Source organism: Xiphophorus couchianus, chromosome 5 (assembly GCF_001444195.1).
Source record: "Xiphophorus couchianus chromosome 5, X_couchianus-1.0, whole genome shotgun sequence".
Classification (NCBI taxonomy): Eukaryota; Metazoa; Chordata; class Actinopteri; order Cyprinodontiformes; family Poeciliidae; genus Xiphophorus; species Xiphophorus couchianus.
The window spans coordinates 33,020,753-33,090,068 of NC_040232.1; the positions used below are offsets into that span (position 1 = coordinate 33,020,753).

The window sequence follows — 69,316 nt, forward strand, 5'->3', positions numbered from 1 at the left end:
ATTTTGTTTTGAAACTGAAAAACCAAAGAATGAACCATAAGATTACAATTCTATAAATACCTATAACTGCTAAGGTAAGAAATGAACAAACATTTCTTTAACTTAAAATCAGATGGTGCTTCTCTGCTGTGCTAAATATTTTTTTTCTTGTCTTAGCTGTTATGCTTAAGGTGATTGTCTTATGATAAAGAACAAAAGCTGTAGTCTTTATCGATAGTGGCAGTAAAACAACACAACCCCTTTGCCAAACGTCGAAATTCCCTGGACCTTTGGCCGAAACATTTGCGGCACAATTACAGAACTACTTCCTCTGCACTTGATCACAGGATTGGAGAAGCAAGACGAGTCAAACAAGACAGAGAGCCAGATCGTTCCTGAGAACAAACAACACGAAGAATCAATTAGGCAATAGAGTTTAATGGTCCTTTGAACTTCAGGTTGCCCTTAAATTCAATGCGGAAAAAAAACAAATGCTTAAATCTCAGCAGCATGAAGTCTGGTCAGCCTGGATATGATGTATTACAGACATACGGGCTGATGCACAAACTGCTTCTTTGTTGGATCCCTGATACAGAAGGTGTCACAAGAAGCCTGAATTACAAGGACATCTTGGAAGAGCGAACTTGAAAGGAAATGTCTCACTAACCTTGATGGCTGACAGGATCGATTGTTGCAGACTTACCAGGGCGAATTTTGTCTCAGACAACTTAATTCCACCCTCTGCTTCTCCAGTAGTTTGTTCAAGTTCATAACGTTCCAAACTTCAAGCGAGTGTCAAGGAAACCTTTGAGCTAGCATAATGTAGATATAAAACTTTTAAAAGGCCAACATCAAATCAGAGCCCTCACTGCATGAGAAATTCAGAAAATTATCAATTTAGTGAATACTTGTCAGAGGAAATGTAATGCATTTGAAATGAATTGATCAAGGATTAAAGAACATTCAAAGCTAAAAAAAAAAAAAAAATTCCCTTCCTTTGTTCTTGACAGGACACTAAATGTATTCAAATCATATTTCATGCAAATTGCTTTATAATTTATATGAAAATTCTAGCAAGATATTAAAATTGTGCTCGATAGCTCTTAAGTGCTGTGAAGCATAAGACTTAATTGTAGAAATGTGAGAATAATTTTGTGAATTGATGATAGTCCATTTTAAAAACGATTCATTTCGGGTAAGGTATTTCCTTATAGGGTTTTTTTCTGTCTATTTCTGAGCCTTTCACGCGTATCCTGTCTTTTCTTTAATTTAGCAAATCAGCTAATAAATGCCATTCCCATTAGGAGAGTGAAAAAGGATATAAATGACACCCTTTAAAATCTTGCAAAAAGTCATTAAACCTTTTAAACAGAAGAAAATGGGCGAAGGAATGCTTGAACAAAATGAGTTTGTTGAGAGGGAAAAAGAGAAATTTCATATAAACAGGCATCAACATCAGGAAATTGTTAGGCAATGAATATACTCTAATAAATGTACAAAAGTATGCGGCCATATTGGTTTAATATGATTCCAGTTCACTATGTGTAGCAACAACAGCTTTAGTTTTTCTGAGAATGATTTCTATGTGGTATAGGACTGTGTTTTTTCCAGAAACGTAATAGTCAGATCAAACACGTGTCAAGGGAACTTCGAAGTTTCCTTGACAAGACTTTTTGTTACATTGCACAAAAAGTCTCGACTTGCTTTCTCCTCTCTAATTTCTCCCAAAAGTGTTTTTTGGGGGTTGAGATCTGGACTGTAATATTGAAAAAGGAACATGCCATCCCCAAACATAAATGGATAGTTTATCAAAAGTAGCAAGCTGAGGCCAGGTTTGCAGTTTAGCAAAATTTCTTCTTCTTGTACTTTGTCATAATCACATTTCAATCTGGAGAGACTCAGACGGAGAAAGACATCGATTAAAAAGGTTTATTGATAGGCATGAATTAAAGTTGTTTGGTGTTCGGGCCCCGGCCGAGGACATCAAGCATCAAGTTGCAGTAAGCCCGGATGAGCATTCCCGATGCTGATTAGGAATGTCATCCCCCGGGGCTCGACACTGGTGGTGGAGGTCGGAGAAGGATGGGTGCCCGAAGAGCCAGGAGAGTGGAGGTGGAGAAGGAGCGGAGGTGGGTTGAGGTGGGTTGAGCGCAGCTGGAAAGCGGAAGATGCCATGGATGGAGGTCCTTGTCAACTGGGGCTTGGTCGGTGATTAGCCGTGACGTGGCTAATCACGTCACATTGATAGGTCGATGACGATGAGCGAGATGCGCCGATTGGGTGATGCAGGTGGGGCTAAAGAGTCTTCCAGTTTGAATTCATGCCAAGGCTTCATATGTCTCCTTGAAAAACTGAGCTTCTGCCGTTTGTGACTACACCTATAGCCCCACAAACCTTAACTTGTGGCTTGTAAAAGTGTGTGTAAAACATGTACTCAGAGTGAAACAGGATCTTTCCTGTGATTTTAGGTTCAGTTTCCTTTGGCTACCAGAAGACGAAGAAGCCAAATGAATGTGGCTAAAGAATGTAGAATCCAGGTAAGTTTGCTCCTTTCATTCTAGTAGCAAAATGTCTACAAAGAAAAATTGACAATTCTTACAACTCATCTTTATAATAAAAACTGAATGCTGCTTTTCCATATTCTTGGTTCTGGTAGACTTGGACCAGAAGACCTGAGTGGCCTGGAAGGTTTATACAACAACAACTGGTTTTTATAGAATACAGTGCTAAGCCATTCAGTGGTTCATAAACTGAATACAAAAATATTGTAAAGTCTATTTCCCAAGACACAGGAAGCCAGTGGGTGGACTTTAATATTGGGGTGATGTGATCTAGATTATGAGAGGCTAAAATATGTAGCAGGTAATAACATTCTTTATCTAGCGAGGCAAGTTACACTTTATCTGTCTGTAGGGTACAAAATGCTGCTGCACGTCTTTTAACAGGTACATAAAAATGTGACCGTATTTTCCCTATTTCAGCTTCCTTACACTGGTTGCCAGTACATTTTAGGATTCATTTTAAAATCCTTTTATTTGTTTTTAAAGCTCTTAATGGCCTTGCCCCTCCCTAACTGAGCTGTTACATTCGTACACACCCTCCCGTTCCCTCAGGTCGGCTGATCAGCTGCTTCTGAAGGTACCAAAGACAAAGTGCAGCTCAGAGGGGACCGAGCTTTTTCTGTGGCAGCTCCCAAACTATGCAATGATCTTCCTTTGGGTGTCAGACAGGCCTCTTCACTCGCTGCTTTTAAGTCCCTTCTTAAGACCCATCTTTTTTTCTTTGGCTTTTGGCACAATCTGAGAGGTTTCACTTTGTTTTATTGTGTCTGTACATTAATAAGTATTTTATATTCGATCTTTTCTATTTTATAATTGCATTGTATTTTATGATTGTGTATAGCACTTTGGTCCTGTCGGTGTATAAAGTGCTTCATAAATAAAGTTGGTATGGTATTTGTGCATGTGTGTTTGTGTGTGAGTTCATGTGTGAGTCCACTTGTGTACAAAAAGAATATGAAAGGCAGCAGTGCAGCACAGAACTGGGCAGTAACAGAGAAATACTATGATTCATGCATATATCTGAGTATCATTTGGACATATACTGTAATATTGCTCTGGTTCTGCACACTCATTAAATGGCACATACACTGCACACAGCATGACCATTAACAAGACTTGTAGTTGATGTTGATCATCACTTTAGTGCGGCCTCCATTATCTCATGCGCTGTTGCTTCATCCCTAGTTGTTTATCACCCTACCAGCTCCAGCCTATATTTTCCTTTAGATTACATGTTCGACTTCTCCTTCCCCACTTCTTTTAGTTTGCTGTTCTTGAACAGTTTATTATATTTTATTTTCTTTGTACGTATGGACAGCCTCTAAATTCAAAATTAAATAAATTGTTGCTAAAAAAAAAATCATTAGTAAATGTTCTATTAAATAAATAGATGTTCCTAAGACAGTAAAATGTTCCTAAATAAAATGTTTATTCCCCCCCCCTTAAGACTTCATTTTTATTTATTTCAAGATATATTTATTTAGTAATTCTGATTTATTTACATATTTAGTAATGGAGTTTAATGGACACTTCTTCTGTAGTTGTAGTTGTTTTGTTTGGATGTAGAGAAGGATTGCCTTGATGATGTATGCAATACAATAGTTTGCTTGTTTTGTAGCAAAAACTACGGTTGGCTCAGGAGCACGAGGCCCGGCTTAAATCTGATTAGAGTTTAGATCAGACCCATTGTGGTTGAGCCTGATCTGACTCGACTGATTAGCGTTAAGTAAACCCACCCAACATATTTTTTAAATTACAATTTTATTACGAGCTTTCGTTTTTAGACCACCACTTAAGCAAGCAATGTACCTTCTCCTGTTCTTAGCGTTTGTTTAATGTCTTTCACCTCCATCTTGTCACTTGTTGTAACCATAGACATAATAATGAGTACAGCCCACAATGGCTACTCGGGCGCAGGGAATACGGCGGACATCTTGGAGCGGTCGTCCTTCTCATTTGGTCACACCAAAAGAGCAGAAGATTGCATACTACCCGACAAAGTCTCTGTCACCAGAAACACAGAGGGTCCTTCTCAGTCGTGCTTTTGGAGGAGCTGCACACACGAGGAATTCGGGTGGCCTGTTTAACAATGGATGGGTATGCCTCTAACATCAGCGTGTGCAACCAACTTTTAAGCCAGTTTCCCACATTCAGTGACTGGGGAGAACATTTTTGTAGTGATGGATGCTTACCGCATGCTAAAGTTGACACAAAAGATGTTGCAGGTAAAAGATGATTGCTGTATATCTATTTCTGCAAGTTATCTATTTGTGTGTCTGTTCATGTGCACAGATATGGCTGGATGCGATGGTCAACGTTTAGCTGTTTATACTTATTTGAGCTGTGGACTTATTCTTACTCTGCAGGCATATAGTCTGATAGCAACTACCACTTCTACTTCTCTATTTACACTATAATAAGTTGATTAACACAACTTTATATAGTGCTCTGTACAAAAATAGAAACACCCCATGTCAAATATTGTTGCCACGTGTACTTAACTGTAAATGAGCAGTTGCTGACATTTTATTGTACAAAAGTAAAATTACTCTTGATTTGTGTATAATTTTTTATGCAGCTTGCTGTCAGTGAGCATTACTCATGAGTTGTTTTTTTACTCAGTGCATGGGTGGGACATGTCCAGTGGGTGAGCAGACAAAACAAGCAACAACTGGACAATTCTTGGACAACAAAAGGCCACCCCAAAATGTCAAATTTTGTCACAAGTCATAATGCCTCAGATGTCGCAAGTTATGCAGGAGCGTGCCATTGGCATGTTGGATGCAGAGATGTCCACTAGAGCAGTAGCTGCACGGCTCAATCTCCATTATCGGACCATGGGCCTTTTCAGAGTTTGTTTCCAACAGACTGGCACTACTGCAAATTGACCTCATCCTCGTCGGCCACTCCAGCACAAGATCGCCTCATCCGGCTCGTCCATCTGCGGCTTACACAGCTGATGAGACAATTGGTCTGCACAACGGACACCTCAGATTGTCCGTAACCGCCTACGAGAAGCCAACTTGCATGCTCTGCAAATTCCTCAACCTGACCCCTATCATGTTCAAAGGACTGTCAATCCGCTACAAATGGCCATACCATGATGTCATCGATGCCAATATGAAGATCAGTAATTAGTAGAAATATATTTTGAGTTTTTCTATATATTGCATAACCCAAATGTTAATAAAACTCTTATATTTGACATGGGGCGTTTATATTTTTGTCCGGTGTATATTCTCGTTAGGTTTATTAAAAGTGCAGCAGAAGTCTGAGGTCGACCCAACCATCAAGCAAATAATTCTGGCCCAACCAATTCGGCTCGGACTGAGGCCATAAATCTAAAATCTGATGAAATAACGACACCACTACTTTTCCTGTTAATGTTGCTTCTTTGAACAATACAATTGTTTATTTACACCAGGAAACAAACTCCTATGTCAGTCAGTGAGTCAGTCTCTATGTTGCCTTGTGATTGACTGTGGATCTGTCCAGGGAGTATCCTGGGTTTCTCCTCAGTGACTGTTGGAGATAGGCATTAGCCCTCCAGACGCCCTACAAGGATACGCAGATGTAGAAAATCAATAGACAGGTGAATGGAAACACAAATGCAATATGTACATGTGCAAATAGGAGGCTGCTGTGTTTGGACTGTTGTCTTTTCTAACTGTATCCAGCAGAGATGCAAGAGTCAAGGCTCAACTACCAGGGAATCACAGACCCTCCAGACCTCTGAGACCTGGCTAAATAAATCTAAAGCACAGTAACACTAAGATCATATCACGAGAGATAGATGTGGTGGACCACCACCATGTGATTGAATGAACTTAAATTATGCATAGTATGAAAGGATCATAGAAAAAAGAAATGATCTGTAAGATTCTTTTGTCCCATTTCTCTTTTTAGCTACAATCTTTTACTCTTTTCAGAGCACAGCTACTTTGTCTCACAAACTACTTTGCTTTTGTCTCTCTTTTCTCTGCCTGAGAGGATCATGAGTTTTAGGTGACCTACTTAACCGTTGGCAAGGCAAAGGGATTTCAAACAAAGGTAAAATATGAACAAAGGCCACGTTTGGTGTGTTTACCCTACTGCTTCAAGAACCACTGAAACAGCCATATCAAGTTTTTTATTGATTTCTTACTTTCAGAAGACGCTGCCATTTCAAGACCAATATTTTTGTGTTTTAATGATGTAAAGTACTTTGATTTGCCTTGCTGCTGAAATGTGCAATATAAATAAACTTGATTGGTTATTTGGATAATAAAATGTTTAAGTTCAGAATAACTACCTGATTTGATTGTTACATTTTTCGATTTGTTTATGCAGGGTGAGTAGTGAGTTGTGCTATTTTGAGTAATTAGTCTATGATAACGATGATATCGCTAAGAAAGAACTAACCCAAGTTATTTCTATGAGCTTGGAATTTATTTAGCTTGTGTAAACCCAAATTCATGCTGGAGTTGTACGTTAATGTTGAGTCGTTGTAGGACGCTGGATTCAGGTCCAATGTAGGTCAACCATTCACAGCGATCTACAGAAACCCCATGTGTGTGTCGTGTCCAGACACGAAGCATGTGGGGGAATAATCACAGCTCGACTGTATGGCTGGGAATGTTATATTTAATTTATTTTCTTTTTTTCTTTTTTTTTAGAATAAATGTCTAAAAAAAGAATAAAAAAATAAAATAAACATATTTTCTGTCCAGGACTCGGCACTGAGTTAGCTGCTAACAACATTAGCACTCATTAGCGAGGACAACCAAGCTACGGCATAAAAATAATATATCTTACCTTACATATGAATGCTTGTCCTTCTAAGTAACTATCCAATAAAATGTCTGAAAATACAATTTAAACGATCTGATCGTTACTAGATAGTGGGCGCTGCAAACTCTGGCGTTGTTAGTTCTTAATTCTTGAGTTATTTGCACTTTTTTTTCTCAACATGACATACATCATCTAGTAAAAATCTAAATTGTAACTGGTTACTCTGTGGTTAATTATGATTGGTTCAACAATAGCAAATCACTTAACTTCATGTAAGCTAACTTTCTGTCAGTAACGAATGTTTTCCACATGGAAGATTCTTGCAGGTGTGTACATCTACATGTAGAAACCTAGAACTCCAATGGTCCAGTAAAACATGTTAGTGGCACTTACATTACAGAGGGCATCTGTAAATTAAATTGAATGTAATTCAGTGATAATGTCCAGGAGTAAAGATCAAAACACATTTTTCTGTGCGTGTGCTCTTGGGTGTTGGGGCAGTACTTTAAAGGTCCTATAAAAATGGTGTGATTACAGCTGGAGTCAAGGCAATCATGTCCTAAGATATTAAATAGGGAATGCTTGTGTGTGTGTGTGTGTGTGTGTGTGTGTGTGTGTGTGTGTGTGTGTGTGTGTGTGTGTGTTGTTGTGGGGATAGGGTGCCTGTTCTGCCTCCACATTATTGCATTTTGTGGACTGTGAAATGGCAGGTTAATGCGAGCTGTTCCCACCTCATCTGGTCCTTTACAGAAATGCACGCATCACACGTACATAAACACACATGATCTCTTTGGCTGGGTTGAGACCGACAAGACAAATAAGGGTCAAATCTAGAATTGCTGTATTGCGGTCGCACACCTGCTACTATCTGAGGTTTCTTCCTGCCTGAATGTTACATTTGACAATTCAACTACTTAAAAAAAAATTATAAATTTTTAAGATTATTCAAGCAGAAGTCAGCTCTTTTTAAACAAATTGTTAATCTATATTTTAAAAAAAACCCACACATTTCATGTTGACCCTCAACTATAAACTTTTGATCCACTCACCCTTGAGTATGAGGTCATCTGTTTTATATGTGAAACATTTTCCTACTGGACTAGATCAAAGAGCAAGCCGATGTAATAAGAGGGACACTTGAAGTAGTATTTTTCGACAGTCCTCATCGCACATATAGTCATAACTTAGCGCTGTAAGTGTAAACTACAGAGAACCATTCCTACCATAATTCAAAATAAATACAAAAATAAGTAAATGACTTGTTAAAAATATTTGCAGTACCAAAAAGAAACTTGAAAAATACATTTGTGCCATTAAACTCGAGAAAATTATGAAGATTTAATAATTGATCAATTAAGATATAAAGGTGTTTTACTTAAATTTTTAAGTGTAATTTATCTTTGTGCTTCTGTGTATTTTTCTTGTTAAAACCTATAGCTTTCAGTCACTTTTTATTTTTTGTTATTTTACGAGTAATTTTGTTCTAAACGTTAATTTAGAACGAGTATCATGAGACGACAGTCATCCTTCCTGTAATTTGAGCATGTGAAATTTCAAGCTGGTACACGGTAGATTTGCACACATGGACTAACGATGAAATGCAAGAAAGTTGAAAAATGTTCAACTTTAATTGCTGTACATGTGTGTCAAGCTTATAATGCATTGCAGTGGTCAGAGAGACGTTTTTATGTAAAAATAGGTAGGTCGATTAATCTGCGTTATGTAATAGTAGTAAGTAAAAGTAGAAATTTTCAGATTAATCGCATGTTTTAACGCATTAATGTTGACAGCCCTAATTATGACATTACCTCACTTCTTTCTAATCAGTTAAAAAAATAACTCAAAGTCTAAACATAAAATACAATATTGTTTTGAATCAGAAATTAAGTGACTGTTCACTCCACATTGGGAATACGTTGCAAAATTTCTTAGTACCTCCCATAATTTTTCTTCTGTTGTTGACATTTGTACCAACTTCATTTGCGACATGTACAGGTGTGCTGGACATCTGGAGAGGATTAACAGCCATCTTGTTCAGCTTGGCACTTCGCATTGGAGGATGGTTGTTCACAGTGCAGGTAATTTCCAGTAAGCTTCATAGTGTCTAACTGGTGCATCACATACGTCAAGGACAAATGTTAGCGACATTTAAAATTTCAACAGAGTCCTTGCCTCCAGCGTTTTCCCCGAACGTGGAAGCTGAGGTGCAAAGAGCCCATACAAGTTCAAGTAAAATACTGTCAGGTGCAAAATTGTGACAATGTGGTTTAACATGATGCTTGTTAATCCACATTAACATTTCTGAGGTTTAACTTAGGCATTGTACACACGTAGCTGGGTTTAGATAAAAACAAATATGTCTGCCACATTGTTTTAAAGAATATTCTACATAGGATCGGTTTAGTAAAATCGTTCTCCCACACAAACCCGTTGTTTTAACATGCCAAATCCACAGGGGGCAGTGTAGGGCACAGCTAAAATGTCAACCAATCACAATCCTTCAAAACAATGACGACTTCCTTTTAGGAATTAAACATGTCGCCAAGAGATCCATTTGTGTGGACAGGCAGATAAGTTGGACTACTTTTAAATACCAAGTTAGAGAGTAAAGTTTAATAAAACACAAGTCAATGTCGACTGGGAATCTTGTCAAAGCAAGTCCATGTGCGTTCTTTCTCCCATACAACTCAATGCATTGGAGAAATTGAGTTTGTAAAAATCAAATAAGCAAAAAGCATTTGAACCAAAAATGACTTCCCAACAATGGTCACGTCACAGACTACAGTGCGAGGGATTCAAAATTTCCAGTTTCCAATGTCCATACGCAAATACAAATAAGGGGAATTCTCAAATCATCACTTCGGTAGGAGTTTTTGTTAATAATCATTTTTTGTGATTTTAAATTAATTTTACATATGCATGAAAAGCCAAATGGCATAAAAGCCTATTCATTTTTTATTGGGCTACGTGTGGACCAGCCCTTTTTTATGATTGTAAAAATTCACTTTCAGCAGAGCAGCTTCTTTTCCAAACTGTGAGCGTGCAACGTTACAACCAGTGCAGGTTTGAAACAATTTTAGAATAAAATGTTTAGACACTACACATTCATTCTTTACCCTGTTTTCCTGTGGTCACATCACATTAGCCTATCCTTTTTTTCTTCTTTTTTACATTCCTCGCTGTCCACCTTTGCTGTCTCCGTCTTTATGCCTTGCTCCTGCTTGTGAGTGATCAGATAGACAGCAGTCATTCCAGCAGTTGGTCTAAATATCGTCGGATCACCGAGGGTAATGTGTTTGGTGGGGAGAAGCTGCCCTTCGTTGTCGGTGCGTTGTTGTGTGCGTGCCTTGTTTCCTGTATAAGCACCAGTGTGTGGGCAGGCGGCAGCAGTGTGAAGTATGCTGATGGTATTGAAGGCAGAAGGACTAGGAAAGAGGTGGAGAGGAGGTCAAGTAGACCACCGTGAAGCACGCACACACACCCTCTTGCAGACACAAAAGGATTAGCATACTGAAGATGTGTAGAACAGCTTGTATTAGTACTTTTCCACATATGAGCACACCCACCCACGTCGAGATGTACACCTCTACTGCGCACCCTGCTGACTTAGAGGACAATGTATATTAAGTCAGGCATGAGTAATAACGCTGCAAAAAAGCCGTTTTTCACGTTGGCACCTGTGCATGTGGGTACGGTCACATCCAATGGTTTCCCACCTTTTTAATTTCTGACGAAGCAACACAAGCGGAGACCCCAGGCTCATAATAAGCCGACTGTTATAAATAGAAGCTCTGCGTATGCACAAAGCCCAGATGCTTGGCTTCTAGAAAATGCAAATATTGTCATGGGCCCATGCTGTAATGCATGGAGTGTCTCTTTTCTTCTTAAACAGCAGAAAAGATGCATGCAGTGAATATATATATGTGTTGCATTCAGCTGCTCATACACTCCTAAAGGAGATCTTGAACAAATCCTGTATTTGTACATTTGAAGTGCATCTTCTGCTCATGTTAGCACCAGATGCATTAAAATTGAAACTGAACTTGAACACATGGAGCCATTTTTGTTAGCATGTGTCAGCATTTGTAGTGGCATGGTTGTGTTGCATGCCACACAGGAGGGCGCCTGAGGCATTCTGGAAGATTCTTCAGCGTCAAAGGGAAGTGAGTCTGTGTCCATGTTCTCCTGGAGGAGCACCAAGAAGAGAAATATTTTTCCATTATTTGATGAAGAGCAAAGTTGTTACAGAGGATTTGTAAAAACTACATTCCTCTGTATCCAAGGATACCACAGACCGATTTCTCTGACCGCCTCCACCTAAGATCAAATAAATAAAATCAAAGATTTTTAGTCATAACCTTAACATTTTACAGCAAAAATTAAAGAAGAACATTGATTTTTAAAGAGAAATTATTTTGGGGTAAATGTATACCCAATACTTTCCAGTATGCTCAGTTCGATTAGGGATAAAAAATTGCAACATTTATTACATTTTCAGCTGGTGCGGTTCTCTTTCTTACTGGACTGAGTCCAATAATCAAGAAACACAGAAGAAAATGACACGGAAACCTGCGAAGAAGACACTGAGCGCGGCTTCCTCCTTCACGAATTGTAGACAAAAACAAAGTAGCATTATATTTTAACGGTTGTAGGATTTCTCTTTGGTAAAAGACCACTTGCCATTTCTACAAATAGCACTAGCATGTGCTAAATGGATGTATTTACCCAGAATGCCCTGCGCTTTAGTCCACTTCCAGCTTTTGGAGCGGGTTCTGTTCTGCTTAGCATTCGCGTGTGCATTTGAACAACACCAGAGTTCACTTGAACTGAACCAATATGCAGGTTTGAAAGCGGATCAAAGTTCGTTTGCGAGTTGATGCGTCCCCACAAAAAACAGAGTTTCGAGGCAAACGAACTAGAGTTCAACTAAGATGTCAAGAGGTCAAGACTTGGTGCAATGTAATTTTTGTAAATGCAATAAAACAAAACCCAAGCATAAAAGATTCCATTAAATCATGTATTTTTTACAGTATTAATGTTGGTAGTCAGATACCATCCTAAACAGTACTGACAACATGACACTAAGTACAAGGACTTAGCTACCAACAGCTAAAGTAGCTCAGCTCACAGAGACATGAAAGAGACTTGACTTGACTATTCATAAAAAAAGATTGAATATATACAGAGTGGACCTAATAAAAAGGGAACAGACAGAGTTTTAGAAGTTGATCAGTGGCTTCACATTGAATTTATGTATACAAAAAAAACAAGTTTACCATTGACAGCCGGGAAAACAAAATACTGACAGGCTTGTTTTAAACTTCCGTTTTACATAATTTCCTCAACAATTCTTAGCGAGCGGTGCGCTCATGAACACCTCCAGGACTCATTTTTCACTCTGTGGCATATTTACAAGTCAGTGCACATCATATTATAATACAATTATAGTTCTTTCCTCTGCCCCAGATTTGCATGTGTGGGAGTGAGGGACTGGAGGAAATTGTGTCCAGGAGAGGAAAGAAACTATAACCAAGTTTCTCAAGCACATAATGATGCACCTGCCCATTTAAAACCAGATGAGTACATCAAGCCCTGCATGACTCTCAAACACACTTAAGACATATGCACACTCTCACATGCTAATTTCATTTTCCACATCCCTTCTTTCTTTACCTCTGCATCAATGCACTTCTCATTGGTTAATTACAAAAGCACGTCTCTTTGTTAAACAGAGTTCATCATTCACAACTTTTTTGTTTACTTATTTTTCGTGTAGCATTTAATTACCTGCACTGTCGTTGATGGATTGTTTGATGAGCAAGTCATTTCAAATAATACTATAAATCACTTTTAGATTCTTTGATCTTAAAATGACCAGACATTGATTTATAGATGATAAGGTTTTATTATAGTAACACTGCATTGATTACTGTTAAATTAGAATGGTTTTAAAGAACACAGAAAAATCCGGCTTTAATTAAAACCCAAAGGTAATTTATACTATAGCAAAGCATAGACGGGACAGCGAGTGCCATAGTTTGAGGCTAGCATGACTATGGACATGCTGTAGAGAAACATAATGTTTACACAATTTTCTCAAATTACGTGCCTTCTTCTTTCACTTCCCTTCGCCATCTTTATGTAGCATCTTTCTGTAGAAAAATGTCTGTTGTTGGAACTCAGATCACGTTTAAAATAAATCAACAAGACAAGTAATAGTAAGAGTAAAGGTATTAATTTACAATTTTTGTGTACCTCTTCCACAACTGTATTTTGAAAGAGACTGTTTTGACTGTTAAGGAAATCCAGCCACTTGCATTGAGGTACTGACTTTCCATCAGCCCCTCCAGCCGTAACACAAACCATAGAAAATTATTTGTTAGCATCAAACAACCATAATATAGAAAATATTTTATGTTTGACTTTAAAATAAGACAGTGTTTAAACGTTTTTATGAAACATTTTCTGGTTGGGACTGCTTCTGTTAACACTGTTTGGCCTGTCTGATTTTTGCTTTTTGTTCTGCTCTGGCTCCTTGTGCTCCCTCTCACTTTTGTAAGTGTGTCCACCATTTTGTTTCATTAAACATTCTTCATTTACTCGATGTCTCTGCCTTTCTGCTTTTGCGTCCGTCAAAACGCAAATCCTGACATCTTAGTATTTTTCTTGAAGTTTGTTCTAGATTTGTGGTGCATAGACGTGTTCAACTTCTGCTATAGCTGATTTTTTCCTGTCTGTAAGTAGGTCATTCTAAGGGTTGGTCACGGAGGTGCTGTGTAACAATGTCACATATATGTCCTAGGTCAAGACCGCACATTTGCACCTACACATAAACATGAGTATGTACAGAAGTAAACACACTCACAATAATTACATGACAAAGTTAGTAGCTCAGTGATGTTCACCTGCTACCTGACAAACTGCAGAGCCAATCTTTCACACACACAGATGTCCATTAACTCTCAACACTCTCTGCTTTTCACTTGTTTATTCAAGGCTGTAATACACATTTATGCAACAACAAGCCAGTTCTTAGAGAGGTGTAAATGATTCAAGGCATGCAGATGGAAAAAAAGAAACAAACGATAAAGCATTGGAGTCATCTGACTGTGTTGTTGTGTCCAATAAGGCCCCATAATCTCTGTAGGAACTAGTTGATTTCACTATACAGGACCAGAGAACATCCAGTTAGCAGAATAATTGCAAAGTATTAGACTAGTCTGTGTGTGTGTGGGGGGGGGGGCTGCAAAACTTTGATGCTTTATGTTTTCTTGCAAGTCCCATGAGATTGTTCAAAGTTAAAAACAAATGATTAGAAACTAGAAAGTCACCACCAAGGGAGTGAGTTATAGCTTTCATGGCTCAACATCCATTCACACACAGACATTTGCTCACATTGCAGTTCATATACAACATAAGGGAGACAATAACACAGTAACTAGGATAAACTCACGCAGCAGGGCACATTCCTATTTTCTTTCTAATTGTCTTTGAAATGACTGTCTCTGCTTAAATCTTATGGTGGATGAATTATGATTATGGGTCTACAAATCATCCCTTTTAAAACAAGACACACTTCAGTGCACTTACTCCAATTCGCACAACAGTAGTGCCTCGTAACCCCCCCATTCACATGCATATATTATTTTCGGAAACCATAAAAGCCTATTTACACAATCAGTTAAAATCTTTGCAAATGCAATAAGGGTTTATGCTAATATGTGCAGGATTGCTGATTAATAACTCTGAAGTGATACAGCATCATAGGGAATTGTGTTGCTTATTGCAACCAGGATAGTCAGGCAGAGCTTGACAAAAACAATGGAGTCATTTTCCTGAAGTTTTTTACCTAAAAAATATTTACTTTCCATTTCTATTTGGTAAATGGACATTGGTAAGAAAACAATTAAAGAAATTAAATTCACAAAATTTTATGTTAATAGCCGCTTTTTTTTAAATCCAAGAATACCATTCCACACCACTATTTCATGTAGTTTTTGAATAGAATTCAGCCAGAGAACACATTTCTAAAACATAAACATTTTACTTACTTACAATTTATACCCAAAATCAAGGCGACGCCCCAGGTTACGCCGCTCCCATTTTGCGGCGACCTCGAATGGGGCCCTCCCACTCCCCTGGTCCAAACCCCCACCGTAGTCCAAAGTCCGTGGCCAGACAGGCCTTGTCCAATTTCTGGCGTTACCGCTAATCAGCAGGGCCATATCGGCCGAGGGGAAGGCCGGTACGATGGCATCCGACAGATGGTCCATCAGCCTCCTCAGGGAGGACGGAGAACGGTCGGTCTTGTCGCTCTCAACATTGGTGAGGTCATACATCAGTGCAGGCCGATGTATCACTTTAATTATACGATGGAGAATCCTGACCTTTTCGGTAAAATCCGGATCCTCCGAGTGCTGGACGTCCAGTAGTAGAGGAGCGGGCCGTGTATGGTCCCCTCTGCCCACGTTGGGAAGCGCAGGTTTGCGACGTGGTGCAGGTTCGGGCGGTCCGGGCCAGTTACGAGGCCTCGGCCGGTTCCACCTTGGCGGACGGGTCTGTGGCCAGGGCTCCTGTCTATTTGTCCTCTAGATTGTGTCATCACTGTTACAGCAGTCCTGACACTCGGGACCTGTCACAATATTATAAATCACCTGTCACTGTATAGAAACTATATTAGAAATTCGCAAAGAACGGTAAATATCACTCGACCAATGACAAACAGATCAATAAGAAAACAGAATCTGTCATCAGACAACTAAAGATGATGAATAACTAGATGTGTATTTCACCAGTAGGGGTCAGTGTTACTCCACCAATAACTAAGAGATTGAGGGGGAAGCTGTTTTTTCAGAGAAAAATGTTCAATAACTTCCACATGCAAGGTCACAGCTGCATTAGACTTCCTATTTCTCTCTACAGACCAGTCCTGATCACATTGTCATGGTCAGTTCATGTCATCACCTTAGCCCCGCCCACTTCCGACAGGAAGTCACCTGTTTTTCCTGCTGTATGTCTTACTTTTTCTCTGTTATTTATATGGGTTTAATCATGTTCAAACTGACATAAATGATATGATGCTGAACTCTGTCAATGCTCGCTGCTGGATGAAACATGTGGGCGTGGCCAAATGGCGAATATCAGTCCCTCACCATATTCATATGATCAGTGTTGTATAAAGTACTGAAATCTCAGAGTCAAGTAAAAGTATAAGTACCTCTCCAAAATACGACTTTGGTAAAAGTCCAAGTCACTGACTGAAATGTTACTTGAGTTAAAGTCTTAAAGTATCTGAAACTTCTTGTACTTAAGTACGGAAATTACTGTAAAAATGGATGTACTCAAGTAATGTAATGAAAAGTACAAGTAAAAAGTAAAACAAAGCAAATGCAGTTTGAATGACATTTTTTATATTTTGGTAAACTTGTCAAATACACTTAAAATAATGTACACAACCAAGTGCAGGCAAAATTAAACCTGCTAATAAATTGTTCCAGTTTTAAAGAGTAGCACATGTTAATGGTTTGTGGTTTTGAACTTGCATGCCTTTCCTATATTCGTTAAATTGAGTCTAAATTGCTATCGCTATGGCTTCTGTCCCCCCTTGAACAGAGGAGTCTAGGTAGCCTGCTACAGTCAACATTAGGCCTCAGCTAAATACACCACGTATGGAACTGAAACAATGCCAAACAAAGTTCATTTATACAGGTAACGTTATGCTCAAGATTTCACAATAGTGCCTAGTGACCAAGCTATAGTTACTGACACAGGAGGATTATAACCATTTCATAAGACGTTACCTCGATGTGTTTCTTCAAGTTGGACGGGGAGTTTTTGTAAGATAGAATTTCCACATCTTCGGGCAGGAATAACATAAACTGCATGCAGTACGACGAATCTTTAACACCCACGAAAGAGTGTATTATGTTTAAATAAGGCCATGGGCTCTCATCACCAGCTGGTGGTTCCCCTGGAGCCGTGTCCGACGTAGTTGCAGTCGTTGTGGTCTCCGTCTCCTCCTCCATGTGGCTGCTGCTGATTGCGAGACTTGCTTTGTGTTTAATGGGAGAAGCGAAACAGGTGTATCCTATTGGTGGTGATGAACAAGCCCAGGCAAGCAGGCTACGGACTTTGTTCGGTAGCCTACTTGCTACTTGCTAATCAGTAGGTGGGATCAAAACACTTTGTTTCTCTCTCTCGCTTTTTATAACGAGTAACTAAACCACACATTGAAAATGTATCGGAGTAAAAGTACGCAATTAAGTTCGAAAATATAGTGAAGTAAAAGTGAAAGTCATCAAAAATTTTCATACTCGAGGAAAGTATGAAGTACTCCAAAATATACTTAAGTAAAGTAGTGAAGTATTTTTACTTCGTTACTATACAACACTGCATGTGATTGTCTTTAAATCACACATGGATGATCCGATTGGCACCAAACTCAATATGTAAGACCTTTGTTCACCTCTAAAGAAGTCAACAGCATTGAAATGTAATTTGGCTCCACTGCGCCCCCTAGGTTAATCCATCAGCTATATCTCCTCGATACATCGACCGATCTGCACCAGATTTTTTGTGAGTCGTCAGGGAGCGCTGCCGAACGCATTCATGTGTATTGCCTGGTGGACGGGCGGGGAAAATGCGTGACAGCTTCTGCGGTGGTGAGCGGGCGGCGGTTCTGGAACCCTGCGGTGGCCAATAGGCCGGAGTGGCGCTGAACTGCGAGGGCAGCCCGACGCCGCTTGCGACTTTAATTATTTTTAGAATCAATTAAATCCATAATCGGTTTTAAATACATATTTTCCAATTTTTTACGACATATTTTGTACTTTTTAATCTAAATTATATATATATATATGTCTGTGTGTGTGGTGTATTTACATGTACTTGAGTATGTACATTTGGTAGCAAGGTATTGCACTCATTCTTAGAAAAATTAAAGTCTTTATCATTATGTTTTGTTGGTGAAATGTCTGTCTGAAATAAATTATCATCATCATCATATTACACATGGAGGGACTTAGCTAGGTATGTGGGTATGCTAAAACTACATCCACACTGCAATTCTGAAATAATGCTGAAAATCAACGTAATCGTTCACAACTTCTTTGTCTATTCACCGATTGGCCAGGTATAAACTCTACCAAAGAAATCTGGGTCAATGGAAGAAAGCCCAGATTGTTTGTGAAGCGAGACTTGAATCAAATGGAATAACATAGGAAGGCACTAGTCAGGCTAGTTCTTTCCTCACATTATTAATGTGAGAATTACTATATGTCTCCCACAAACGTTTGTCCTAATATTTTATGTTCAATTAAAAGCTTTTTTGTTGGACCAGGAATACAACTTGGTCAACTCAAGGGAAGATGAGGTAGAGAGCGTCTCACTTCCTGTAGAAATGGTTTATGGTATTTTCTTAAAATGTGTATGAAATTCTACATCAAATTTGTGCAGAGTTAATATGCTCTACAGTGAATTCCTTCCTGTTAACGTTATGATGTGATATAACGATATAAACTAGCTTCATTTTCGCTCCACACGTTGAGTTCCTTTTTCAGAGACTGTGTCTCATCTATTTTTTTCTCTCTCTCTGTCAGTCACAGTCCATGTTTTCTGCTCCCTTAACTGCGGCGCGTCCTGTTATCTATTTTCAACAGTTCCAAATCCCATACAGTGGGCCTCGGTTTCCACCTCCTGCTTAATCATCCTCAGCCAGTTTGCTCTGAATAATTAGCTGTGCACACAAACATGTACAAAGTTGTTCATGTACAAAGCTTTAGTTTTGAAGCCTTCAGTATGACTCCTGACTCCCGACCACTGTTACCCTCGGAGCAGTTCATTTGAAGTACAGCAGGCAAGTGAAAGTGATAGCACAACACTGGGGACTGCTGCCACTGACACGCTATGCTGCCTGATATTAAAGTACAAGCACAAATAGTAGGACTGCGAAACTAAAAACAAAGAGAGATGAAAAGATTGAAAGATTGAAAGAAGAATCCCAGTAAGCATGCTTTGATAGAAATTGATGCATTTCTCGTTTATCTCGGTTTTCAAGCCGAAATAAACAAGGCTTATGTGGTAAATCGGCGGATATGTTCACGTACAAATCAGCTAGGCAGAATACAGCACGAAAACATAGCAAATAAAACCGGCACCTGCCTAAACTGTCACTGGAGCGATGCTAACTGGCTGGTCGTCGAGGTGGAAAATTGAATCTGTACAAAACAGCATTGCAAGTTTGGCACTATTGGACAGAGATTTAAAATTCATTAAGCTTCCAAGCTTATTAACCGTTTTACCTCGGACTGGACATCGACTACACAATGCTGTACAAGATGCTGTGGGATGTTTAAGGACATTTTGCTTCTATCATTTATGTAAAATATATTCTAAAAAAAATGTCTGAAGGCGTTAGGCTGTATTTCATGTGTTAATGGGTTTGATTTCGTTTTAAGTTTATTGTGGATTTAACATCTTTGTTAACGCTTATGAGAAATTTGAGACCCGACGTCAATATGACGTAGTGATTTGATCTCACAGTATTACCCCATGAGGTGAAGAACGTTTGTTGTAAGGTTTTTGTTTTTACCCAATACTGCCCTAAACTGTTAAAAGTTAACTAAACACTTTGTTTTCATTTGTAACTGGTAATTACACCAGGTGGTGCTGAAACCTCGGTAGTCACGGCGATGATTTTGCTTGATTACTTGCAGCACTTTGTAGTGTTGGAGACATTAATTTGATTACAGAGCTGTGAAGAAGTGCTTGCCCCCTTACAGATTTCTCGCTTTCACCTTTATGACACAATTACTTCTCTCAAATAATTTTAATATTAGAGGAAAGTAATCTGGAAAGATTCTTTTTAAAAACTGAAGTATGTAACTTTCATTAAAAAAATGTTTTTTTTTATTTTAAAAGTGTCAACATTTTGTGACAGTATGGTATGAGACAGATAATCTGTGAAAAGAGCTTTTCCACCCATTCCCTGAGCTATTGTTGCTGTCTTAAGAAATGCTCCCCTCCTTACCAAAAACAACCAATCAGAGCCAGGAAGAGGGTCTTAGCGATGTCAATCAATCTCATATACTCGCTGCTCAATGTGCTAATGGTGGAGAAACAACCGACTGTTACAGGAAAACCGTTTATCCTCCAAACTAACTACCCTGAACATTCACGACAGGCTCTGCTATCAAGCCCGAGGTTGTGATTGACAGCACTTAGACCCTCCTCCTGGCTCTGATTTGTTGTTTCTAGTTAGTAATGGAGGCACTGGTGGTAGGTAAGTGAAAAAAATTCAAGAGTTGTTTGAAAAAAGAAGACGAGCCCAGCTTTACAACTGACTCGCTCCATTCCCCCTCGTTTTCCAAACCCAGATTCCTCCGACTGCTGTCAGCTGCAGGTAAAGCACAAACATCTCCACACGGCTTCACTTCAAAACCAAACTTTTCTCTTCAGCCTTTAATAATTCCACAGTATCGTTAAAAACAATTTATGTTTACCGTGAGCAAGAGAAAAGTATGGCGAAAACATACAAAGTAAATTGACAAAACCACGAAGGGATCGGGCGGACGAGAAGAAGCTTAGATCAAAGAAAAGTAAAAGTGAAAAAATAAAAACCTTGAGAGAACACGGTGCAGTCTCTGCTCACCTGCCACAACATCTGGGCTCTGTCAACGGGTGTTTGACTTGTATTTTGAGCAAACATGCACAGACACACTCGCATCCACTGTTTTCAAGTCAGAGTTGGGGAATATGTGACCCACTTCAGAATTGTACCGTCTACATCACCAAGCATACCCGTCCCTTCCCTCTACCTAACCCTGTCAATTAACTGGCTCTGATTCCCAGGTCTTCAAAACATTTCCTTATAGTTTGCTTTTGCAGTTTCCATCAAGAGTTCTCCAATCATGAGTCTCAAACAATGTTTCTTATACTATTTTTCACTCCAGGCTTTCTTCTCTGCATTTGTTCTTTAATGGACTCATATGACTCTGTTCTCATCAAGACGTCGTCAGAAAACCTGTTGTGTCATTTTTATTGTCTGTTTGGAGTGTTTGCGATTTTCAGACCCGTTTAACTTTTTCCAACTTTTCAAATACAAACTTCATAAAGTCAGTCAGTACTTTGTAGAACTGAGTTTCACTTCATTTGCAGGTGCAACACTTCTGGGCTGTATCTCTACCAGCGGCTCACGTTTGAAGAAATCTTTTTCATCTTTTTTTTATAGAGTTGGTGCAGCAACAGTCTCTTTTCACCAGCAGGCAAGGCGGGTGAAGTGTCTTGTCCAAGGACACAACGATGGAGACGGACGAAGAGGGGACTTGAACCGACAACCCCCACAGTTATGGGAAGAACTCCTACCACCATTGGCGGCACCGCCCAATGGCCAGGCTAAAGCGCCTTCCTTTGTATGTTCATTCTGACCCAAATATGACTTGCGGTAAACGTAACACCTATATATTCACGTTCAGCTTCATTTACTTTTCCTCCACATGGCTGTCTGTCTGCCTGTCTGTGCATGTGTCTGTCTGTCTATCATTTGATTGTATTACAGTTTTTCCACAGCCACTTGTACTTTGTCAGGTTTTCTTTCTCATCTTCTCTTATGCTGCTTTGCTACATATCATTTTCTTACATCATGCTTCTTTTCATCAATTTTTTCCTTCATTCCTTCAACCTGTCCTTTTTCACATTTTCCAAAGTTTCATTCTCTTTACCCTGTTGAGCATTTATTTTCTTTGCTCCGGTAACCATTTGCTCTTTCAATATTTCCCAGGTTTTCCCCTTCTTCTTACATCTTTATAGCCGTCCACACTATGCATATCCTTTAGGAGAATTCATCTCTTTTTTCTTTTTTTTTTTTTCTCAACTGGGAATGGTGAAGTAATTCACCAAACTACTTCTATACACATTCTTTGTATGCTCAAAACACACCAAGTCTCTTCTTTATTCTGCTCCCTCTACACTCATTGCCATATTGTTTTGTTCTCACTCGGCTCTCCAGGGTGTGCTTCAGCTTAACCAAATATCTGCTCCTCATCAATGCCTCCGAGCGCGCCACAACTTTAACATCCCCTGCCTTTAAATTCACTCTGCATCCCATCACATTGATCTTTCTACCGTTTCCTTTCTCAGATAAAATACCAGAGTCCCTCTTCGCACATCTATATTTAACATTTTCAATTCTTCCACGAAAAACAACTTTTATTCCCTCCTCACTTCTATTCTTAGGCTTCTATCAGTATTAAGAGGATTGCCGTAATGGGGCTGACATTATCCTTGAAACCAATTTTTTTATTGGCAACTTCAACTAAAAATCAATTTAAAGTAAGCAAACTGCATTCCCCCCTCCTCGAGGTTTATGTGTTGAGAACATCACAGAACAGGGAAAACAAAATCCCTTAACAATGCTGCCATCTGCTGGGATGGTAAAATCACACCATCATATTCTTTCATGCATCTTTTCCTGCCTGTTTCAAAAAGGACCTCTGTGTTACAGTGTTTCCTCAGTCGCTTCGGCGCATTTCTCAGAACAGAACTGAAGTTCTCAAAACTACTAGTTCACGCCTCGAGTCAAGAGCAGTTTCTCACTCCTCTCAACTTTGGTTTGGTTACGGAATGTGATGATAAATTTTCCTTCGCAATGTAACACTTTGGTTAGTCCGTTTAGAACTGCAAGTCGCAGATGCATAGATGTGTCACCTTTCCTGTTCAAATTAACTTCATTTCCTTTAAGAGAAGGTTGCGTGTTGCGAATGTGTGCATGTGTGACATGTCTCTTAGGTTGTGCACAAAAATTATCACAATTTTCAGGAGTGAGTGGATATCTAGCAGGATGGACAGAACTTCACTTCGTAGACGTACATGGCAGATGCAAGCCTTAGTAAATCTACCGAGCTCTTATGGTAGATTTTGCTTTCTAGAATGGCTAAAAGGATAAAGCTAACTTTTTAGTGTGTGAGACCGATAACAGTTATTGATTGTAACAAAAGGATTTGTCAATCTACTGATTTAACACATGCTGTAGTTTTGTAACAACACTTGCCAGTAATTTTTATAGTCTCCTTAGAGATGCTGTTAAACTTCCTTTCATTTCTACATATTTTTAAGGACACACTTCCTGCTTGTTTCGGCCACAAGAAGGTGATTGGATGTGTTTCTCAAAGCAATATACATTTTATTTCTATTTGACAGTAGCGTGTACAGTTTGGTTTAAAATATTATTACTTATTCCAAACTTTTTCTGTTGTTGCTAACACTAACAATGCTTTTTTTTTTTTACTTCAGTTAGTGTGAGACAACTGGAAGACTATTTCTGAGAGAGAGAGAGAGAGAGAGAGAGAGAGAGAAAATGATGTTGCAGGTTACAACTCTTAGTCATCTCAAAGACCTCTGATTGTTGTATGGGAAAGACCTCTGATTGTTGTATGGGGTAAATTAGATTTTGTTTGTTTGTATGTTTGTTTATTTTTTATTTTTTTACCCTCACTAAAGTCATAAATCAGTTTTTACATGTCTGAACTTGTTCTTGCAGGACTGCAGTCATGAAGACCAACATGCTGGTTTTTGGTTCTCTGTATTTGCTGCTTGGTTGGATGCTTCCTCTATGCGCCTGCAAGGTAAGTGGAGCTTCTGCTTGGTTGGTGTTCTAGTGTAAAATATAATTTAGTTTAGAGTCTCAATCTAGATATCAAGAATGTAATATGTGCACTTCTCCTTGATGCTGTAATCACTGAAAAGTGTCAAAACAAATGATCACAAAAAGCCAAGAATCAGTCATAACCAAACTGTTGGGTATTAATGGCTGATATTAGACAAAAAAAACTTTGACACAATATTCTAGAATGTTCACTGCATTAAAAATAAAAAATATATTTTTGACCATATATCTGTCTTTGCATACAAGCAGAGCCCCCACAGACACAAATACTAAAATTACTCAGATAGGCTGCTTCTGCGCACCACTTACATAATACAGTATAGCATAATTGAACCACTAAATGAAACATAACGGTAACTTTTGATTTTTTAACATATATTAATAAGTACTGATGCGGAATCAGGAGTAGACCGAGTCCAAAGTGTAAAAGAAACGGTCCCAATGTCCATACCATGCTGTACATTTTTAGGGTTTGCAATCAGTTTTTTACTTCCGCAAGAAATTACAGTTCTTCCAATGGAAGGTCCTTTTTTCTCACCATAACACTAACTGAAACAACAAATGTCCATCTTTACTGTTACAATTCCTGAAACCATAAAATCTTATCATACCTTGGCGCTCTTAGAAAAGGCACTAATGAACTTTTTTTTTGCCTTCAACCCAATACTAAATCACTAATTTAAAAATAATCAAACAATTCATTTGTCAGATTCTCAGTAGTTTTTCATTTGAAAATAGCACATATAATAGACACATACAGTATTTAGGTGTATTGTATGAAAATTAGCTAGCTTAGACATTATTGAGCATAACAATAACTAATAGAAGGTAGAAAAGAGCTTCCAATGCAATCCATGGTGTGTATAGAATATGCATCAACAGGCATCACTGGTACAAAAACTTTGCATGAGAATTCACAACAAAATACCACAAAAGGGTTATGATATAATTTAAACTACACTAAATTTATCTATTTTGGTTCGTGAAGTCTTGGTCTTGATATGGGAGATGATTACACCGATGTTTTATTTTCCCATCGGAGTTAATATTCTGAAAAACGTATAAGCAAATACAACAGATTCATTTGGATTTACTTTTTTTTTCTCTTTCCCTGTAGACCTCTGGCATCTTCATTACGAAAGATGATCAGTCCATCCCCCTGGACATGGTTGACAATTCAGTTGATGATATGTACTCTACCTGCGCTACAAAGATGGAAGCAAAGGTCAAGGGCACATACTTCAAAAAGGAAATGAAGAACTTCAAAAACATGTGGATAACAGCAGAAAAGTGTGCAGAGAAGAAAATCAAAGAAAGAGAGAAAGGCGATGAGGCTTTAACAAAAGATCACCTGAAAGCAATTTGTGCGTACACAGCTGGAGGACCAGAAAACTTCTATAGGACATTCAACGAAGCAGTCCGGACCAACAGAACCCAGTATGGTTCGAATTTTTCATTCCATTCTTTACATTTCTGGCTGACCAGAGCGATACAGATCCTCAAAACCAGTGACGGTAAATGTCACACAACCTTCCGCAGAACCAATTCCAAATTCACCGGCGTTGTCAGCAAAGTGATTCGGTTTGGCACTTTTACCTCTACCTCCAGCTTATCAACTCTGACAAGCTTTGGTAAGACTACATGCTTTAAAATTAGAACCTGCCACGGGGCTTATTTGAAAAAATACCCAAAGCTCGGAGACAGAGAGCAAGAGGTGCTCATTCCACCTTATGAGACGTTCAAAATAATCAGCAAAGACAAACCCATGAAACAACTTTCCGACTGTAACACTGTTTACATTCTGAATAGCACCGGTGTCCAGAGCAATCTTGACTGCCAAATTACAGAATAAATACTTTGGTGATTGTTTTTCTCTCTCACTCACTCTCTTTTAAACCCGTAATGCTGTAACTATGTATTTTAAACTAAATTTACACTTCTGGCATTTTAAAACAATGTTATTCACAAAAATCACATAGCAGTGAAGGACTTAGAGATGTTTTTTTGATGCTGTGTATTTTTCTTTTTTTTTTTGGTGAATACACAGCATCATGACCTCCAAAGGAAAATCAGGTCTGGTTTAAAGTTGTGGGGAAGATTAAAGAAGGGTTATTAAGCTTTAAAACAACATCCCTACAACCCTTGAACATGTCAAAAGCGCTGTTTAATCCATCATCTGGAAAAGGAAAGAGTTGGGGGTTTTTACTGCATGGGAATATATTTTTCAGAAGACAATAATTTTTTACATGTTTTACCAGTAGTATTGTGTTTGTAAAGCCTATAAAATAATGAATACATTATTTTAATCATTTTACTGCATTCTGTAAGTTCAATAAATTGCCTTTGAGCTTTGATAAACAGGTTTCACATTTTTGTACAGGTTTCCGCTTGAATTAGTATGGTGAAAATAAAAGTTTGTTTTTTTCTGAAAAGTGTGTTCGACTCCTTTTACCCCTAAATAAAATAAAGTCTTAACAGCCAGAGAGAAAAAAGAAGATGGGCAAGAGCGTGGGAGCTGCACCAAAACGCTTGAATCCAAGAATAATGGGTAAAAATTTAATTGGTGTCTAGATTGGAAAAGCTGGTAGAGAGAAGAAGTGTTTTTATCACAACATTATATATAAAGAGAAATTCATGATGAAATTAATACCTTTGTGACAAAATATTAATATTACTTTTACATCCAATGCCTTTTTTCTTTCCGACCACATATTGCGCAAACCCCAACTTCTTGAAACTCCCCTGTACTGTCACCCACCCATTGCCCTCTCACACAAAACGTTTCGTCGTGCACAGACATTCTTCTGCAATGACATGGTTTCTCACAGGAAGTTATGTTTTCACACCATCTTTAACAAACCAAACCAAAAAATAAGACCCGTTAAACCCGACAGCTCTGACACAGCTTTTCATTCGGTTTTCCTCATTCAAATTTCTTATTGTTTGCATCGTTTTTATTAAGACTTCTACGTTGTGAAACTCTTAAACATTCCGATATGTTAAGGAGTGCATTGCACAAGACACAAAACAGGAAGCTGAGTTCTCTTAACTTTTATAAACAATTGTGGCTGGCTCTGTTGAGCATGGGAGCAAAATGTGCTGACAAAACTTTTTTTTTTTCCCCCCTGCCTTTCTGAAAACTTGTGCATACGAGAGGGCGCCATCTACTGAAAGTAAAGTAGTGCGATGTGACTTGGTGTAATTTTCAAAATGGCCTTTCATTAGCAAAGTGCTGCACTGAGTAAGTGCAATGTAAAGTATAACTAAAATGCAGAAGTATGAATTTGAGTTCAAACTTTGTTTGTGTTCCTTTATTTTTATTTTTCCTTGGGAAAAAATGGCTAATTCACAATATTTTCTGGAAACAAGATGTCTTCTTTAGATTTGTCAAGGAAATTAACACCATCTACTTTAAAACAATAGTTTAAACTAGTCTTTAGACAGAACCTCCAATAAATCCATGACATGTTTTTAAATGTGCATCATAGGGAGTGAAATAAGTGTTTGATCATCAAGCAGAATCTCCCTATGTCCGCTAGGGGGCTCCGTATCATTGTGTACGTCATTTAAAAGCTGCTGGCGGGTAAAAAGCAAACAATTAACAGAAATATTGTTGCACCTACAACAGTGATGTACTGTAGCTCAGTGATGTTGAGTGTTACTTTTAGGATGTGCCCTCTGGGTGAGTCGTGTGATCTGTGAGGGCTTCCTGGTGTCTGTGGGCCCTGTGTTGGCTGTAGCTGAAAAGCCAATTTAAATACTGGACATTAAATCCTTGTCAACATTTCCTCAGACAGTGCTGCCATCTGCTGGAATTTTAAAGAAACTTCAGAACTCTATGCTAATAGACGTTGATATTTCTCAAAAACTTTGAATATCATAAAAAAGTAAAATCTTTTTTTTTCACTCAAAGTGACATTTATGTATTATGCAGATTTATTAAATATTGAGTTGAATATTTCAAGTCTTTATGTTTTGTAATATTAGTTATGGATAGGTAATAGAAACCCAGAATTCAGTTTTTTGGAAATTTATTATATTGTGGGAAAAGCAAAGTACTTAAAACACACAGAGTCCTAAACGGTTCATTAACTCAAAAAAACGTTCATTCTCATAATTATTGCTAGAAACAAAGATCTATTTAGGAGTTTAAAAAATCCTATGAAATGTAATTTTTCCACCAGAACTTTATTTTCCTTTGATTTTGAGTGATCAAATATTCACATTCAGGCATCAAAGAGGTCTTTTTAACAGGTGTAGTTTATTCCACTGCTATTGCCACTAGAATAATAGTTAGGATGAATATAACAGGGTGAGCAACAATTTTTCTGTAGCTTTTTCATGAATACATAACTTATTTGAGTGCTTAAAAAAATAACTGCAACAACAGTTTGGGAGCATTTTAGCTATTTAAAACTAAAAACTAATCAATAACTGTCAATAGCTAATCAATAGCTATTGACGTCCAATGATTTGAAACGCTTATATCGTGACATATTTTTCAGTCATGTCGTCCAATATTACATGTATATTTTTACATTTCTTACTCGTTTATATTGTTCTCAACAAATACAAGTGCGTTGCCTGTGTACGTTTTTTATTTGCTCATCAATTGTTGACCTTGTCGTCATAAGTGCCACTGCCCTTATAACCAGACACATATCCACTGGCGTCTGTCATTTCCTCACGCCCAGATAATCCTTTCCCTTTGCCTGACTCGTCAAAGCGCTCCTTGTGTGACCCGGTGTACTTGGATGTGTCCGTCAGTCTGTCCACTCCTCCTACCTTTGAAATTTTCTAAGAAGTAACGAAAAGCAGAAAACATCCGATGAGAAACCTAAAGTAGTAAGTTACATGCAAAACAGTTCATTCAGTTCAGATACGAAAAAGGAACGCGTGAAATACACACTGTCAACTTAGATTTCACTGCATCGTTGGCGGAGTAGACACATTGACACATGATGATGAATACCGTTGGTTTTAGCTGTCAACTTTTTAACATAACGAGCTAAATCGTAAATGTATGCGTGATATATTAAAGGAAAAGGGACGCAATGTTTTGCTACTAATTGTCAACACTATGACAACTAGAAAACCAGGTCCAAAAGTATCCCATATAACAGGTTACTAAAAAGTTTTAATTAAATAAAAAAATAGCGAGGGAGAGAAAAGCAGGTCAGTTATGCTAGCTTGACTTTGACAACCTTATCACGAAGATGTGCTGTGGAATTCGGTGTGTTTCCATTCAGTTACAAAAAAAGGCAACCTGCACACCTACTCTCTGAAAGATCATTAGTGATGCAATTAGCTAATCAACCACTACTGTTTTCACATAATCCCTCCTTAATAATCGCAAAATAAACATCAAACCTGAATACATGCAACTGTTTTGGACTCAATGTTCTGTTATTTGTTGCCGTGTTTTTGGTGTTAAATCCTGATACACTTGAACGTGATATCTGCTCTGTCAGCTAGTTCAGATGTTGTCAGCCAGTTGCTATGACAGTGGATTCGTGTGAAGCATAAAACCAACTAAGTGGGAGTGCTGTGGTGGCGCAGGGGTTAAGCACAACCCACATGTGGAGGCCTTAATCCTTGACGTGGATGTCACGAGTTCAAGTCCTGGCCTGACCACTTTGGCCGCATGTCTTCCCCCTTCTCTCATTACCCATTTTCCTGTCAATTCACTATCAAATAAAGGCCACTAGAGCCAATAAAACCTGAAAAACAAAATCCAACAAGGTGAACGAGAAAAAAAGAAAAATACAAGTGGTTTTGAGTTGTTCTTCACCAGTTTTTCTGCGTTATTTTTCCCTTGTTGTGGTGCCCTGCACTAGATTAATAATACCTACATCTCCAATTTTAATTTTGTCAACAGAATTGTACTACAGCAGAAGCACAGCTATGGGTGGCAAGTAAAAGAATAGACTTTTTGCCCTCTAGTGTTGTGTCGCTAGAGGGCACAACACTAGAGGTTGTTCCAGTGTGGAGGTTGTTCTAACCCTAACCCTTACATCCATTTACATACGGAAATGTATACAAATTTCCAGATGTAAACAATAGCATTCGACGTGTATTGTGTTACTCATGGCACAATACATACATTGTGTTGCACATGTTTATACCATCTGTTGCTGTTAACATGAGTAACACAAAATTTTAAAAACTATTGTTTTTTCTTTTTACCAAACAAAATGAAAGTGACCCATCGAGTCAGTCAGAAATCTACCCATGAGAGTGTTGAAGGAGGCGTTGATATGACCTGCTTATACTTACAGTGACTCCAGCATTGGCAGGATCCTGCCCAGCAACGAGACCATACATATGCTCAATAGCCTCCGCTTGGACCTTGCCTTTGAATCGCTTTTGAGCCAACTCATGCAGTGCCTGGTTGAACTCTTCAAATGTGATGACACGAGCGGTCTTTGCCCTGGTTTAAAATTAAAAAAAGGGACAAACCCTGTTATTGCTATTATTTCCGTTTTATCTGTCATTGTGCTTTAACACCAACCTGCCAATGGAACTAGAGATAGGAATTAGCCAACTGGCAATAATCTCATGCATGTTTCCATATGAATATTTATTAATACGTATTGTCCTATTTTTTTTTTTTTTAATAAACTTGAAAATGTCATATGGAAGTTCTGTGTGAATATAAACAACATCATTTATGTGGAGATATATTTTGGTTATGTAAAAAGGGTAGTTGTTTAATAAACGCTGCTGTAATGGTAGCCTTTATCAAAATAAAACCACAAACTGTGCTGAAATAGTTATTCAAATGTAGAGTATTTAGTCTGAAAAAATAAAGAAAACAAGTAAGAATAATCACCAAACATGAAACAGACATTCCTGCTCTTTGTTGTTGGGACACTTTGCTAGCATTAATATTTTGAGAAGATGAATACTGTCCTAAGTCTTACTTGACTTTGCTGAAAACTATATCAACATCAGTGGAAGTGACGTGCTTGCCGTCTATAATTTGACAGTCTTTGCACATCTTGGCAAAGTTCTTTCCATTCATCTCCCTCCCAGTCGCATGAGGATCTCCGTGGACTGCAAACTTCTGGAAAGCGGTTTCCGCGTCTGCGGCGGTCGCTGATCCCGAGGCCATGCTGAAACAGACGTACAGGTTTTTAATATTGAGAGAAATATCTTTGATTAATGGTTTCACTGATAGGATCGCATTCTTTGAATCCCTTGACAGTAATAAGAACACAAAGTTAAAACATTTTTTTGATGTCGTTGCCTGGGAAACAACAAAAAGCACCTGGATATGATTACATCAAAATGTCTAAAGGGTGAAAATCATGTGGGAATTGTTTTTTTTTACGTGTAAAGTTTTACCTCTTTGTTTCTATCTAAAACATTCTAATGGTGCGTTCCTCCTCAAACGTATCACCATGTTAAATAAAAAGCACAAAGTCATGACAAGCAAGCAGACATTTTAAAAAAGGCGCGGATTGTTGAAAGCAGCGTGGTGTCAGCGCGGTGCCTGTTGCTAGGAAACGGGACGCAACTTTTAACTGCACATCCCAGGACAATACCGTATTTTACGAGACGGGTGGAAAAACTATTAATCTTGAGAAATACTGCTTAGAAACTTTAGCGACATTATTAACTGGAGACACAATCAACACCCACTATTTCTCTAAATTTACAGTTACGCCGTTACAAGCGTCACGGCTTGCTTTGAGTGCAAGAACATTTCCATTGCCTTTCATTATGTTGCTACAAGGACCTTGGCTATAGAGGTCATGCCTTAAATGTGGAACATAAAACTTACCTGCTGTTGTAAATGCAGTAATACAACGTAAAATTTCTGGCTGCTTAACCTCCGCTTTCCTCCGTCCCCTGAATCTCCTCCTTAACCGTTGCTAACGGTCAAAAGTCGTTAGAAGTCGCTAAGTGACGTCACGGGCGGTTTTGTGAATGCGTGACTCGTGCGTGAGAGCGAGTCTCTCCTCCATACATCCTATCTCTAGGTTTTTCTGAACTGCGGGGCCCCTTCAGACTGACCGTGGTGGCGGGATAGGCTCACAGCAGCGCTCATTGTTCGCTGTAACTGCAGTTACGATTGGTGCCTTTAGGAGGCGCTGTTTCTACCCTGTTTGGCTAGGATAAATCAAGTGAAGCGTTTTGTTACTCTATCCTGAAACAGCGAGCTAAGCTGTCACTGCAGGAAAAACGACTTGTTTGTAACTTACTTCCATTTATTAAAGCTTCATTTAGAAGTAAACTAAATTATGTTTTCACTGGCAACACATAAGTTTGCTGTGAGATCTATTTGTATTGTGTTATTTTAAGAACTCCTAACAAATGTGTGGCCTAAATGTGTTCAAATCTCTCAAAAGGAAGATGGCTTTTCCTCAATTGTGATACTGGCTACAAGTTTGGTCATGTAAGTGTCGTAGATGTGTTTCTAATAGCTTCTGGAATTTTAATCATTTCGTGTTTGCTGACCACTAGTGGTTCAGTTTCTTACTTGTTGGCCTTTGATATGTAAAAAGGTTCTAATGACAAAGAAACTGTGTATTGGGCCAAAATGACACACCATGCTTGGTGTGATCTGCCATTGAAAAACAATGAAAACTCAAAGGAGCTTATAATCTTTAGGAGTTCTTTATTTATCCACACACACAAGTCTAGTACTTAAATGATTTTCTCAGCACTGTTTATTTATTCTCACACTTAAAATACATGTGATACTTAAATTGTCAATACATATTATCTACACACACATCATTACTGATAAAATACTAATCCAAATGAACACAAGTTTAAAAAAAAAAAAAAAACTAGAAAACCCAATTAAACCAACAGTCATCTTTTTGGACTATGAGAGGAAGCCGGAGAACCCGGAGAGAACCCACTAATGCACTTGGAGAACATGCAAACCCCATGAAGACCGGTCCTGGGCAGGGATCCAATTTATGTCTATTGATCATTCTTAACCCTTTCATAATGGTATTTTTAGCAACATCCAACAGTTATCATAAAGAAAAAAATAAATATGGTCTCACTGTACAGCATTCGTTACACATTAAAAAGCTAAAAAAAAAATGTGTTGATTCTTATTTTAATCAGTTTAAAATATAAAAGAGAGACAAAAAAAGTGAATTTTACTTACATACTACATTTAACATTTTAAAATAAGAGAAGATGCTTGAGAAGATATGATGGTTGATGCTTTGTAGTTTTACATCAACTGATCAGTTATACAGGTTAAAGTGTCTTCATTTTATCATTTCATCATTAACAAATATTCATCTGTTTGAGTACAGGAACCTTGAAGTATTTTTTTTTTCTTTAAGTATAAGGCATAGTGTTCTGCTTCAGCTGGCAGAGGGTAACAGAGGAGCCAACCCCAAAACCAGCAAACAGAGGCTCACTGAACTGAGCTCTGAACCTGTGGATGAGCTCCATTGTATTGGATATTGAATAGAAGGCCAAAGTGTTGCCCGCATAGTCCAAGTACACACCTATCCTAGTGGCCCGGGGAGCTTCAGGCAGATCTTTGTCTGCTTTGTTGTGCCAGGCTGAGTATCCTGAATCAGAGCAGAGGAGACTCCACGACTTGTCGTTGTAGCCCAGAAGGCTGTTTGAATTTTTGCCCTTGCGACTGATGCTCTTGTAGGCCACACCGATGGAGAACTCCCCGCCCCACTCGGCCTCCCAGTAGAACCTGAAGCCAGACAGAGGCTCCTTGCACAGCACCTGGGAAAAGCCATCGAAGCGTTCCGGATGGTCCGGATAAAACTGGGTCGTTTTCTTTCGAGTGACTCTCTGATTGCCGTCTGACAGCACGAGCTCTTTGTAGACGGTGTTTGAATCAAAGGACAGTCTGACCGCATCTGAGAAGAGGAAAAAAAAACATCCACAGTGCACATTTCTTACTATTCACCTGCAACCACTGTATGCTTTGCTTTGAAGTCCTATTTGCATGTTCAAGTCAAGTCTGATGTCTTTCATGCCGAGTCTGAGTCCAATCAAAAGTCCTTAATGTGAAGTTACAAAGTGAACATTACTTTTTCTTTACTTCACCTTTAACCATGCCATAACACTTAATTTAACAAAATGAAGTTATTAATTGCCTTGAATTCTTTAAATAAAAACATTTTTACAAAAGGTATAATTTTTTAACCCGACGGGCAACATAAGTTTGCATTAATGTTTAAAGAAATTGTAGAAATAGCTTTGCACCATGTCAAATATGTGAATGAATCAAACAGGAAGTGCTGCTATTTTTAAGAACCTAGTTTATGAAATGTCTGTAGTTTAACAGAAAGAAAACATGAGACTAGTCAAAAGTTTTTTTTGCTCTAAAGCAACACAAAGTAATTTAATTGATAGGCTGTTATGAGCCATTAACTGACATACATGGGCCCCACATGTAGTATCACTTGGCATTACCATAACAACCAGTCATTTGTAAAAAACTACAGTAACTTAAACATACAAGATGAATCACACTTACATCTCAAGAAGTCTGTTCTGGATTGTGGCTCCTGAAAATCAACCCTGGAGGGAACTATGTGAATGACGATAAAGAAATTTTTGTTCGATAAAAAGGTCCACCATTTTAGTTGTTGCTCCTGAATTGCCAAGTGTCATTGAGTTTACTAATCCTTACCTTTCAGGAGTTTGTCCCTATTTCGTGGCAGAAGTATATACACAGGAGTTTCGCTGACTGTAAGGAATGCCTGCGTTAGTTTGTCACATGATTTAACTTCAGTTCTGGGAATGTACAAGTATTTTCTAAATGAGCTTACCCGTCTTGGAGATCTTGCTCAGTTCCTTTTTACAGATGTCATCCAGGCTTTCTTTCATCTCTGTGGCTGTTTTGCTTATTTCTCCAAAGGAGAATTGAGGGTTGATGAGAACTTTAGGAACCATGGCCTCTGGAGGAACACACAGGGTGGGAAAATTCTGTGTGGCAAGGAAGAGAAAGGAAAGAGTTTTGAAATAAAACTGAGGTGTAGCTTAGTCTTAACCTGATTCTTCAAGACCTGTACACTTGAAATATACAACAGAAATGGCAATACAATTTTGGGATGACGAGAATCCCTCAATCAAAAACCAACAGAGTGAATCCAGTATTTTGAATGAAAGTTTTATGTCCTTATTTTCCATTAGGAACACTTGAGTGTTAGAAATGTATCAGTAAACAGATTTGTCCGATCCTTTGGCACCTGCAGAAAGTGAATGTTGTCTTCTGTTTCCAGGATCTGTCGCAGCTCAGCGTCTCGCCGCTGCAGCTCCATTATCTCCTGCTCAAGGCGCTCAACGTAACCATCAGCCTGCGTCATGGCCGCCTGTATGTTGGCCATTATCATCTGGTTGATTTCAGACTTCCAGCGCTCGACTGCCTGCAACATCTCATGGAAGGTCTTATCGCTATCAGTCTGCGCACGCTGGGCAGCATTCTGAAGAAATAAAATAAAATTAAATTTGATGTCATACAGGGTAAGAATATTCTGAGATCCGGCGTACGGTGGTGAACGGTAAGTGTTATACTTGTTTCTATAATGTCTGACTTACTTTTAGAACGTCCACATTGTGCTTGAGCTCCTGCAGCTCTTTCATCCTTTCTGAAATGATGTGCTGCACTTCAGACTGGGTCACCACCAGAACTTTCTGAAGGAAAAAGTACACACAGTCAAGTCGTTTCACATCACTTTAAGGACGAGGTACTTTTAGCCTTAATCACTGTTTTTCTCTTTATACTCTACCATAGTATGATTTGATTTTACATTTGAAGCAGGATAAAAGTCATAAAATTCTCTGATTTAGATTTCAATTGTGTTTGCCACTTGGTACCTAACTGCATAGCTTTTGCTTAGTCCTTGCCTTCTAAAGAAAAATCCCATTTTTGTTAACCAGCTACTGATCGACAAAGACCCACACATTTTTCTTTTGATCCAGAACGGATTTTGAACCAACTTTTGTCCATGAATTTTGACAATTTCCTATCAACTTTATGTTGTAAGCACACCACAGTCCCTTTTGTATCACTTTGCAGGCCCATGAATTCACAGCCTAATCTGGGAACAATCTAACCTATGTATAAACTAGATTTTCCTCATTTGTAATCTCAAGGTTAAAAGTGTAAGACTCTTATTTTGAAATAAGGAAATCAAGAGAACTTTGCACGTTTATGCAATGTGTTTGTGGTTATACAACTACGCAATGCTGAAAAAGACACAAAAGGTTTCTACATTATATATAATGTATAGGGGTGCTGGGCTAGAGGGGCGTCAAAACGATGGCAGAAAAAATATTTCTAGTTGGTGTGTGATATGTTTTGTTCCTTTGAATCCTGTTGTTGTCTGATGACTTGGAGCTAAAACTAGAGAGGCAGAAAAGAAAGGGGTCAGAAAACAAAAATTGAACTTTTCAAAACGGTTGACAAGACAGTAGGTGAGTTTTGTCAATCTATCAAAAAGACGCTTGTCAATATTCAAGTTAAGTTACTAGTAAAATAACATCTCTTGGTTGTCTTGCGACTTTGTGCTGTAGCTACAGATGTCTAAGGGTTGCTTTATTGTGTCAGCATACAACTCAGAAAGCACATAGCTGAGCCCCTGCATGTCGGCCATACAACCTACAAGCCAAAGCTGTTAGAACTCACTTGTTTCTCAATGCGCTCTTCTTCCGCCGAGGCAATGTTGTGGCTGCGGTGCTCTCTGACGGTACACAGCACGCAGATGCACATCTGGTCAGAGCGACAGAACAGCTCCAGGCCCTTCTCGTGCTGGGGGCAGATCTTCCTGTCCAGGTGGCCCGTCTCGTCCACGAGCTTGTGCCTCTTGAACGTGGACGACTCGTAGTGAGGCTTGACGTGCGTCTCGCAGTAGTAAGCCAGACACATGAGGCACGACTTGACGGCCCTGTTGCGGCGGCCGACGCAAAAGTCGCAGTAGGATTCGCGGTGCATGTACGGGAAGGGGGTGAGCTCCGGGAGCTGCTGGCGGGGCTGTTGCTGGTGCTGAACGTCTGGCACATTGCGTCTCAGGACGGGCCGTGGCGTGAAAGACGCGCGGCACTGAGGGCAGCTGTACACGCCCATGTGGTCGTACTGGTCCCAGTAGATCTTGATACACTCCAGGCAGTAAGTGTCCCCACAGGGAATGGTGACCGGGTCCCGGAGTCCATCAGCACACAGGGGACAGAAAGAGTCTGGTGGGAATGGGAAACCTGAATCGGCCATGTTTATGGTATCCTGGGCAGTAATTTGTTTTTATTCCGATTAAGTTCTTACGCGAAATAGCAGTTTGTCAAATATTCCCAGAGAAAAAGGTCCACAAAGAGTTACTCCGTGGGCACGTCGGGATACCACCGGTCCTTCTGTAAGAACGCTGCGCTCTTTTCTGCTGACATTTAAAGGCAAGACTTTGTTTCTACCACAAACAGTAAACTGATCTCTTCCCACACAACTTGTTTTCATTTTCTGATCAAAAGCCCTGACGTCTGCACCTGTGGTGAAATTTGCTTTTCAACTTGAATACTATCTTCGCTCTTAAAGTAAGGTCAAGAAATCAGCAGACTACAATAGTCTTTTCCCACCTAAAAAGTAAGTGAGTGAATTATGAAGAGTGTGTTTTGTGTTCTTCATGTAAAGATTGTGAATGATTACAGGCAAGAGTGATGGATTACAGTTTGAAATTAAATATAAAAAGGGCTACAGGATACTTATTTTCTTCATTAATCTTCAAGTGGTAAATGCACTGGACTTAAATATAGTAAAAAAAAATAAATCTGAAAGTTCAATTGGAATTAAGGATTTTACAGGGTGCAGGGCAGCCAATATGTGAGATTTCCATTACCATAAAATTAATATTATTCATGAAAAAAAATATAGTTTGCACTTTGTGGGCTGTGGAAGTTTGAACCAAAAGTCCTTCACAACCTTGAGCTTTTCATGTGACTGAGCGGTGAGTTTCATGGCAGTACCCGATTCCAAAACAACAGACTTAGTTTGTCATGTGAACAGGGGCCATGAGATGTGGGCTCTCTCAGGAACCAGTCTGGATGCTCAGCACAAGGTGAAAAGAACCCGGATTACATAACGGACAATACATAAACAAAAAAGACAAACTCCTAACCTCTCAGCTTATGTCTCCGTAAATATATAAACATTCACGTATATATTTATAAATGTATATGTATTTATACAATGTGTCCAGTGCAACAGTGTGGCCCTTAGTTGATGTCTGAGTGCCAGCATGAAGCCCAGCTGATTTACTTTCACAGGTGGAGCATTACAGCTTTCACTATAACGCTTCACCTATTTTGTACAAAATAATTTATTATTGTTCATTTTAATTTTATTTTTACTTTGGCATTATAAATCGTGTTTACGGTGGCCCTGAGGTGCAAACCACAGATTGAACATTGTTTTGTGCTTCGTTAATGTTGTTGTGTTGCTCAACTTGTTGAAGTGGCTTGCACCTTAGGGGCCACCGTAGTTTGTCTTTGAAAAATTCACAAAACATGTTGCTTTGTGAGATAAATCGAGGCTTAATGTATTAATATAAATATATCCTCATTTATATGGTTAACTGATGTTTCACACACTCTGAACCTTTTCGTTATGAGGTCAAATATATAATTTATGACAGCATTGCCTCAGGAGAAAGGCCTGCTGCTGCATCAGTTAGGAGAATTTGCATTAAACATTTGTGTTCTTTTTTACGGCGTCATTTTGAAGCAGTTTGTTTCAGATCACAGCAGAGCAGCAAAATGACTTCAAGGCTCGCACGTTACATTTTTGGCAACATAAAGCTCCGAGGTTTATTTAAATTTCCCATTGAGGACCAGCTTTCTGTTGTCTATTCTCTTTGTTCTATGAAGGGCCGCTCTCATCTTTTCCCAAACAAGGCAGTTCTTGTCAAAACAATGGCTGGAGAGAGAAACGAATGAAAGCGAGAGAGTTGTAGGGGGATGGATGAGGGCAGCAGTCAGCTGGGTTGTGAATGTACTGGTGAAGAGGTGGAAACTTCTATCTGCATAGAAAAAAAAACATGTCTATATGTGTTGAATTCCAAAACCGAAAAAAAACCCCCATCTAATAAACAATGATGGAAAAAAGGGAACAAAAATAGAAATTGCGAGTATTTGTTTGTTAAAAATACATTTAAAACATGCCATTTTAAGGAGCTTACTGGCTATCAAGATAGCTCTCGTCCTGACGGCTGTCCTATCAGGATGTATCGGCTATGTAACACCAAAAAGTTGTATTATTTTTCCATAACTATTTAGTCTTTTTTTTTTTTTTAATGTAGCCTCTATGAAGAGGAAAAACAGAGAAAACATGGAGTTAAAAGCTGCAGCAAATAATCCAAAACTGAAGAGTAGTAGGAGAATGTATCAAAGGCTGGAAACCTCATTATGTCCTCCAAAGTCTGCATGACCTTAAGAATAAATTTGTACTGTAGGTCCACATAGATGTACAGTATTATTGTCATGGCAACTCGAGGGCTACGTGTAAGCATTGGGATCTGGGATGCTTTCAATGCCTCTGACAAAGTCAGTCTTTTCAATGAAGGAGGAAGCTGGTGAGGGTGAACAGACACCAGGAGGGGGGGGGAGAGCACCCATGACGTCATTCACTGTGCCGGTCGGTACTTTCTCCCCTCTAAGCCTCTTTCTCTGTGCCTCATCCCTCCGGGGAAACAAAAATCTGGGAGTGGCAGGAAGGAGGAGAGCCAGAGGACGAAGAGGAAAGCAGAAGGTGAAGCAGCTAAATATTGACGTCGCATCATCACTGCGTTTACGACAGCAGGTACGTTTTATGTGCCGCGTTTCAGGCGCCACCGCTGTGGCAAAGGGTTGCGATGAAAGGCAGTGGATGGGATGGTTTTAAGCGCTGCGACGCTCGTTGTTGTAGGTCTCGTTACTGTCGATGTGTGGAGTGGTGCTGGGAAATAGTGGCTGTTTATTTTCAGTCACGTGTTTCTGGTTTAAAGGAGAATCAAAAACATCACGAAAATGTCACATTTCTAAGCGGTGCTTATCATGATGTTTGTATTTGTGGGTGCTTTTGTTCACCTGCAAACCAATGGAAAGTTTTGAGGCGAGATATAGGGTTATGTGAAATATTACTTCATATATTTCCTGCTGAGTTGAAAATGTCTTTTACTGTTGATTCACATTGATCAGCTTATATTTAGTTGAACGATCCGCTTCACAGTTCGCTTTAGGATCATGGTTTTATTTCATACCAACAGCAGCTGTTGCACCATTTTATTGTACATGCAGACTTAGCTGTAACGGAGAAGAAGAATTGAAGCTCTGAACAGTTTCGTTCAATCACTGTGGATTGAGGAGCAGAGAAGCCATTTGGAAACTGACTTGATTGAATTAAATTGGCTTGAGTGCAGCTGCTGTAGCACTTACATAATGATGGATGATAGCGCTGTGTATTAATGTGTGCCTATGTATGTGTGTGTGTATATATATATATATATATATATATATATATATATATACACATTGGGTGCAGCAATGTGAAGGAGGTCCAAATGATGATTCAAGGATAAGAAAATTAAGGGTGAACCAGTGCTTTATTTCAAGAAGACAATCAGTAAGGGGGATGAAAGTGGAAGCATAGAATTAGGTTTGGTTCAGAGATAGGGCTGGGTGACATTTGCATAGCAGTGACACTGAATACCATGTTTGCAAATGTCCTCAATCTGAAAACGCCTATCTGACAGGCATCTGTCATTCAGCAAATACAACAGAGACTCTTTTTAATGGCGTTGCACTTTGACCCACTGTCATAAATATCAGAGTCGGCTCCACATGTCCTGATTAGGGATACCTCACTGCAACCCTGTGGATAACTAGACACGCTTTAGTTTAAGTTTATCTAGAAATATGGAAACAATCTAAGCCTTTTAAACTGAGAGCAAAAGCAAATCATCTGCAACAATTATGTAACTATTGGGAATTGATGTGTTTGGGAAACTCAGGAGGAGATTGGCAAGAAAGCCTCAGTGAAAGCAGCAGAAAATAGGGGTGTGTGTGTGTGTGTGTGTGTGTGTGTGCCTGCATTAATGGGAAAGGAAAAAGAAGGCATTCATTTTTCTGGCAAGCAAGCAGACAATTAACTAATGGACGCCTTATAACTTTAATTATGATATGAAATTTTATCATTTGTCTTTTTTAAAGCAGCCCCCTTTGGGATTTTTGTGTTACATTTAATGCTAAAACTATTAGGAGATATGTAAAAAACAAAAAAGTAAGACACACGTCTTGCACATGAAAAAAGTGATTTTTGAACATTCTCCCCAGTACAACCTTTTGGGCAGATTTTTTTGTCATTGTAATCATATCATGAAGATTTGAGTATTAGATTCTGATTATTGTTCAATACACAGCTTTCAATATTTGATCTGTACTTGGTAACTTAGTACAAAAACACGCTTTTATACAGTAACCACTTTGTTTAATCGTCAGTAGTTATCCAGCTGAACACATGTGGTAATTATCAGCACCACTTCATATGTAAAAAAAAAACCAAGTAAAGCTGATACTGAGAGATCTAATGCATTTGCGTTATTAAAGTGTTTTTATGTTGCAATTTGTAGCTACATGAGGGAAGATGTTTCACGTGTGGAAAGTGCAAAATGTATAGCATAGAAAATAATCTAATGTGAAAAATGTTCAGATGTGAAACATGTGGGAAACTCTTTCACATGTGGAATTGACTTTGTACGGGGTGACATGTGAGACATTTGACCTTTGACAGCCAAAAAGCACAGTCGACAAATATTACAGCAAAAATATTTCAGACATAACTCATTTCACATCTGGAACTAATATTGTGCAGTTACATGAAATGTGGCATAAATAACCATTGAATACAACCACAGCGAAATGGGTAAGATGTGAAAAACGTGTGATGCACATGTGAAACAGGAGGGAAAACTTTACCTGTGAAAAGTTTCTCACACATCTTAGACATGTTTGCTATATCTCTATCCAACTGTTTTTTGTTGTTGTTTCACATGTGATGGCATCAAAAAAATAATAATTTTAACTTTTTGTTATTCTTGTCAAAGTGTTCAGAGGATGTGATCACCATTTTGCTGTCATTATTTAAAGCCATTATTTTCAGTAGTAAATACCTGTGCATCTGTCTCAGCATGGCCGAGGGCACGGTGTCTATGGCAGAAGTGGAGACGTCCTTCCAGAAGTTTGCGGTCCATGGAGACACCAAAGCAACCGGGAAGGAGATGAATGGGAAGAACTTTGCCAAGATGTGCAAAGACTGTCACATTATAGACGGCAAGAACGTCACCACTACGGATGTCGATATAGTTTTCAGCAAAGTCAAGTAAGACCGAAGCGAGGATCAAATTGAAATATATGTGTATTTATAAGTGAGCAAAATGTCTCAGCAGTACAGAACAGGAGTGTCTGTTTCATATTTGGTGGTTATTCATGCCTGTTTTTCTTTTTCAGAATATTGGAATAACTATTTCACATAGTCACATGAAAATGTACAGCGCACCGTTTGGTTTAACTTTGTTCAAAGATGTCTCTGAAGCATAATTTATTTCATAGCTACCATTTTTATATACCAAAATACTGTATATCTCAGTATAAATTATCGTCATTTTCACACAGAACCATGATGTGACATGTCTAATTTTGTCACTTAAAAAACAAAAACAGCTGGCAACGCTGTGTGTTTTCGTAGGGCAAAGTCCGCTCGTGTCATCACGTTTGAGCAGTTCAACCAGGCCCTGACGGAGCTGGCTCCAAAGCGGTTCAAAGGGAAAGGCAAAGAGGAGGCCGTTCAGCAGATCTACGGTCTCATTGCTGGGAAGGATCCGGCCAACGCCGGAGTCACTGTAAGTAATTTGGACCCCGAGTGAAGTTGGCGCCCCCACCTTAATAAAACCTAACTGGTGTCAAACCAGTTCTGTTAGATTCAACAGAACTGCTTCTCAGCACAAACGTAGCTGAGTTGATTGACACCCATTTTGTTTGATTTTGCACATTTTCAGTTGACCTCTGATGACCTCCAAGGAGGATTTATTTTTTTATTAATATCAATTATTAAGATCAAGATAAAATGAACATTTTTGCTGCCCACACCCTCACAAACGTAGCACAAATGTTCGACGCTAATGTTGCTAGATTTGGGTAACGTTGGGCGGCTGGTGACCTTTTGACCTTTAAACTTTTATCAACATCTTCAAAACAAAAGCAGCAAAAATGAAATGTTTTGCTGCACAAACCAGCACAAACGTGGTCCAGTTGATTGACACCAATTTTGTCTGATTTGAAGAAGGTGTGGGGGACCGGTTGACCTTTCATGACCCCTGGAAACATTTAATATTTAAAATGATACCGGCACAAACTAAATTTTGCTGCACAAACCAGCGAAAACATTTGACACTAATTTTGTTTCGGGAGGGAAGTCAGATTTTTCCACTTGTGGAACTGAGTTTCTGGCAGAAAACTTGCTTTTTCATTTGTTCCTTCTGGGTTTTGGATGCTGCAGCTTTATTGATTTTTACTAATGGTTTTTACACCTTGCATTGTTATGAGGCATAACCTTAGCCACAAGGTTATTTACGACAAGAAATAGTTGGCTTAGCTTCAAGCCGTGACTCATTTTTTATACCAGCAGATGGCACTATCAATCAATCAATCAAATTTTATTTATATAGCACATTTCAGCAGCAAGGCATTTCAAAGTGCTTAACTAGTGCATAACATATTCCTTTAACAGTGCAGCAAACTCTAGGCTGACTGTTTTCTGTTTTTGTTTATTTGTGCTTTTAGAAAGTTGCAAAAGCAGCAGCAGTGGACAGACTGACTGACTCGGCCAAGTACACCGGCTCACACAAGGAGCGCTTCGACGACTCGGGCAAAGGGAAAGGAAAGTCCGGGCGAGAGGATATTCCAGACACCAGTGGATATGTGTCCGCCTACAAGGGTAGTGGCACTTATGAGGAAAAAGTTAAAAATCCATAATCAAGTAAAACAAACAAACAAAAAATTACATAACCAATGCACTGGGCAGTTTTGAGAACAATAAAATGAGCTAAAACAGCAATTTCATGGTGCACGACATCTAAAGATATCATAATGTATATTGCTGACTGTTATTTAGCAGGAACCAAAGGAAGAATGCTTGCTTTCTAGAGCAGTTCTGCTTTACTTTAGTTGTGCCTCACTATAGTTGCAGTCTCCACTGTAAAGGCTTTGAGACATTGTGCTGTTTTACTTAAGCTGTATTGACTCAGTGTCAATGAATTGTTAGTTTCGAGAAGCTATACTACTGAGAGCCACTTTTTATTTGCTACCGTTTATATTCCCATTATGACAATAGCAAAATAATAAATGACATTGTCTTTCACGTTGCACTGACATGAAAAAGAAAACTAACTGCATTAAACTTTACAGATGAAGTCATGGCAACTTACAGAGTCTTGATGTGTTTTATTCCTTTAAAATTGCTGTCCTTGCTGTATTTTTAATCATTTGAAGCTTTTTTTTGTTTTTTAACTTCTGAAATAAAATGAATAGATGAAGTGAATTTTCCTAATGTGGATGACGAACCATTAAAGTCCCCTTTAAATCCGTTGAATTCCCTGGTGAAGATCTCCAAATAACCTATAATGAATTAATCTTTTATTGCAGTGATGTATCTAATTCCAAAATGTGGAAAAATGCAACCTTACTTTCAGTACAGACTGATGGATGTTTTGAAACATTTACCTCCAAAGGAGAAATGGAGAGGTTTGTGACGGTGAAGACAGGTTTTTAAAGCACAATGGAGTTTTAGAGTTAGGCTAAGACTAAAACAAAGTCACATTACAAGAATAAATTAATATTACAAGAATACCTGTACTTTTGGCAGAACAGAGATACAATATTGCCAGAAGAAGGTCTTAAAATTATGAAAAAAAAGTTGTTTTAATGAGAGAGGGAGAAAAAAAAGAAAAGCTTTGACAGAGATAAGATCTGACATGACCAGACCAGGAAGTCCGTGGTTCTTATTTTGAAACAGTCATTTAAATAATTGCTACGTCTCATAATCTGATGCGCCGGAAGATTATTTCCTTATTCTTAAAACAGATATCAACTATAAAATTCAAAAAATATTCAGTACTCTTCATTTGAATGCAGTTTGGTGTAAAGTCCTCATAAAATACAACTTAATTCTCATATTTAAAAAAATCGATTTTGGCCCTACTCTGGCTTGCAAAAACAGGCCAGGAAGTAGACGGGTCATATAGACCAGTGGTTCCCAAAGATTTTCTGGGCCCCCCTATGGATTACAATAAAATCCCCCCCAGAAAAGAAAAAAAAAAAAAAAAAAATCAACTGAGCACACACATCGTTCAACCAGACATAAACCTATACACATATTTTGTTTTCAAACTCCACTGAAGTTTATTTCACCCTTCAGGTTGCAACAAAACTACAAACCATGTTTACAGTGAAACACTTTTGTGTAACTTTATTTTCATTCATCCATACCGCTTCCTGCGCCCCACACTTTGGGAACCACTGCTGTGGACTGTGAATGCAAAATGTCATGCACCTTCCATCTCTTTTGACAAGCAGAAATACAAGTAGTATTGTTGCAAATTTTGCACTAAAATGTTAAAAAGTTAAATACCTTTTTGAAAAAGATAAAGTTGTAACCAGTGTTTATAGTTGTGAAGGTTTTACTGTGTTAGGTCTAAAAATGCACCTGTCATTTGCACCTTTTCTCTTTTCATTTGCACCTTTTCTCTTTTCAGAATCAGACAGATTGAGTAGTTTTGACTAAATGTTACTTATTGAGTTAATAAATTGAATCTGGAAATAGTTTTGAGAGTGAAAATAACTTAATAGAAAGCTGGTTCCAGTGATTTGTACAGGTAAATTGATAAATATAAGTTTCTCAATAGGATTACAATTTTTAGGTCATGTAAAAAAGAAAAAAAAACAAAAAACAACCCCACTTAGACCCAGAGCATTAAAGTTTTACATTTTTATTTGGTGCAGAGTGAAGTTTGACTGTTTCCCAAAAGAAAAAAAAGCCTTCGAATGCAGGTTGACGTTGAATTGTGAAAATTTATTTCAACAGTTTACTTCCCAAACTTTCTTTAAAAAAACCCAAAAAACATTTACATCCGGTTTTGAATCGCAACATGGCTCCAGTCAAAGTAGAGCACAGTTTAGGTTGGACAAAGCTTTCTGCGTGCTCTCCAGTTTAAACACCACGTCGCACGGCAGGCTCTCCTGTTCAGATCTCCTCTTAATCTGCGTCACTTTAAATACCTCATACGGTGGGATCAAAACTTCTGCTTCCGACTCCCCAAACTTGGAGTACAATGAGACGTCTGCTCCCAAACGGGTGGAAATCTCAAAGCACGTTTTGTCACCAAACCTGTGCGGACGCCGATAGCCGAGCAGCGAGCTGGAGGTAAAAGAGCCGAAGCGAATCTGCTGGTTGAGGACATCTTGGCTGAAGTAGCCGTCGACCCTTCGATAGCCAGTCAGCCATCTTTGTAGGGCGCCTCTGCGCGCGCCGAGTCTCTTCAGGGCTCTTGTGAGGAAGAAGTGCAGCGCGTGGTACCTGAACGCGGTTTTGTACGTCACCTTCTGAGTTCTCACGGCGTCGTTGAACTCCGGGTAGACTTCGGGTTTGTCCGTCGTGTAAACATAAACGGCCATGATCTCCTCTTTTGCCAGGGTCCTGGAGGGGGGCTTCCCGCGCTTGGGTCTCCATTTCTCGTTGTAGTGTTTCTCTGCTTCGCTCCAGGCCAAGGAGAAATTTGTGTCTTGGTTTTTCTCACTCGGGAGAAAGTCGGTCCTCACTTTACGCTCCATGTCGTCTTCGCAGCCAGCGTACGCGTCGTCCACGGAGTCCAGAGCCATGTCCAGGTAAAACAAGCTCTGCCAGTAGTGACAAATGTTCATGAAGAGGTTTTTCTTCAAAAATCTGATAACCCATTGAGATGTGTGTTTTGATAACTTTCACCAAGAGGACATTTTTTTGCTTACCTTTGCCGTTTCAGTCAAGGCTCCCAACGTTAGCAGCACTGCTAACCAAACCGCCATCTTTGCCATATAAAAGGAGTCGTTGTTACTGTGGAAGACAGTTTTCACTTACAGGTTCTCAAAATGGTTAAATTACATAAAGTTTGACTAATTTGTAAACAAATGCCTCATTTTTTACACTTAAAAAAAAAAAAAAAGTGCTTAAACGGCTACCACCTCACTTAACAGCACCAGTTCCAGTGGTTATTTTTTTTTACAACAAAAAAAGTAACTTTTTCAGACTTTTCTTTGCTAAGTTGCACATCTACACTCCTTTAGTGAAGGCAGCCATTCTGCATGTTTGGTACCAGCTGCAAATCATCTTAATCAGCCTTAGTGCTCTTTTAAAGACTCTGGCCTTTAACTGCAGTGAATAGGAAAATAGTTGAGATTATTAGAAAGATGATGTAACTGATGCATAGTTAGATTGTGTAAATAAAGTTTTTGACTATGTGTAAATTAATAATATTTTAACAAGCTTAGTTTATTAAATCATTTTCAGTACAAGGTATAAAAAATATTTGTAATCTTTGAATTCATATTTAACTTATTCCATTTTTTCTTTTTTTACTTAATATCAGTGCAGTAATGTTGGCTGCATTTTACCTTTGCGTGTCTTTATTACTGATTTTCTTTGTCCAGCGATTTCACTTACAACAGTTTAAAAATTTCAGCTGTTATTATGCAAGGCAATGTCTTTTGTTAAGAGGAGAATTACAATCAAAACCGTCATAATATAATGAAGTTAGTGATCCGTTTCTAAAATGTTAGCTAACTTTGATGAGGTTTGTTTGCTTTAAACGCATGTATTTCTGACTGATCATGAAGTCTTAATGCAACCTGGACTTCTTTTGCTTGGTATCCCACATTATAAATGTTAAGTTATTCACTGTTTGATGCAACTCAATAAGTTTATTCCAACCAATTTAACTTTATTATGGCAAAATATGACAAATCTTAAAATAATGACAAGTCATCGTAGTATGATCTCAACCAAGACATTTGAAATAAATTTGCATTCAGCATACAGATATAACCAGAAGCGTTTACATATTAAAAACCAGAACATGATTCAATTATAAAACAAACACATCCAGAAAAGAGCATGCATTCTTGTGAGATTTATTCAAACAGAATAGTCAAACAGGAAATATAACAGTAGTAGAGAAAAATTAATACCAGCTATGAAATATTTTCTTTTGTCTTTTTTTAGATTGTTGGTTCAGTTCAGTACATGTATATAGAACCATTTCACAATAAATATCTAATATAAAATAGTCAAATGTATTCATTATCACATCCTACTTGTCCAATACAATTCAGTCAGATTCAGATTCAGTTACACATTCAGTAAAGTTCAAATGAAATTGCAGTTTAAAATATTCAAATACAGATTATTATTTTATGGCAGTTGTTAATATTTTTTCTCTCAAACAGAAACAACTATTTGCTTAGAGCAGTCAGGTTAGTATCTTGAGCAAGCAGGAAGTGACAGTGGGGAGGAATGATCTGCTTTCAGCAATATATTGAGTTTATAAGTGCCAAAATGTAATAAATACAGAAATCATTATTATTATTAGATTATTTATGAATGTCATTGATAACATGGAAGCAGAATTGTATAAATTAATGTATCAACAATTAATTAAATATCAGGAATTTAATCAAAACATTATTTTTTTTATAATTAATTGTGAAATTGTTCAGTCAAGGTTAGCAATTAATATATGTTGCAAACAATTTAAGTAATAATTATATGACTTCTTTATTTTGTGCATGTTTGGACTTCCATAAAACAAATCTCAGTCTGCCTTTATGGGTAGTGACAAAGAAAAGCACAGCCGCATGGGTTTAGGATTACTTTGAATTAGAAAAGGAAAGTGAACATAAAGTTAATAATTGTAAGACTAACAAATATTTGATGTCCCTTTTATAAAATTTGTTTTACTTTTGAAACTGTTTCCTAATGTGAATTATTCAGTCTTGTATGTTTCTTATGATTATATTTACGGTAATTACTTATAAAACTAAAATTGGGCAGACTATACCTGACTTATGTCTAACTTTGCACAATGCTGCTTTTTGGGGGGAACATTTCATCACAAACCTGACTTGGTGAGAGCACAGTTTAAACTGGAACGTGTTTTTCTTGTGCTCTTCAGTTTGTAGACAACCTGGCATGGAAGGAAATTCTTCCCAGATCTTTTCTGTATGTCTGTTACCTTAAAAACCTCATACGGAGGGATCAGGACCTCGTTTTCCCATTCAAACATAGAGAACGTTGAGATGTCTGCTCCAAAGCAGGTGGTAATCTCAAAACATGATTGGTCGCCAAAATGAGGAGAAGGATAACCACCCTCTGAGCTGGAGGTAAAGCCACCGAAGCGAATCTCTCTGTTGATCTCGGTTTCAAATTTGCAGTTGGTTCTCCGATAAGTCTTGACACATTGTGGTGCATTGTGCTTAAGGGAGCGTAGGGCCATGGTGAGGTAGAAGTGTAGTGCATGATATTGAAATTTGGTTTTGTACCCAGATTTTTGTGTTCGGACTGCCTTATTGAACTTATCGTATATTGGCGGCATTCCCAAGGTATAAGCATGAATAGCCATGATTTGTTCTTTCTTCAGCCTTGAGGTGGTGGTTGCCCAATTATTGCTGTAGCATTTTTGTGCTGCACGCCAAGCCTCTCTAAATTCACCCTTTTTCTCCGTATTTAGCAAACTGGCCACTCTTTTTCCCATTTCATCTTCGCAGCCGTTGTACATGTCGTCAACAGAGTTTGGAGCTAAATCCAGTGGGAATGAGCAAATCTAAACAGAAAACAAAGGAAACATGTTACTCATTATTAATATTTATTCTATCCATATGTGCATTTGCACTTATTAAAACACCCGTACCTTCTTTTGTGGTGCCGGAGCCCCAATGCAATATTTAATTGATATCAGGACCAGTGTCCCAATTATTATTGCCATCAAGACAAAAAGAAACCTTTTGTTTAACAGCATGTTAAAGATTTCTCAGTGAGTCAGTCACTCTATGAAAAAAAAATCCTGTGATGCTCCTGTTCCAATTCCCAATCGAGCAGAAATAGCTGGAGCCTGGGACTTTGGTTTGTGACCTGAAACTGTTTTCAAGCTTGTCCGAAACTCTGTGATGTTGCTCTGCTGTAACTAATCCTCCATCTTCTTTATGTAGATGATCTTCCCATATCTGAACTAAGGTTCTGTTAAGACCAGTATACATAGAGTTATAATAATCCAAGCAAAAGATATGACTTACTTTCAAAAAGTCCTTTGTTTGAATGTACAGTTTACTAACGCTTCTTAGCTGGAAAAAGCTCTTCTTCACTTTGTCTTTGATTGGTTTGTCAAAAAAGAGGAACTGTCAGAGACAGTTCATCTTTCTTTTTCAGTAGATGCAAATATGAATTTTAAAATCTACAGTTCTATTTACTCATTTTTGAACAGTGGCTCAGGGTTGCACCTTTTGTTTAAAATGTTGAGAAGCTGATGGTATCTGGCTGTAGATGATAGCTAAGGGATCAGAGGATAATGTACCCATAGCTTCATAGTAATATAAACATATGTTAGGAAATATTAGTAAGTTCTTAAGTAATAAAAAGAGCAGGTATCTTAAGCAACATTATCAAGAATTATAATAAGTGTAATCAGTGTTAAAATTTCTCCTCTACTTTGAATTTATATTGGTAATCTTAGTATCAAGACTTTTCTGTTGGGTTACAACTTGTCATATTTTTGATCCATCAGTTTTAACACCATATTTTCTAATGTCCCTCCTTAAAAAAACAACACGTTTCATTTTTCTGGTATTTAATGCAACAAATTTGAAGAGACAAGCAAAAAAGTATCCGTACCTGAGATGTATAAAGTCCATCTGTATTGGTGAAGGCTGACAGAAAACTGCTAAGAAATGATAAAGATCGATCTTTGTCTTTAAATGTTTTATTTAAAGCGTCTGACTCTGGGAGTCAGAGAAGCAGAGCCCCAAAATGAAGTTGTACATAAACCTTAATATGCTTCACAGTTAGTCACATCCTGTCTTTACACACGCACGTATAGGAAATAATATACCAAAGGGGAAATATTCAGCCCCTTTTAGAAACAGAAAATAAAACTCGATGCATAGAAGTACACATAAGCGGAAACCTGCTTGCTCTGTGGTTTTCACCCACTTGATCTGATCTATCAAGTGCTCCTGCTTAATGCGCTGTGTTAAAACACTGTTTGTATGCATAAACCTGCAAAGGAAATGAAACAGACACATCTATAAAAATAAGAATGCAGACATGTGTATCTGCATTCTCTCTGCTGGGCTGGTAAATCATTTTCATTGACCTTAAAAAAATATATACTTTTTTTTATTTGTTACTCATGTTTATACCAGCAGATGGTGCTAGTGCATAAAACATGTTCCTCTGAAAATGCAGTGAAATCTAGGCTGACTGTGTATTTTGTGTATTACTTTTCATATCTAAACTGAAAGAAGTGGGAAGTTTATGATTGTAACACAAATGAATGTGCTCTTCAAATATTTTATGTCCCTTGTATAAAATTAGTTTTACACTGAAAACTGTTTCCTAATTTAAAGTTTTACATAAAAAGGCCTGTAAAGGTGAGTATTTACTTTTATGTTTGAAACAATAGTCCTTTGTTATCATATCAGACATAAGTGTGAAAAACTAAAATTCGGCACAATGCTGCTTGTATGTATTGGGACATTTCATCACAAACCTGACTTGGTGAGAGCACAGTTTAAACTGGAACGTGGGTTGTTTGTGCTCTTCAGTTTGTAGACAACCTGGCAGGGAAGGAAATTCTTCCCAGATCTTTTCTGTATGTCTGTTACCTTAAAAACCTCATACGGAGGGATCAGGACCTCGTTTTCCGATTCAAACATAGAGAACTTTGAGATGCGTGCTCCAAAGCAGGTGGTAATCTCAAAACATGATTGGTCACCAAAATGAGGAGAAGGATAACCACCCTCTGAGCTGGAGGTAAAGCCACCGAAGCGAATCTCTCTGTTGATATCTGTTTCAAATTTGCAGTTGGTTCTCCGATAAGTCTTGACACACTGTGGTGCATTGTGCTTAAGGGAGCGTAGGGCCATGGTGAGGTAGAAGTGTAGTGCATGATATTGAAATTTGGTTTTGTACCCAGATTTTTGTGTTCGGACTGCCTTATTGAACTCAACGTATAGTGGTGGTTTTTCCAGGGTGTAAGCATGAATAGCCATGATTTGCTCTTTCTTCAGCCTTGAGCTGGTGGTTGCCCATTTATTGTTGTAGTATTTTTGTGCTACACGCCAAGCATCTCTAAATTCACCCCTTTTCTCTGTATTTAGCAAACTGGCCACTTTTCTTTCCATCTGATTTTCGCAGCCGTTGTACATGTCGTCAACAGAGTTTGGAGCTAAATCCAGTGGGAATGAGCAAATCTAAACAGAAAACAAAGGAAACATGTTACTCATTATTAATATTTATTCTATCCATATGTGCATTTGCACTTATTAAAACATTCCCCAAAATAATGCACCCTAACCTTCTTTTGTGGTGCCGGAGCTCCAATGCAACATCCGAATGATAACAGAACCACTGTCGAAACTGCTAGCATTGCCATCTTGTGTCAGCAGACAACTAGAAAGCATGACAAAAAAAGAGCTTTTTGTTTAACAACATGTTAAAGATTTCTCTATGTATCAGTCAGTCTTAGTAAGAAATAAAAAAAGAGCAGAAATAGCTGGAGCCTGGGACTTTGGTTTGTGACCTGAAACTGTTTTCAAGCTCCTCCAAAACTCTGTGAAGTTGCTCTGCTGTAGCTAATCCTCCATCTTCTTTCTATAGATGAGCTTCCCATATCTGAACTAAGATTCTGTTAAGACCAGCATATAAAGAGTTATAATAATCCAAGCAAAAAATATGACTTACTTTCAAAAAGTCCTTTGTTTGAATGTAGGACCTCAGTTAACTAATGCTTTTTGGCTGGAAAAAAGCTCTTCTTTTTGTTTTTGATCATATTAAGAAGAACTGTCAAAGACCATGCCACGGTTTTTGTTTATGGATAGAGTATGAATTTTAAAATCTACAGTTCACTTTACTTATTTTTGAACAGTGGCTGAGGGTTGCACTTTTTGTTTAAAATTTTCAAAAGGTGATGGTGGCTGGCTGTAGCTGATAGCTAAGGGGTCAGAGGATAATGTACCCATAGATTCATAGTACCATAAAGATTTGCATTAGGAAATCTTAATAGGTTTATAAGTTAAAAAATAACAAAGAGCAGGTATGAACAGACACAAACATCTTAAACAATATTTTCAAGAATTATGCTATCTAATTATGTTAAAATTTCTCCTCTACTTCAATTTACCAAACTGGTACAAGACTTTTTCTATTGGGTTACAACTTTTCATCATATTTTTGATCCATCAGTTTTAACACCATATTTCCTAATATCCTTCCTTTAAAAAAACATTTTATTATTCTGGTATTTAATGCAACACATTTGAAGAAACCAACAAAAATATCTGTACCTGAGATGTAGAAAATGCTTCTGTATGGATGAAGGCCCCCTGAAAAAAAATGTGTTTTTGCCAAAACACAAATTAAAACTTAAAAAAGAATGTTAAAAAGTGATCAAAAATAAGGAAACGTACAAAATTCAAAAGTTTTGAAGGACTAAACTCAAGAAATTCTCTTCTCTCGGTATCATTTAGGGTTTTATACAGAAAAAAGAAGGAGGAGTTCTCAAGCTGATGATTTCCACACAATACCAAACATAGAAGTCTCTTGTCAGTAGAGGAACAATATCACGTAGTTTTCCCTTTGCAAATTTCAATATCACGATCCTTAACTGGCAGGTTGAAACGTTTGGAGATTGTGGCTTCTTACTAGATGCTAATTTTAACTCATTGCTTGACCTCCTAACTATGTCATTGACTGCAACGTGTCGAAGTCATGCACGTCAAAGTCCCCGTCTGTCTCTAACTCTAATTCAGAGCTATACCTGCACATTGGCCAGAGCCGACATGTTCCAGTGCCACACTCAACGGATGTCACTGCTGCTTTTCAACCATTAGGCCTGAATTGTTACTGTTGGATTTTAACTAGTTACATTGTTGAAGTTATAGCACATGCATTACTAGTGATTTACCATACAGCTCCATGTAAGAGACCAATAATCTGTTAGGAAGCTGGAAGCATGTTAACATGTTCGTTAAAATCCAGCCGTTTGGTCGGAAGCAAACCAAATCCGTATATTTCAGAGGAAAGTTCAATTGGCAAGAGCCACTAGAGTGCTCGTGTTAAAATTCATTGTGCTTCACTGGTGGACAAAGCCCCGTCTGTGGGGACAGACGTCCAGCTTAAACGTTCGTGGTACGTAGGCTGGTTACTGAAAGCCTCAACAGATGTCTTCTCAAGAGGTTGAAGGTGCATGACCACTAGAGGGAAGTTCAAACGGTGTATGCTTGTCAATCTTTTAACAGCCGATCGGAGGAACGGAGGAAAAAATAGGTTGGGATAAAGTATGAGGATGATTGAAAAGGGAATGTAGGTTAAAAGAGGTAGGGTTGGGTATAACGATGGAGTAGGTGAGGAATTATTGGAAAAGGATAAAAAAAAGTCTAAGTTGGTAGGTAGGAAGTAGGTGCAAACAAGGGGATAGAAGGATATATATGAAGTTTCCAAATACACAATTGGTTGTGCAATCGTTAAAGTTGGATTTGTCAACTACTCAAGTTGTTGAGCCACAAGTGTCGTAAGTATTTTATGCTGCTTTTGTGGTGTACACCACCTCCTTGTGCGTGACATTAACTAAAGAGGAGAAAAGTTTCTGACCACAAACGGGAAGCCGTAATGTTTGTCACTGTGCATCTAATCTGGTGTTTCATGCTGCATTTGAGAAATGTACCGTACACCTGTGATTCTGCAGAGACCGCTAAAGTCTTCTTCCTAAATATGATTCAAAGCAAAACTGGTGTGTCGAGGATAACAATTAAGCATCCATTGGAAAGAATATCTTTTCTCTTCTTTTTTTTTTTACACTGCCACATTTTTACAACTTGCGTACCAACTGCTAACAGGTTACACATATTCACTGCGGCAATAATTGAGGTAACAACACATTTTAATTTACTAACACCTTCCCAAATATCCCATTTTTGTTAGCATTGTTCACATACAGGCATGAAACAACTGTGATAATGCTCACTTTCACTAAGATGGTCAATCATTAACGAAGCATTTATCAAAGACAGACGATCTTTCTTTTACACATGTATTTACCTATTACGAGTGTGTTTACACCGTATTAACTTTATTGAAATAGTTTTTATATTAAAACTGGGGTTTCTTCACAGTGAAATCATTAGTCATAAGCAGCATCCTGAATCAAACTGTGTGGATAGGAAACATAAAAATAAAAGTAATAATAAGTACATTAGATATCTGGAAAAAACCAAACAAACAAAAAATCTAGGATTATTGTCTTTTAAGGCCTTTTTATGGACTTCTTGACACACCTGGTTAAGAAGCCTAAGATATCATGGAACGACAGTGTCATCAAGTGTTTATTTGGTAACCTCCCACTGTAAAAACAAAACAGTAAGAATAAAAATGTGATCTTCTGGAGAAGAATCGGAAATAATTCAAAGTTTAGATTTAAATGCTGTGCCATCCTGACAAGTGGCGGGTATGTTGGAATTTGAATTTCTGTCATTTTAAGTAAATCTGTGAATATGATAATTGTTATTTATTCATCTATTGTTACTGATTATTAGGTTACAAAATAATGAAAACTTACAAAAATGTCACAAATTAAGCTGCAAAGTCTATCTTCTTAATGAGGTTTTCTACTCCTCCTTTATAGCACTTTTATTTGTGTTTCAATTCATAAATCCTCATGAATGTGTTTGATAAATAATTCCAACCAACATTTTGCAAAGAGTGTTTTATCAGATTAAATGTTGATCAAAATGGACCAGATGTAGGACTACAATGGGCTGATTTCTGTTTGTCTGTATTCTGTATATTTTATTGGTTTTAGTAACAACTGTTGACTGATGATGACTGCTGGTTCAATTCCTGTCATATCTGGACTTACATTTATACTTTTTCCTTTTACTTTGATTGTGTGTCTCTAAGTTTTTATGTCTTTTATATACATGTTTACATTTTTAAACATCAGTTAAAAGCAAAAATAAATCCAAAGCTATGTTTGACCTGATTTCATTAAATGGTCTTCATGTTTATGATGGTGAAACTTTGCATGTATTAGCTTTTATCCGAATTTAAAAATGTTTTTTTTTATATATAATACAGTAGTAATTAAACAGAAATACATGTCAAAATAAATCGAATCTGCTCTTATGTGTCACTAAAATTGGAAATAATTTTTAAGGATTTATTTGGATCAATTATCAATGAAATGTGCAGTTTAGGTTGGACAGAACCTTTTCTGTGCTGTTCAGTGTCAACACAACGTTACATGGAAGCTCCTCGTTCTCAGATCTCTGCTTTATTTCTGTAACTTTAAAGATTTCATATGGAGGAACCAGGACTTCTCCCTCTGATTCTCCAAACTTGGAGTACAGTGAGACGTCTGCTCCTAAGCAGGTGTAAATCTCGAAACAGGTCTCGTAGCCAAATTTTTCTTTGCGGGGATACTTTCCCATCGAGCTCGAGGTGAAAGCACCAAAGCGGATTTCTTTGCCAAGAACGCCCAGCTCGAATTTTCTGTTGACCCTCCGGTAACCGGTAAGGCATCTTTCTGTGTTTGGCTTACGAGCGTTGAGAGCTCTGAGAGCGCCCGTCAGGAAGAAGTGCAGTGAGTGATACTGAAACGTGCTCGTGTACTGAGCCCTCTGCGTTCGCAATGCATTGTTGAATTCAGTGAATATTTCTGGTTTGTCCAGAGTGTAAGCATAGACGGCCATGTTTTGTTCTTTCTCCAGAACTTGGGATTTTTTCATCCCAGGCTTGGGCTTCCATTTCTTATTCTACTCTGTCGCCGCTTCGTCCCAAGCCAGCCTAAAATTTTTGGTCATCTTTTTCTCTCTAGCCAAAAGTTCTGTCATTACTTTGGTCGCCATCTTGTTCTCGCAGCCTTCGTACATGTCATCGACAGAGTTTTCAGCCATGTCCAATGGGAGTGGAGTATCAGTCTGGGATCTGTAAATCTGCCAGAAGACAACAAGACAGATGTTTAACATTTTCTTTACCTTTATGTCTGAATCAAAAAACTCACAAATCTCCTGTTTGTCTCATTTTAAATTACCTTTGCAGTTGAGACAGACTCTCCAAACAGCACAAGCAGGAACATCCACATTGTCATTGTTTCCACCTTCAGCATTTTGTCCCGCAGAGTCACAGTAAATGCAGATTTTTCATTTCCTATCATTGTTTATTTACTATTCCCATATATGTCATTTGAATGCACGATCTAAGGGTCTAACATAAAATAAACAAGCAGACTGACATGGCAACATTTTATCTTATAGTGTTCATCATTTTAAGGTTGCTCTTTTAAGGTTTTAAGAAAAGAAAAGTCAAATTATTAATGCTCCAACTTGTTTCCTTATCATGATCATCTATGATAGTTTTTACACTGTGATACAAGCACCACTGAAGGTGTTTCACCACAGTTTAGCAATCCTGAAAAGAGATTATTGTACACTTATTTGCAAGATAAATTAAAACCAATACAGTTGAATCCTAAGTTCATACCCATTGCAGATTTGTATTTGTTTATTTTCACTCAAGCATTTTTTTTTCTGGCAGGAAAAGAGACAGCTGACTCTATGAGGCTCTCCCCTTCTGGCATGGTGACACACAATGGGATTGAGAAATTCCTTGTCGACCGGGTAAGACGTAGGCATTTTATTTCCGCTTTCTATGCAGTGCTCTAGTCTCTTACCCAGGCGGTGCTGGGGACGTTGCACGGAAATGGGAGGGAGACCGTGACACAGCAAAATAACATTCAGAGTTCCTTTCATTGGAAGTAAAGGTTCAAGCCCAGCTCCTGAAAAATAACCCCACACCATAACAACCCCCACCAAACTTTACACTCAGCACGGTGCAGTCAGACAAAAACCGTTGTCCTGGCAACCGCCAAACCCAGACTGGTCCATGAGACTGCCAGATGGAGAAGCTCGATTCATCACTCCAGAGAACGCGACTCCACTGCTCTAGAGTCCAGTGGCAGCGTGCTTTACACCACTGCGTCCGATACTTGGCATTGCAGTTTATGATGTATGGTTTGGATGCAGCTGGTCACCATGAAAACCCAGTCCATGAAGCTCTGTGGATTGTTCTTGAGCTAATTACATAATTACAGAAGTCTATGTAAAATGCAATTGAAGTATAAGTTAAGACACTTTAAGTAAGTTCTTTTAAGGCATTTAGGACTTCAGCCAGAAGTCTTAGCTGGTAAAAATTCTGCAAGTATTTCATGCAAATGGATGTGATTATGATTCAAAATCTGCTGTTTATGATATTTGTTCTGTAATGTTGGCTTACACTGCATCAACGTAGAGATAAGTGTGATGGTGAACTATGAGGAAGTGAAATAATATAAATATATCTGATTTGAACCAGCAAACCTTTTTTTTTTTTTACATATACATTAGTATTAAAGTACATAACTAAATATTTGAACAGCTTTATTGAACATAAGCTTAAACAATAATATGATAATGAATATTTACATGTGGACAATGGATAAATGTTGCAGTTTTTGTTTTTACTGGACTAACTGTTGAACTGCAGTATTATATTGATAATCTTAGTTTTACCAAGGGTAATTTAAAGTGTTTATCATTAATATTATTCTAGTTTAAGGCTACATCTTCTCTCATCAAACTTCCATCAGTTTCAACAAAATATTTCCCAAAATTCTGCCTTATGGACGTTTAATTATTCTGGAAAATTAGAGCGTAAAAAATGAGTCATACCTGAAGTTATATGAAAGTTTCTAGAAGGATGAATTTCAAAATATTAAAAATGGTTTCTGTGTTTTAGTTAGATTGTTTATTTTCTTTTGGCAGAAAAATCTAAATCATGAAATAGATCAGGATCCAAAGAAATTAAAGTGAAAAGAGCAAAATACATAAACACTGAGTAAGTAAAATGAATAAGGCTTCTGCCCACCAGCCCTGGTCTACGCTGCTTTATAGATAAAGCAGAAGCAGAAGTTCATAATCTAAACTTATCTGAAAAACATAACACATTTCTTTATTATTGCAAATGTAAACCTCAAAGTCATGAGTGACAGTCTTCTTCTGTTAATTGTGAGCTGCAACTTCCTTTTACTTGTTCATGTCTTATCTTATCTGCGTCCGCTTCTGCGCTTGAGCTGTTCACACCTTTTTCTTGGTGTCTCACTTCTCTTTAAGTTGATTCGCCTCCAATTATTCTTAGATTGTTTCTTTTCTACAGCCCAAAAATGCAAAACTTAAAAATGTCTTGGATTTTGAAAGACACAAAAATCAACTGATTTTGAGATACACCAACACACTCACATCCCCCCTCCTTCATTACAGAATAAAATTGAATAACCATTTGTGAATGTTTCCTACTCATGACATTTCAACAATTTCAGTCAGAATTTGGTATCCCTAAAGAACACTTTTTTGGTTTTCTCCAAATTTGCCATTTCATTGACTCTATGAGGCTCTCTCCTTCTGGCCTAGTGACACACAATGAGATTGAGAAATTCCTTGTCGACCGAGTAAGACGTAGGCATTTTATTTCTGCTTTCTATGCAGTGCTCTAGTCTCTTACCCAGGCGGTGCCAGGGACGTTGCACGGAAATGGGAGGGAGACCTTGACACAGCATACATCAAGGATGACTGGCAAGAAGCCATTAATATGGTTAATTCAACCTTTATATGTAATGCGCTCAGAGAGACACAGTATAAAATACTACACGGTCTACATATAACACTTTTTATACTGAATAAGATGGATCGCCAGCTCTCTTCCTTATTTAATAAATGTGGAAGAGAGGCTGGAACACATTACCATTATTTCTGGCGATGCAAACTGATTAAACGATTCTGGGGTGCAATTTCTAAAGAGCTGAGTGACGTGTTTCATGTAAAAATAAGCTGTGACCCAGGTCTGTTTCTTCATGGCCTCCCTTCAAAATCAGTCACTCTGACACAGTCGCACTTCAAACTTTGTGACAAATAATTGCTTTTGGCTAGAGAATGCATTTTAATTAATTGGATTAAGGATAAACCACCAACTATCACACAATGGTATAGAGAAATATTTAGGGTCCTCCCTCATGAAAGGATTAGTGCAGTTCTTAAGGGTAATGTGAAACATTTCATTGATATGTGGTCTCCTGTGCTTAGCTATTTACCTAAAGAGCTGACACAACTTGTGATGAGAGGTCAGAATCCTATAAAGTGGAAAGTCTCACCAGGTCTCGACTAATGAACATCCTCCTTTTGTATTTCTATGCATCTTTCTTTGATCACCCAGCTAGATATGATTGTGTTGATGTCTGTTAATGTTTGCCGACAATTGAAGACATGATTTAACGTGAATGTGACATTGTACGGCGGCTTCCTTTTTTTTCTCTGTTTGTTTGTTTTGGTGGTTTTTTGTTTCTGTTCCGTATCCCGTACTCATGTAAGGTGATAGGCAGCACGGTGTACAATTTTCTAGTGTGGAGTGAGAAAAATTAACAAAGGGTGCACGAGCTATCACAGCATCATTAACAGCTCTTAAATCTTGAACCAAATGCCATTCAACAGGTTGACTTTTATCTCTTCTTCACAGGGAAAATTGGTGTTCTTACAGGTGAATCAGAGCATGGAACAATCACTCCTGCTGTCAATAATGAATTGAAAACAGGTGTGATGCCTTGAATTGCTTCAGGTTTTAGTGGATATTGATGTTCATGGGGTCTTAAACTTGATTTTGGGGTGATGTGAATTGGAGCTTGACCTTTAATTAAGCCAACATCATATTTGTGAACAGCCCAAAGATGATCAGGTAATGTGTCAAGTGCTGGATGAGGGCTGCAGAGCTGAGCAAGTGTCAGTCATGAGCTTTCATCAATCACTTCCTTTGAGGGGCGGACAGACAAATCAGCAATTAACTGCTCTCTGTACGTTTGTAGAGAGGGGAAGTATTTTATTTCAGGAGAATGGAACATCCAATCAGTTGCTTCATGGGTAGATTTAGCCAGAGGTCCTAGTGACTTCCACTTATCAGCTGGATCTTTAGCCAGAGAGATATGTGGAAATGACTCAGGGACTTGGAAAAAATGTTGTTGGGCATGACTTGGACAATCCAGTAAGAACGTTGTGTTGTGCCGCCAACACGTGTGTCACATGGAATGATGTGGGTGGAGAGCAGATGAACTCGTCGCCGAGCTCATCAGCTGGGTTTGTGGTTGCCAGTGTTGTGCTATGCAAGCACTGTTGAGGCATGACATTAGCTGGTGGAGGCACACGGTTACGTGCTAACCTCAGAATGGTTTCAGTTTGTTGATCAGCAATAGACCATTCAAAAATGTAGAGAAGTTTTGGTAATTTAGAGAATGTGGTTGTTTCTGTTTGTTTAACCACTTGGATGCCCTCTGGTGTACATTTTAGACACAGAGACATTTTTAACATTAAATCTCGAGCCAATAGAGTAATTGGGCAGACAGGTGACAACAAAAATTGATGTCAGTTCCTGTCCTGTGAAAGGATCAATGAGATTTAATGGTTTTGTGACTGGTTCAGGTGTTACTTGACCAGAAGCTCCCGTGGAATGAACTGTTTTTCCAGATAATGGAGCTCTAGGGAGACATTCATGTTTTATTAGAGACTGGGTGGCCCCAGAATCTACTAAAAAATGTATGTCAACCCCTTTATCTTGCACTGTCAACATTGGCAACTTCTGATATGCATTTTGATGATATACCATATGTGTGTGTGCTGGTACTTGCGGTTTGCTGAACCATGGGTTGATCCAACGGCACCGGGCTAACTGCTGGCTCTAGTGAGGTGGAATAATGTCCTCTTTGATTGTTGAAACCACCCCGAGTTAGGAACCCTCGGCCGCGTGGGCCAAAGCCGCCACGTGGGTTTGAACGTCCTTGATGGTGGTGGAAACCTCTGCCTCTGCTTCTGTCTCGCTTCTTCTGAGGGCATTCTCGAGTCCAGTGTCCAATCTGGCCACAGTTGAAACATGGATCTTGTGAGGGACCTCCATATTGATCAACTGCAGGTGGGCGGTGGTTGGAGTTCTGAGCAGTGACGTGTTGAATCAGGGTGAGCTGAGCATCTTCCATGCGCTTTTCTTTGATGTCTTTGTTCTTCTGGCGATCGTTGCAGAGTTTCTCATTGTGTTGGGCATGAAAAAGAAGTTCTTTAATTCTTGGTGTGATGTCCCATCCAATGTAGAACATTTTGATTCCATCTCTGATGTCAAGCCTCAGTCCTTCCAGGAACTTTTGACAGAGAAGCAGTTCAAAGGGACCAGCTGGATCATTTCCCATCCAGTCATTTTTGGGGACTTCTAGACCAGAGTGAGCTGAGAAAATGTCAAACAGGCGTCTGTAAAAGTCATTTGAACCTTCAGTTGGACCTTGGACGCAGGCTGAGATGACATTATAGCTGGGGCAGGCTGGAAACTGCTCTGAAGGCTTCGCCGATTTTTCGTAGAGCCTTGTTGTAGTCAGCATTGAGTGGATTGTTGGTTCCGTCAGGGTTATCCATTCCTCTTAGACCAGGGGTGTCAAACTCAAATACACAGTGGGCCAAAATTTTAAATTGAACAAAGGGCCAAGGTTGAACAAATGAATCTTTTAATATGGACCCAAACAAGTTTTGATTTAACAATAAATATTGAACAAGCAAGGCTTACAGTATATAACTGAAAATGCAGGCGTACATAATTGAGTTGCTAAAAACAATAATAAAACATATAAATGGCATATTAAATGAAATTTAAATAAAAATTGAATGCCTCCTTTCTGAGGTAAATGTCAAAATTAGCTTTGTACACAGGCTAATAAATTTGAAAATAACATAACTATGAATAAATCATTAAATAAACTATGAATAAATCATTCAGGCCTTGGAGTAACAAGAGAAGGTGCATAGAAAACTTATTTATTGCTCATTTTGCGACACACTGATCTACTCTGATGCGGCCAAGCCAGATACCTGGCATCTTTTCTTGGATGCCAGTTCATTAATGTCGGGGCTCAGGGTTTGAGCTGAGGAAACCTTCATTATCGAACAAAGGTGTTTGTCAGTCAGACGTCTCCTGTGAGACGTTTTCGTCATCTTCATTGAGGAGAAAAGTTGCTCACATACAGTACAGACCAAAAGTTTGGACACACCTTTCTAATTCAATGGGTTTTCTTTATTTTCATGACTATTTATAAGGCAAGAAATCCCACTTATTAACCTGACAGGGCACACCTATGCAGTGAAAACCATTTCAGGTGACGACCTCTTGAAGCTCATCAAGAAAATGCAGAGTGTGTGCAAAGCAGTAATCACAGCAAAAAGTTGCTACTTTGAAGAAACTAGAATATAAGGGGTATTTTCAGTTGTTTTACACTTTTTTGTTTAGTGCATATTTTCACATGTGTTATTCATAGTTTTGATGTCTTCAGTGTGAATCTACAATGTCAATAGTCATGAAAATAAAGGAAACTCATTGAATTAAAAGGTGTGTCCAAACTTTTGGTCTGTACTGTACATATGTAAACAGATATTCTGTCTCCCACCTGTCCAGAAAAGTTCTATTTTCTGTCTTTCTTTTCAACATTTTTTAGTAGGGTAACACAGTGACAGCTGTAGTTTGAGGTCACAGTGTGGTTTGGGGGAGAGGCACGGGGATACGGGGTGCTCCGGGGCTTTCAACCGAAGGAGTGCGCAAGAAGACGGATCACCACCTTCCTAATACATACATGTCCGCTACCAGAAGTGCTACTGACACAGAGGAGGATGCGTGTCTGCCTGATTGACGCGCCAAAAAACAGCAGAGCATTATGGGATTTGTAGTATAAGCGGTGAATGCGGCATCACATCGTTGCCACCATATAATACCGGCGGGCCGGCTCTAATATTAATTTGAAATTGCCTCGTGGGCCAAATATAATTACACTGCGGGCCAAATTTGGCCCGCGGGCCAGAGTTTGACACCTATGTCTTAGACGGAGATGTTGTGAGAAGACTGGACCAAGTTTGGAGACCACAGTTGGACCATAAACATGGAGCAAAACAGTCTTAAGTTCATAGGTGGTTGGTCTCATGGTTTTGCGGAGATACTCTAGGGCTTCAGCGATGGCTCTGCCTCCTTTCTCAATAGGGAGAAGGTGCGAAATAAATAAATTCAGATTCAGTTACACATTCAGTCCAGTTCAAATGAAATTGCAGTTTAAAATATTCAAATACAGATTATTATTTTATGGCAGTTAATATTTTTTCTCTCAAACAGAAACAACTATTTGCTTAGAGCAGTCAGGTTAGTATCTTGAGCAAGCAGGAAGTGACAGTGGGGAGGAATGATCTGCTTTCAGCAATATATTGAGTTTCTAAGTGCCAAAATATAATAAATACAGAAATCATTATTATTATTAGATTATTTATGAATGTTATAGATAACATGGAAGCAGAATTATATAAATGAATGTATCAACAATTAATTGAATATCAGGAATTTAGTCAATACATATTTTTTTATAAGTAATTGTGAAATTGTTCAGTCAAGGTTAGCAATTAATATATGTTATTCAGTCTTGTATGTTTCTTATGATTATATTTACGGTAATTACTTATAAAACTAAAATTGGGCAGACTATACCTGACTTATGTCTAACTTTGCACAATGCTGCTTTTTGGGGGGAACATTTCATCACAAACCTGACTTGGTGAGAGCACAGTTTAAACTGGAACGTGGGTTTTTTGTGCTCTTCAGTTTGTAGACAACCTGGCATGGAAGGAAATTCTTCCAAGATTTATTCTTTATGTCTGTTACCTTAAAAACCTCATACGGAGGGATCAGGACCTCCTTTTCCGATTCAAACATAGAGAACTTTGAGATGCGTGCTCCAAAGCAGGTGGTAATCTCAAAACATGATTGGTCACCAAAATGAGGAGAAGGATAACCACCCTCTGAGCTGGAGGTAAAGCCACCGAAGCGAATCTCTCTGTTGATCTTGGTTTCAAATTTGCAGTTGGTTCTCCGATAAGTCTTGACACACTCTGGTGCATTGCGCTTAAGGGAGCGTAGGGCCATGGTGAGGTAGAAGTGTAGTGCATGATATTGAAATTTGGTTTTGTACCCAGATTTTTGTGTTCGGACTGCCTTATTGAACTCAACGTATAGTGGTGGTTTTTCCAGGGTGTAAGCATGAATAGCCATGATTTGCTCTTTCTTCAGCCTTGAGCTGGTGGTTGCCCATTTATTGTTGTAGTATTTTTGTGCTACACGCCAAGCATCTCTAAATTCACCCCTTTTCTCTGTATTTAGCAAACTGGCCACTTTTCTTTCCATCTGATTTTCGCAGCCGTTGTACATGTCGTCAACAGAGTTTGGAGCTAAATCCAGTGGGAATGAGCAAATCTAAACAGAAAACAAAGGAAACATGTTACTCATTATTAATATTTATTCTATCCATATGTGCATTTGCACTTATTAAAACAATCCCCAAAATAATGCACCCTAACCTTCTTTTGTGGTGCCGGAGCTCCAATGCAACATCCGAATGATAACAGAACCACTGTCGAAACTGCTAGCATTGCCATCTTGTGTCAGCAGACAACTAGAAAGCATGACAAAAAAAGAGCTTTTTGTTTAACAACATGTTAAAGATTTCTCTATGCATCAGTCAGTCTTAGTAAGAAATAAAAAAAAGAGCAGAAATAGCTGGAGCCTGGGACTTTGGTTTGTGACCTGAAACTGTTTTCAAGCTCCTCCAAAACTCTGTGAAGTTGCTCTGCTGTAGCTAATCCTCCATCTTCTTTCTATAGATGAGCTTCCCATATCTGAACTAAGATTCTGTTAAGACCAGCATATAAAGAGTTATAATAATCCAAGCAAAAGATATGACTTACTTTCAAAAAGTCCTTTGTTTGAATGTAGGACCTCAGTTAACTAATGCTTTTTGGCTGGAAAAAAGCTCTTCTTTTTGTTTTTGATCATATTAAGAGGAACTGTGAAAGACCATGCCACGGTTTTTGTTTATGGATAGAGTATGAATTTTAAAATCTACAGTTCACTTTACTTATTTTTGAACAGTGGCTGAGGGTTGCACTTTTTGTTTAAAATTTTCAAAAGGTGATGGTGGCTGGCTGTAGCTGATAGCTAAGGGGTCAGAGGATAATGTACCCATAGATTCATAGTACCATAAAGATTTGCATTAGGAAATCTTAATAGGTTTATAAGTTAAAAAATAACAAAGAGCAGGTATGAACAGACACAAACATCTTAAACAATATTTTCAAGAATTATGCTATCTAATTATGTTAAAATTTCTCCTCTACTTCAATTTACCAAACTGGTACAAGACTTTTTCTATTGGGTTACAACTTTTCATCATATTCTTGATCCATCAGTTTTAACACCGTATTTCCTAACATCCTTCCTTTAAAAAAAACACATTTCTTTATTCTGGTATTTAATGCAACACATTTGAAGAAACCAACAAAAATATCTGTACCTGAGATGTAGAAAATGCTTCTGTATGGATGAAGGACCCCTGAAAACAATTGTGTTTTTGCCAAAACACAAATCAAAGCTTAAAAAGAATGTTAAAAAGTGATCAAAAATAAGAAAAAGTACAAAATTCAAAAGTTTTGAAGGACTAAACTCAAGAAATTCTCTTCTCTCGGTATCATTTAGGGTTTTATACAGAAAAAGAAGGAGGAGTTCTCAGGCTAACCATCAAACACAGAAGAAATTTTCAAAGGGAACATTCCCTGGACAAAGGGAGTAGTTTTCCCTTTGCAAATTTCAATATCACTATCTTTAACTGGCAGGTTAAAACGTTTGGAGGTTGTGGCTTCTTTCTAGATGCTAATTTTAACTCATTGCTTGACCTCCTAACTATGTCATTGACTGCAACGTGTCGAAGTCATGCACGTCAAAGTCCCCATCTGTCTCTAACTCTAATTCAGAGCTATACCTGCACATTGGCCAGAGCCGACATGTTCCAGTGCCACACTCAACGGATGTCACTGCTGCTTTTCAACCATTAGGCCTGAATTGTTACTGTTGGATTTTAACTAGTTACATTGTTGAAGTTATAGCACATGCATTACTAGTGATTTACCATACAGCTCCATGTAAGAGACCAATAATCTGTTAGGAAGCTGGAAGCATGTTAACATGTTCGTTAAAATCCAGCCGTTTGGTCGGAAGCAAACCAAATCCGTATATTTCAGAGGAAAGTTCAATTGGCAAGAGCCACTAGAGTGCTCGTGTTAAAATTCATTGTGCTTCACTGGTGGACAAAGCCCCGTCTGTGGGGACAGACGTCCAGCCTAAACGTTCGTGGTACGTTTAAGCTGGTTACTGAAAGCCTCAACAGATGTCTTCTCAAGAGGTTGAAGGTGCATGACCACTAGAGGGAAGTTCAAACGGTGTATGCTTGTCAATCTTTTAACAGCCGATCAATAGAAAGTGCCACCGCATACTTTATGTTTCTTGTCTTCCCATGAGCTTCTGCTTTCCTAAAGACTTGTACGTGTCATGAACAAGGAGTTTGGTTTTGAAACGTTGATGATGAGTTCAGCATCTGGCTGTTTTGGTGCTTCGCCTGCCCATGTTGGGGCATGGGTAGGATGGAAAAGGGCCAGAGGGATGTGGGATTGGTAAGCCTGGATGGACGATAGGTACAGGGTTTGGAGGCTGGGGGTACTTGCTGGCATCCTCGTAGTGGCTGAGGTCCTGGCAGCTGGTCTCCCTCCTGGCACTTTTGGGGATCTCTGTGAGGTTTCTGGCCTCAGTCAGTATGGTATATATGTGGGCATGTGTGGGACCAACACCCGTTAAATGTGCGTCCCGTATTGAACCGATACATATCTGTCCGATAGAAACGCCTATCATACACACGTCAGCACTAAGTTTAACAATAATGACCAAAATAAAACACAGGAAATATTAAGGTCAGCTAAATTGTCGTGGCGGGAGCTAAAGGACCCCAGAACGCTACGGACCGACGCTGAACGTCACCGTTGCCTAGAGACGGACACTACTCAGCCGCGGTGAGCTGCTGTCAACCCGCGTCTTTTTAAAACGTCCTCGACCCGATTCCATGTCCTTAGAAGCAAAAACGCTTTTAAAATACAGACGTGAGTGAAAAGACGCGCATTATAAGCTGAATAATTTAAGAGAGGATGGATACTGTGGACATCGAAAGACAAAAAAAAAGTGTCCGTCGTGGCGCAGTGTGCTGCTGGATGTCAGACCCATCAGAACCTTAAGAACCAGAAATCAGCGTCTCTTCATCCTCAATCATCTCCTGAGGCTGAAATGGTACAAAACATTTAGTTATTATTGATTAAGTTTCTTATTGTGATTTTAGCTGACTATGTTAGCGATGCTGAGGTTCTTAGTAGGACGGGTTCCGGGGGGAGAGGTGTTTTGTCTAAGGCCCCATATTACCTTGGGCCGGCCCTGCATGAACAGCCACTGCGATGCGCATCTCTGGAATCTACCTGGAAAGATGCGCATTATAAGCTGAATAATTTAAGAGAGGATGGATACTGTGTACATCGAAAGACAAAAAAATGTCCGTCGTGGTGCAGTGTGCTGCTGTATATCAGACAGAATGGATCAGGAGAGGAACTGCAGAACCTAAAGAACCAGAAATCAGCGTCTCTTCATCCTCAATCATCTCCTGAGGCTGAAATGGTACAGAACATTTAGTTATGATTGATTAAGTTTCTTATTGTGATTTTAGCTGACTATTGTGGTTTGATTCTTTGCTTAGGATGTTGAGTTTGGATGATATTTAACAAATAATAGCAATAGCCAAAATAAGAGGCCATTTAAAGAACAAATCATACGAATAGATTAACAGTAAATACATAAATATTTCCTACATCACATTACTTTCTGTGTGTTTTATTCAGAAATGTTGATATATTTTATGAATAATTGTTCAGTGGTCATTTAATGTATTACTTCACTAATATTTTATTAATGTGGTTTACCAGTTTGGATAATCTGACTTAATATCAATGAAGAAAAAACATGCTAAGCAAAAATACAACAAACCTGCAGTCCAGGGCCGGTTCTAGACGGGGGCTAAGAGGG

General features: G+C 38.5%; 8 protein-coding genes across 13 annotated transcripts; 2 read left to right on the forward strand and 6 right to left on the reverse strand.

Annotated features, from left to right (window-relative positions):
• The first annotated feature begins 23,655 nt into the window (after window positions 1–23,655).
• LOC114144076 (erythroblast NAD(P)(+)--arginine ADP-ribosyltransferase-like) lies at window positions 23,656–26,328 on the forward strand. The gene is made up of 3 exons (XM_028016541.1): window positions 23,656–23,742; window positions 23,845–23,929; window positions 25,088–26,328. Exons 1-3 carry the CDS (start codon window positions 23,714–23,716, stop codon window positions 25,820–25,822), a joined length of 849 nt encoding a protein of 282 aa, XP_027872342.1. The 5' UTR covers window positions 23,656–23,713; the 3' UTR covers window positions 25,823–26,328.
• A 2,222-nt stretch (window positions 26,329–28,550) lies between these two features.
• On the reverse strand, window positions 28,551–31,966 carry LOC114144154 (tubulin polymerization-promoting protein family member 2-like). Its single transcript, XM_028016672.1, has 4 exons — window positions 31,757–31,966; window positions 30,894–31,085; window positions 30,247–30,400; window positions 28,551–28,767 (listed from the first exon to the last, which is right to left on the reverse strand). Exons 2-4 carry the CDS (start codon window positions 31,082–31,084, stop codon window positions 28,579–28,581), a joined length of 534 nt encoding a protein of 177 aa, XP_027872473.1. The 5' UTR covers window position 31,085; window positions 31,757–31,966; the 3' UTR covers window positions 28,551–28,578.
• A 610-nt stretch (window positions 31,967–32,576) lies between these two features.
• Window positions 32,577–37,308, reverse strand: ftr84 (finTRIM family, member 84). Its single transcript, XM_028016689.1, has 7 exons — window positions 36,602–37,308; window positions 35,512–35,607; window positions 35,163–35,396; window positions 34,743–34,899; window positions 34,604–34,660; window positions 34,448–34,501; window positions 32,577–33,824 (listed from the first exon to the last, which is right to left on the reverse strand). Exons 1-7 carry the CDS (start codon window positions 37,178–37,180, stop codon window positions 33,280–33,282), a joined length of 1,722 nt encoding a protein of 573 aa, XP_027872490.1. The 5' UTR covers window positions 37,181–37,308; the 3' UTR covers window positions 32,577–33,279.
• A 2,258-nt stretch (window positions 37,309–39,566) lies between these two features.
• Window positions 39,567–44,413, forward strand: tppp2 (tubulin polymerization-promoting protein family member 2). The gene is made up of 4 exons (XM_028019311.1): window positions 39,567–39,754; window positions 42,119–42,310; window positions 42,677–42,830; window positions 43,771–44,413. Exons 2-4 carry the CDS (start codon window positions 42,120–42,122, stop codon window positions 43,960–43,962), a joined length of 537 nt encoding a protein of 178 aa, XP_027875112.1. The 5' UTR covers window positions 39,567–39,754; window position 42,119; the 3' UTR covers window positions 43,963–44,413.
• Window positions 44,414–46,036: 1,623 nt separating this feature from the next.
• LOC114145480 (ecto-ADP-ribosyltransferase 5-like) lies at window positions 46,037–47,330 on the reverse strand. The gene is made up of 3 exons (XM_028019075.1): window positions 47,259–47,330; window positions 46,990–47,074; window positions 46,037–46,881 (listed from the first exon to the last, which is right to left on the reverse strand). Exons 1-3 carry the CDS (start codon window positions 47,288–47,290, stop codon window positions 46,144–46,146), a joined length of 855 nt encoding a protein of 284 aa, XP_027874876.1. The 5' UTR covers window positions 47,291–47,330; the 3' UTR covers window positions 46,037–46,143.
• Window positions 47,331–47,932: 602 nt separating this feature from the next.
• Window positions 47,933–53,721, reverse strand: LOC114145481 (erythroblast NAD(P)(+)--arginine ADP-ribosyltransferase-like). 5 transcript variants are annotated; one of them, XM_028019081.1, is made up of 3 exons: window positions 53,572–53,721; window positions 52,584–52,678; window positions 47,933–49,835 (listed from the first exon to the last, which is right to left on the reverse strand). In XM_028019081.1, the coding sequence occupies exons 2-3, from the start codon at window positions 52,659–52,661 to the stop codon at window positions 49,125–49,127; spliced, it is 789 nt and encodes a 262-aa protein (XP_027874882.1). In that variant the 5' UTR covers window positions 52,662–52,678; window positions 53,572–53,721; the 3' UTR covers window positions 47,933–49,124. The 5 variants fall into 5 exon arrangements, with proteins under 5 accessions (XP_027874882.1, XP_027874877.1, XP_027874879.1 ...); XM_028019076.1 differs by lacking the exons at window positions 52,584–52,678; window positions 53,572–53,721 and adding exons at window positions 49,923–50,248; window positions 50,900–50,945; XM_028019080.1 differs by lacking the exon at window positions 47,933–49,835 and adding an exon at window positions 50,972–52,479.
• Window positions 53,722–56,205: 2,484 nt separating this feature from the next.
• LOC114145483 (erythroblast NAD(P)(+)--arginine ADP-ribosyltransferase-like) lies at window positions 56,206–57,401 on the reverse strand. Its single transcript, XM_028019084.1, has 2 exons — window positions 57,315–57,401; window positions 56,206–57,216 (listed from the first exon to the last, which is right to left on the reverse strand). The coding sequence occupies exon 2, from the start codon at window positions 57,007–57,009 to the stop codon at window positions 56,458–56,460; it is 552 nt and encodes a 183-aa protein (XP_027874885.1). The 5' UTR covers window positions 57,010–57,216; window positions 57,315–57,401; the 3' UTR covers window positions 56,206–56,457.
• Window positions 57,402–64,898: 7,497 nt separating this feature from the next.
• On the reverse strand, window positions 64,899–66,847 carry LOC114145482 (ecto-ADP-ribosyltransferase 5-like). Of its 2 annotated transcripts, none has more exons than XM_028019082.1 (3): window positions 66,717–66,847; window positions 65,719–65,819; window positions 64,899–65,620 (listed from the first exon to the last, which is right to left on the reverse strand). In XM_028019082.1, the coding sequence occupies exons 2-3, from the start codon at window positions 65,800–65,802 to the stop codon at window positions 64,910–64,912; spliced, it is 795 nt and encodes a 264-aa protein (XP_027874883.1). In that variant the 5' UTR covers window positions 65,803–65,819; window positions 66,717–66,847; the 3' UTR covers window positions 64,899–64,909. The 2 variants fall into 2 exon arrangements, with proteins under 2 accessions (XP_027874883.1, XP_027874884.1); XM_028019083.1 differs by having other exon boundaries at window positions 65,725–65,819; window positions 66,717–66,841.
• Between the last annotated feature and the right edge of the window lie 2,469 nt (window positions 66,848–69,316).

Excerpts from the sequence above, each read along its gene's own strand:
- LOC114145482 (XM_028019082.1), bottom strand. The coding sequence starts at position 65,802 with ATGGCAATGCTAGCAGTTTCGACAGTGGTTCTGTTATCATTCGGATGT. Across the intron at positions 65,621-65,718 it reads CACCACAAAAGAAGGTTAGG|ATTTGCTCATTCCCACTGGA; the intron begins GTGCATTATTTT and ends TTTTCTGTTTAG.
- LOC114144154 (XM_028016672.1), bottom strand. The coding sequence starts at position 31,084 with ATGGCCTCGGGATCAGCGACCGCCGCAGACGCGGAAACCGCTTTCCAG. Across the intron at positions 30,401-30,893 it reads ATAGTTTTCAGCAAAGTCAA|GGCAAAGACCGCTCGTGTCA; the intron begins GTAAGACTTAGG and ends ATTTTAAACCAG. Across the intron at positions 28,768-30,246 it reads CTGCCAATGCTGGAGTCACT|AAAATTTCAAAGGTAGGAGG; the intron begins GTAAGTATAAGC and ends GTTACTTCTTAG.
- LOC114145480 (XM_028019075.1), bottom strand. The coding sequence starts at position 47,290 with ATGTGCAACTTAGCAAAGAAAAGTCTGAAAAA. Across the intron at positions 47,075-47,258 it reads GCAAAGAAAAGTCTGAAAAA|TAACAACGACTCCTTTTATA; the intron begins GTTACTTTTTTT and ends TGTCTTCCACAG. Across the intron at positions 46,882-46,989 it reads CCTTGACTGAAACGGCAAAG|AGCTTGTTTTACCTGGACAT; the intron begins GTAAGCAAAAAA and ends CACTACTGGCAG.
- LOC114145483 (XM_028019084.1), bottom strand. The coding sequence starts at position 57,009 with ATGAAAAAATCCCAAGTTCTGGAGAAAGAACAAAACATGGCCGTCTAT.
- LOC114145481 (XM_028019076.1), bottom strand. The coding sequence starts at position 50,030 with ATGCTGTTAAACAAAAGGTTTCTTTTTGTCTTGATGGCAATAATAATT. Across the intron at positions 49,836-49,922 it reads CTCCGGCACCACAAAAGAAG|ATTTGCTCATTCCCACTGGA; the intron begins GTACGGGTGTTT and ends TTTTCTGTTTAG.
- tppp2 (XM_028019311.1), top strand. The coding sequence starts at position 42,120 with ATGGCCGAGGGCACGGTGTCTATGGCAGAAGTGGAGACGTCCTTCCAG. Across the intron at positions 42,311-42,676 it reads ATAGTTTTCAGCAAAGTCAA|GGCAAAGTCCGCTCGTGTCA; the intron begins GTAAGACCGAAG and ends GTGTTTTCGTAG. Across the intron at positions 42,831-43,770 it reads CGGCCAACGCCGGAGTCACT|AAAGTTGCAAAAGCAGCAGC; the intron begins GTAAGTAATTTG and ends TTGTGCTTTTAG.
- LOC114144076 (XM_028016541.1), top strand. The coding sequence starts at position 23,714 with ATGGGAAAGACCTCTGATTGTTGTATGGG. Across the intron at positions 23,743-23,844 it reads ACCTCTGATTGTTGTATGGG|GACTGCAGTCATGAAGACCA; the intron begins GTAAATTAGATT and ends TTGTTCTTGCAG. Across the intron at positions 23,930-25,087 it reads TTCCTCTATGCGCCTGCAAG|ACCTCTGGCATCTTCATTAC; the intron begins GTAAGTGGAGCT and ends CTTTCCCTGTAG.
- ftr84 (XM_028016689.1), bottom strand. The coding sequence starts at position 37,180 with ATGGCCGATTCAGGTTTCCCATTCCCACCAGACTCTTTCTGTCCCCTG. Across the intron at positions 35,397-35,511 it reads ACAATGTGGACGTTCTAAAA|AATGCTGCCCAGCGTGCGCA; the intron begins GTAAGTCAGACA and ends TTATTTCTTCAG. Across the intron at positions 34,900-35,162 it reads ACAACATTCACTTTCTGCAG|AATTTTCCCACCCTGTGTGT; the intron begins GTGCCAAAGGAT and ends CTTGCCACACAG.